Source organism: Panicum virgatum, chromosome 4N, assembly GCF_016808335.1.
Source record: "Panicum virgatum strain AP13 chromosome 4N, P.virgatum_v5, whole genome shotgun sequence".
In the NCBI taxonomy this organism is placed as follows: Eukaryota; Viridiplantae; Streptophyta; class Magnoliopsida; order Poales; family Poaceae; genus Panicum; species Panicum virgatum.
In genome coordinates, this window is record NC_053148.1 from 38,095,425 (window position 1) to 38,167,513 (window position 72,089).

The 72,089-nt window shown below is 45.8% G+C and overlaps 1 protein-coding gene and 2 long non-coding RNA genes across 3 annotated transcripts; 1 reads left to right on the forward strand and 2 right to left on the reverse strand.

Moving 5' to 3' along the window:
• Window positions 1-24,059: 24,059 nt before the first annotated feature.
• On the reverse strand, window positions 24,060-31,301 carry LOC120671002. The gene is made up of 3 exons (XR_005673465.1): window positions 30,128-31,301; window positions 25,156-26,007; window positions 24,060-24,406 (listed from the first exon to the last, which is right to left on the reverse strand). It is a non-coding gene; the product is annotated as an uncharacterized LOC120671002 (long non-coding RNA).
• Window positions 26,256-29,892, forward strand: LOC120671001 (receptor kinase-like protein Xa21). Its single transcript, XM_039951195.1, has 2 exons — window positions 26,256-29,292; window positions 29,402-29,892. Exons 1-2 carry the CDS (start codon window positions 26,268-26,270, stop codon window positions 29,764-29,766), a joined length of 3,390 nt encoding a protein of 1,129 aa, XP_039807129.1. The 5' UTR covers window positions 26,256-26,267; the 3' UTR covers window positions 29,767-29,892.
• A 2,114-nt stretch (window positions 31,302-33,415) lies between the features above and the next one.
• On the reverse strand, window positions 33,416-34,721 carry LOC120670629. The gene is made up of 2 exons (XR_005673282.1): window positions 34,432-34,721; window positions 33,416-33,927 (listed from the first exon to the last, which is right to left on the reverse strand). It is a non-coding gene; the product is annotated as an uncharacterized LOC120670629 (long non-coding RNA).
• Window positions 34,722-72,089: the final 37,368 nt, after the last annotated feature.

Here is a 72,089-nt window from a genome sequence, read left to right on the forward strand (position 1 = left end):
GATATTTCACTCCGAAACTGGGGGGCATTTGTTGACACCATTTTTTTGGCACTGTCAAAGGATTGGTGAAAGAAAAGAATATCAGGTTGAAAATGGCGATGTGTGCAGAAGGATCGGTCATGATTTGGTACGAGTCAGGCATTTCGGCGTTTATGAATAAATTTGGTACGAGACAATCTCAGTTTGGAAGGTGTCATTTTGTTTATTAGAATAGTTTTGGTTTCTTAAGATAGAATCGTGCTTTGCCGTAATTGGCTAGGATTGTGTTAGCGTGGGGTATAAATATGAGCCCCCCGGCTATTGTAAAGATTGATACACATCCAAACAAACAAACTTTACTACTTGCAATTAACATTCTCGTCGGCGACTTCGCCACCCCTTTTTCTTTTCCGCGAGTTCTTTCAAGCTGATCAAGGACGCCTCACATTCGAGCGACTTGGTTTGCTGGTAAGTGTTCGTTCTTTCGAGTAAATCTGAGCTTTAGCTTCCGGGCGCATCGCTGTGGATTCGTTCAGATCTATTCAAAATTTACCGAATTTATCTAAACTTTGATCTCGGGCGTATCATTGTTTTCTCGTTTAGATCTATTCACAATTTACCCAGCTTAGCGATCTGTTTAATCGGCTGTAAACTCCTTGTTTATCACGATAAACCCTGTAAAGCTGATTATATCGGTTGTAAGCTTAGCTTTGTCCAGATCCATACATTTGTGAGTTTGTACACTATTACTTGGCACGTGTCGGCACTAGATCTAGCCGTCTAGTTGCATATCGGTATTGGCAGCTCATTGCCGATTCCTTGTAGATCACTTTTATTATATGCTTTTTATACCCGATCTGCTGTCGTTTTCTGTATCGGCAGAGCCTTGCCGATACGCCGCGTAAGAGTGATTCAGAAATCCAGCCGATACACTCTTGAATTTGACGGTTCGCTATTTCCTTGTCAATTTATAGGTCAAATTGACTGGCACACCTTGGTTTGAATCAAGTGCAATCTGTGCTTGGCGTACAGGGCTCTCGGGCTTGGTGTGATTGTTTTGCGTCAACAGTGGGGCCGTCACCCGCCCCAATAACTCCGTTTCTAGGGGTGGGTGAAGCCAAGGCCCGCCCCTAGAAATAGATTTGTAGGGGCGGGTGAAGCACCCACCCGCCCATACAAATGGTTTTTCAATTTTTGTTGAAACATAATTTAATCCGTAAAAATAGCAAACCATGACTGAAAAACATGATTTTTCCACCATTAGAATATAATATCCTGTAGATCTGGACGAAAATTTTAAATATTCAATTCTTTGTTTTGCGAGTTCGAAAGTGTGCAAAACACAAAGTAGCTTTTAAGTAGTATGAGATATTAGGGTCACATAGTAGAGGTTAGGATATGAACACATTTTCTTATTATATACACCAGAATGTTATTTTGGTATTTTTGCAATGGTTCACACATAAAGATATGGGTATGGTCAAAATTTCAACTTTTTTGATGTTATTTACTATATTTGCTGATATAACACTATTTTCGGAAAAATGCTTGTAGGGGCGGGTCAAGCACCCACTCGCCCCTAGAAATGGATTTCCATTTTTTGTTGAAACATAATTTAATCCGTAACAAATAGCAAACCATGACTAAAAAACGTAAAATTTTCACCAGTACAATATAATAACCTGTAGAACTGGACAAAAATTGCAAATATATAATTTTTGTTTTGCGAGTTGGAAAGTGTGCAAAACACAAAGGAGCTCTTATGTAGTATGAGATAGTAAGTCACATAGTTGACGTTAGGGTTTGAACACATTTTCTTATTATATACAGAAAATGAATTTGATATTTTCGCCATGTTTCAAACTTTAAAATACACGTATGGTAATAATTTCAATTTTTTTATAGTGTCAACTATATTTTATGGATTAAAAGAATATTAGAACAAATTTGGAAATCGATTTCTAAGGGGCGGGTGGGGGCGTAGCCCGCCCCTACAAATGGATTTGTAGGAGCGGGCCGTGCCACCGCGCGCCCCTATAAATCCGTTTGTAGGGGCAGGCCTTTCCATCGCCCGCCCCTACAAATCACGCGCCTATAAATACCACATCACTTAGCGAAATTTTCAGATTCCCGGGGCGCTCAAGACTACGCCGTCAGGCTGCCGAAAATTTCAACCGCTGCCGCCACTCCTCCTTCCCCATCACCGGCGCCGTTCTTGCTCCTCCCCCGCCCCGCCTCCACCGACCGCGCGGCCTCCCCGCCTCCTCCACCGAGCGCCTCCTTCTCAGCCGCGTCGTCCCTGGCACCGGATCTGTCCCGCGCTGGACCTCCCCCGCGGTACCCCCCATCGCACGTGCCTCCTCCACCACGTCGTCCTCCTCCACCGCGGCCGCCTCGTCCCCGTCGCCCGATGTCGCCCACGGCCGCCATCTCCTCCGCCGCGTCCGCCCGTCCCCACCGCGACCCAGATCCGGCCAAGATCCGGCCGCCTTCGCCCGGCCGCCTCCTCCACGCGCGGTCGTCCCTCCCTGCCGCCGCCTGCGCCCGTACGCCTCCTCCCTGCCGCCACCGGCACCGCCTGCCTCCCGTGAGCCGCTCCTTCTCTGGTCCGACCACTAACATGTGGGGCCCGGCTACAAGCCCCTTGTTAGGGTTTAGGTTAGGGTTTAAGGTTTACAATTTAGGATTTATATTATTTAGGTGTTTTTTATTTAAATTATGAACTGTGACAAATGTGAAATATAGTCTAAATTTTATTTACATTATATCTAAATTATTTAGTTGCAACTAATTATTCATAATAATTTAGGATTTAGAATCATTAGAGTAATTTGTATTATTTTAGATTTTAGAATTCATATTATTTTAGGGTTAATGGTTTAGAATAAATTAGTATTATTTTAGAATTTGTATTAATTTTGTTGTTGTATTATTTTAGAAGTGTATGATTTCTCGATTATTATTTTAAGATTTATGTATAAATTTGTATAATGTCAGGGTTAATTCAAAGTGTATGATTTCACGATTATTAATTCAAAGTTCATGATATTCAAATTAGTTTCGATGGCTTCTTAATGTAGAAGTCATAATGGATCGTCCATCGTCATTTTCCCCACGAAGGGATGTACCCGCACGTCAAGACGATCAAATCGAGCTAATTGTATCCCAGATGGAGTGGCACAACGACCAATCTGGGAACGAGCACTCCGATGAATAATTTGGGGACGATCAGGGGCAAGGAAATGGATGGGAAGAACCGGCTGATCCACACCCTGTTCCGCAAAGAGAAAGACGTTCAGAGGAGATGATGGATCTAGATTACGAACCGGAACAAAGTCAGGAGGCTCGGACACGAAGGAGTAAGCGCCGATGCCGCTCCCCTAGCCCAACAGAGGAAGACAATGAAAGCTCTGGTTCGGACATTACAACGTCTGACAGCCAAAATAAAAGGAGACGAAGTCAGCGAGGACGGAGCCAGTACCCTGAAGGGCAGTTCACGGTTAATGCAATTAGCCCAGCAGGAGAGCCCATTGATCTCCCCCATATTGTAGTGAAGTTTTGTAATGCCATCGGGGCTATAATCAGAACAAAAGTGGTTGTCGATCCAACGATAGAGAAATGGACACTAGTTCCCGAGGGGAAAAACAGACAATGTGGCAATTGTTGAGCAGAACTTTTGTTTTCCCCCGAGGAACTAGAGATAAAGTGAAACATTATGCTAGGAAGATGCTCGGTGAAACTTTTCATAGATGGAAGAGCGAACTGAATGTTTGGTATGTCTAGAAGGGTCTCACACCCTTTGCGGATTACGAGCACATCACACCAGCACAATGGGAAGAGTTTGTTCGACAAAAGATCCCTAAACAAGCTCTAGCTCTAAGCCAGAAGCAAAGTGACCTAGCAAAGAGAAATATACATAAAGTGCACCTTGGGCCGGGTCGGTACATAGGAAAGCTCGACCAGTGGCGCCGTGAAAGAGAGGCGGCAATAGCTGCCGGGCAGCCCGACCCATATGACGGCTTAGACGAACATGGCTGGCAATGGATTCAAGCAAGGAAGCCAAAGCTAGTTGATGGGAAACCAAAGTTTGATCAACTCGAGACTGACACGGTGGCACAAAAGATGTTAGAACTTGCCGAGCTTCAGAAACAAGGAAAGTTCAAACCCTAAAGGGAACATGATGTGCTCAGTACGACCATTGGGTCCAAAGAGCATGGAGGCCGTGTTAGAGGCTTGTCCTCTAAGTTGAGCATCAAGGATGGGTTCGAGAAGGACAAGGCTAGGTACAGGAGCCATGACCGCTACAAAGAAGAAATCGTGGCAGCAGCAGAGCATGCAATGCAGGCCAAGTTCAAAGATATGTTGAGAGCAGCACTTGTAGACCAAGAGGTTGGACAGCAACAGTTGGTGGCAGTGGCCCCTCCAGTAATTGGCCGAGCGAGTTCGGCATGTGCTCAGAGTAGTGCCGCCTCGAACACAGCACTACCATACCCGGTGGATGGCATAACGAGTATTACTCCATGTTTGTTGCTCTATCCGGTCGGCAGAGTTGGGAAAACAAAGGAAGTTGCTAGGGCCCGAGTACATCCGGCTAGGAGTTTATTTGAGGGAAACCCCACCCCGGCCCTATATGCGTGCGTAGAAGTGGATAAACTCTTGAAATCAATCTACGATGATACCGAGATAGACATCCCCACTGTAGATGGGAAGAATTGTTTTGGAGAATGTGTCGGAAGCACGATTCTATGGCATAAAAGAGATATCTTACTGGTTAGTCAGATAAATAAGCCTGCTATGGAACATATCTCTCCACATACATGAGAGGAATCACCTGCGGCTCTGCCATCACCAGCGGCTCCCCCATCACCTCCGGCCCGAGTGGAACAAGAGCCGACACCTGCGGCTCCAGAGCAACGGGAGCCGTCAAATGCGGCTCTACCATCACCTCCGGCTCGAGAGGAAGGAGAGCCAACACCTGCGGCTCTAGAGCAACAAGAGCCATCACCTCAGGCTCCGCCATCACCAGCGGCTCTAGTTACACGAGATCCGTCAACTTAGGCACCGCCATCAACAGTGGCTCCAGTGAAACAAGAGCCATCAAGTGAGCCAATGATGTCGGCTTCTCATAGCAGATCAATGCTACCTCGAGTTCTGCGGTCTTACCAAAAGGAAAAGGAAGGGTCCGAAATTGTGAAAAGATGGCACACCGCAAACAAGAAGTCTGATGAAAAAGCTAAGAAGGCTAAGAAGGATAAGTCACAGGAAAAACCACCAACTTCTAGTGGCTGTAGAAAGTCGGGCTTTTGTATGCCCCGCACGGACACGGTGCACAATAGGGTGCTTGCGGTTGATGGCCTTCCAGACTTAGAAGATGCTCCTCTAGAGTTTGCATACAGAAAGGACTTGCTACCGAGCTGGATACTTTGTGATTGTCCAATTTACATGAAGATGATGCATAATTGGTACAAGAGGGCATGTAGACTTGGGCTGAGAAGCCTAGGTGCTCCACACCATAAGGATGTATTCGGACCTAAGGGGCCACAAATCAATGATATCACGTTCGATTTTGAAGACATCCAACAAATGTTCCGCCTCTCACAACTTGGTTCGACTATGGTGCATGTAAGTACCTCATCGACTTTGTATTACATTCTATAGTATTGTATAAGCATAAATATTTAACATCATACATTAATTTTACAGGATGCAAACAATGGATGCTATTATTTGTAATTTCAAGGTCCGGTACCTTGATCCCGTAGCGATTTGCGAGTCTTTGCACGCAGGGCCAAAATGGATGAAGGATGACGATGACTATCTAAAGCCATTTGAAACAAAGAAGGACAAAGATGCGGCACGCAACAAATTTCACGAAGAAACCATGAAGAGGGTTGCGGCCTATATAGCGCTTATGATGGAAACGTGGGTAGACATGGATTGCATATTTGCACCATACCAGGTCCAGTAAGTCTAATACCAATTATTTGATTAACCATTGCTCCGATATCGATGCCTGCAAATTGTACATTAACTTTTTTTTTGTTTTACAGAGGTCACTGGATTGCATTCCAAATAATGCCAAAGCGTGGAAGAGTTGTCGTACATGACTCCTTGGACTGGCAAACTGACGCTTACCAAGAATTCATAGACCTTATTCAATTGTGAGTGAATTTCTTATCTTCCATATGGACATCTGTCTCTTGTGTCTCTAGAGAAATATGTCTACATAAATTAACTTTCCATATTTTCAATTTAAAACAGGGCATACAAGTTCAACACAAAAAAGGACTTCCTTATCCGGCCGACAGAAAGCAAATGACTTTTCGCACAAATTTTTGTAGCCACAAGCAACCTGCAGGTTCCGTGTACTGTGGATACTACCTGTACGAGAATGTGAGGCTGAAAGGGAGATACACTACTGATCCCGAACGCATAAGGGCCTACTCTTTATTACGGATAGATGTTTGCACATTGTTTATTACTGTACCTACAAATTGCTAATTTTTTTATGTATTCAATAATTGCAGCTTGACCCGGTGAGATACGGAGGCCAGATCCATGAGAGACAACTTCTAAATGTAGTCGATGATTTGTGCCGTTTCATTCTGCACGAAGTGGTCAACGTGGAAGGCAAAAATTTTGACGAAACTTCATACTTAGCAACAAACGATAAATACCTTTCACTTCGTGAGTGGCACAAATTCGGGCACGGTTTAGTGCCCTAGGGGAATGATGGAAAAACATGTATAAGAGCTGAATTGTGATGATGTACTATATTGATATTTGTTTTTCATCTATTATGAATTTTATATGAGTAAGTATCTTATGCCTAACTTATTCGACGTCCCGATTGCGAATGAGCTCGAAGTTAGGACGTTAACATTAATAGACATATAATAGTGTGGACGTGACGTATAATAGGCATATATAACAAAATTGCAAATTCAAATCTCGTAAAAAAACCCAAATTCAAAAATTTTGGGCGGGCGGGAAAACTATTTCTAAGAGTGGGTCTGGGGCTCACCCGCCCCTAAAAATCTTTTTGTAGGGGCGGGTGAGACCCCAACCCGCCCTTGGAAAAGCATTTACAAGGGCGGGTCTGGGGATTACCCGCCTCTACAAAACGGTTTACAGGGGCGGGCGACCCCCCCTACCCGCCCCTACAAAACCATTTTCAGCGGCGGCTCACGTGCCCGCCCCTACAAATCGCCATTTTTAGCTGCGAAAAGTAGGGGCGGTTGGGCCGTCCGCCCCTAAAAATGCCATTTCGCCCGCCCTACAAACCCTTTCTGCAGTAGTGAATGTGCTTCAGCAACAGTTTAACCGACAGTGTTATCAGAGGCCTCGGTGCATTAGTCAGGATTACTCGGAGATCATGTTTGGGTTGCAGCAGCCTAGCTCAGCAAATCCTTCAGCACGGTTTAAACCAACACTCATTGGTGCAGTTACAATGACGCTAGCAAAAGTTGCCTGCTAGGGTTTAACAGCTACTATGCAAACTCAGTGTGACCGGTTAAACTGACTACAAGATCAACGGACGTGACCGATGTTTTATACTTTTTAGAGAAATGACAGGTAATGGCTATGGGTGATGATTTAGCCTATATAAGGCCTTCTCCCGGGTTACTTGAGATGCCTTGATACCACGAATACCTGAGGTCACCCTAGAGCTCTAGAGAGAGTGCTTGACCCATGAGAACAAGATCTTGAGCTTAAGAGTTTATCCAAACAAGAAGAAATCCTCCGTTTGACACCCTGAATACCTAAAGGCTTAAGAGCTTGTTACTCTTAATTGTTGATGGCATCTAGACAGTCTTAGTGACTCGGAGGATCTTGGTGAGCTCTTGGAGATTGTGGGAGCTCCAAGATGGTAATTGTACACGGTTTGAAGCTCACCACTCCGAAGAAGGAGAAGGAGTATTGTTTTGTGAAGACTTGCTTCTTTGTGAGGCAAGGTAGCTCAACCTTTAGTGGGAACTCCAACATGGATTAGGGAGGAGAGTCAACTCCTCGATACCACAGAAAAAAATTTGGTTATCTCATATCCCTCCTCCTTACATGCAAGCGTTGCATTTAAGTTCTCCTTACTCTTGCTTTGGTTGCTTGTTTGTTTAGGTCAAAGACATGTTAGTGCGCTCTCTTGACTTTGGCTCTATAGTTGATAGTGTGATCTTCACAAGGCAAAATGAGCATGTTTGTGTGTTTACCTATACCTAAGATCTTATTTTTAGTGTGCTCTAGATGATCGATTGAGAATTTTTCGATTGGACAACACTTGTGCTAGGTTAAGGACTTGGTAGAAATCGAAAATGACCCAATTCATTCCCTCACTTGGACCACGATCCTTTCAGTGTTTGAACCTCCACTACTACAATAACTATTAACCGAGGCGGGGAAAAACTATTAACCGAGGCATTTTTTACAACCGGCTCGGATTTAAGGCCATGGTAAATGACCTATTTTTCGAGACGGTTTGCTGCCCGCTTCGATTAATCAAATAAAAAAGAAAAACTAACGAGACCACCAAGCCCATCCTTAGGCCCGCGGAGCCCGCCATCGCCGACAACCTCGGTCATGCCTGCGCCACCACCGGATCCGCCGTCTACGGGGAAGATGGGGAAGGGATCCGCCGTCACCACCGGATCTGCCGGCCTTCCCTTGCCCGCGCGTACGCTACCTCCGGAATCTGCCATTCTTGCGGAAGAAAGGGAAGTGACGCGCCACCGCCGGATCTACCTGCCTGGGCTGCGCTCGTACCCGCGCCGCCGCCTTGGCCACCGGCCATGAGAGAGAGTGGAGGGAGGGAGAGAGTGAAGGGAGGGAGGTGCTGCGGGAAAGGGAGAGGAAGAGAGGAGTGGAGGGAGGCTGAGAAACCCTAACTGTTTTTAATATCACTTCGGCTATCGGGCTTCCTTTGGGTCGAGAAATAGTAAGCGGGCTAGGCCTCGTTTTAGAAGGTGGGCCTTATAATATTACCGCCTCGGTTAATTGTTTACCGAGGCGGGCATCGTTATTGTTTACCGAGGCGGGCATCGTTATAATGACCACCTTAGTTAATAGGCATTAACAGATGCGGTTATATTACATTGCTCGCCTCGGTTAATATATTTTAAGAGGCAGTTTATTGTAACTACCTCGGTTAATAAAAATGACCATCTCAGTTAATCCGAGGTATTAACCAAGGTGGTTTAAAATTGTGCTCGCCTCCGAGGGATTTTGAAAAGGTCACGTTTAAGTTTTTTTAGTAGTGCTCGGATACCAAAAATCTTAGCAAAAATATATGCAGGTTCATAGTAATGCAAGTGAACCAGAATCGGCTCCCGTTTGTTCCATAATAGTTAAAAAGTTTAATCCTTTAACTAAGGGGATATACTCATGCTATCTTTATAGTAAACCACAAATTTTTTTTTTCAGCTGCTGTTCTTTTGGAACCATGGATGTCCATTGGTTCTAGTGTTAGGCGTTTTTACCGGGTGGCCTTTGGAGGGGTGTTCCAACCTGTAAAAACTTTCACGTTTCTTCTTCTTAATACAAAAATTGCACGAAGATTTTTTATTTATTTTTTCCATAACAACATTTTTGTTTGAAGTAGGTAGGACCGTAGGACAATGTTGATAACGATCTAGTATATAGTAAGATTCCAGTTAAGGTGGGAATGGTCTGGTCCATCTTGGATTGTAGTCATAAAATGTAAGATAATGTTCAGATTAACCTGATTTGATACGAGCTGTAATTTTCTAGTAACATGGCAGCTGAGTTTCTAAGAAAAATTAGCAAAGCATGGAAATGTAGATAACCTCAATGTTATTTTGAAAATAAAAAATGACCATATGTTTAATTAAGTGGCCGCAGAGCGTATGTAGCAAAGACATTAGCTTTAGGGAGATCATCAAAAGTTGAGGTGATCAAGGCAGAACCGGGCTCTACGTACTAAGCTGGGGAGTCCCGCTACAGTACTACAACAGAGGAAACGCGTCCGATGAAGGTTGCAACTAGAGCACTTGCTTGGAAAGGGTATTTATGCGTTTAGATGAAAAAAGGCTAGTAAAGCTTGGTGGCGAGAATCGAAGAACCACGTGCTTTCATACCGAGCACTACTACAAAACAGGCCTTTGTTCCTGGCCATTTGTCCCGGCAGCCTTTGGGCCCGGGACAATAGGTGGCTTTTGTCCCGGGTCCAACGGCTAGCCGGGCCAGCGGGGGGGACGGGGGCCTTTTGTCCCGGTTGGAGACACCAACCGGGACAAAATGAGAGCCTTTTGTCCCGGTTGGTGGTTCCAACCGGGACAAAAGGCCCGCGTAGCCTTTTGTCCCGGTTGGAACCACCAACCGGGACAAAAGTCCCCCCTTTTGTCCTGGTTCGTGCCTCCAACCGGGACAAAAGGCCTTGCGCCCCTTATCCCCTTCCCTCTCCCCCCGCCCGAGCCATTCAGCTCACTTGTTTTCTCTGTTCTTGGCTCGGGATAGAGGAGTTTTGCTCATTTCTTCACCACATTTGTGAAGATCTTTGATTCCCCGTCCATCCATCTGCTCTAAAGGTTTGGGGCTTGTTTTTCTCTTCTTCCTTGGCTTGTATAGCTCATTTCATACTTTAGAAATAGAGAAAATGTGTAGCTAGCTCATTTCTTGGACATTATTTTGCTAGCTAGATTGCATATGTAGGCGTAATTTTCTTTTAGATTTAGATGAGTATATGGATAGTAGAAATTTTTAGAATGAGTGTAGATACTTCATGTGATGTACTTGTATATATGACCATATTGTGGATAGTTGATTTTTTTATTCGTGAATGAATTAATGAAATGAGTATATTATAGAATTTTTTGTATTATGAATGGATTATTTTGACACTCTAGTGATGTATTTAATCAGGCTCACATTGAAACCATCTAGAAGCTAAAAAAATCTTTATTTCGAAACAAGTATACGTCGTTAATCTCCATCCAACGGTGATGGCACTACCTTTCAGGGATACACGATGCGCTATAAGGACGTCGCAAATCGGTTGGTCGCATCACCAGCACTTCCGATTGATAAGAAGACAGCATTTGACGCAGTCAGCATGCCGTTGTTGTACTGAGAGCATATGAACGAGCATGCTGCCTGTGCCAAGTGCTGTGCCTATTAATCGTAAATGTTGGTGCTGCGACTAGCCGATTGGTGACATCCTTGTACCGCACCGTGTCCCCCCGAAAGGCAGTGTCATCACCGCAGGGTTGAGGTTACTGACATATACATTTTCAGAAATAAAGGTTTATTTTTCTTCTAGAGGGTTTCTGGATATTGAAAAGAGTGTACTCCTGGAACTGAAGGGTGTCAAAGTAATTAGAAGTTATAGAGATTTCTTTCAATTAATTAGAGATTTCTTGAGGATTAATGATACATTTCGTCTTTTTTTATATAATTTCATTGTTATTTGCAAGAGTTATTAATCTGATCATTGTAATTGTAATAGTAAATAATTTTTGCTTTGTAATGGTAAGAATTTATAATTTTGTGGAAAATAAAGGTATTTTTCAGTAAAATATGGCTTCAACAGCTGGAGGGAGTGGCGCCGGTGGGGGTGATCGTTGTCCTTCTGGAGAGAAGGGCACAACTCGAGTAGGTCGTCGGTCCAAAAAACCTAGTGCTTTTCATAGGGCAGCGCTCCGTTATTTGGAAAAAGAATATAGAGAATGCATGGCAAGGGGCGAGGAACCTCCGTTTGATCTTGAGGATTTATTGCGGCGTTACGGTTCATCACCACCAAACTCGGAGGTTTCAGCTCCGCCATCTTATTCTGCGCCAGCAAGAAATCCGTTAGAACATTCTGCGTTCCAACGCAAGGACGGTTGAAAACCTATGTGTTGTTGACCGAATTTTTAAATTTCATGTATAGTACTCCTTTGTTAAGTTCTGTAATGGATTAAGTACCCCTTTTAATTAATCAAGATGTATGATAGATATTGCATATCTTTTAATTATTCATGTTATGTTACATTTAGTTTAATTTAGGTTTGATATATTTTATTTATTCGATACGTGTAAAGAATTCAAATCGATTTATTTAAAATGCAGATGGACCGGCAATGGATGTACAATGCTGACCGACGTTCGAAAGAATTCATTGATGGCCTGCATTATTTTTTGTCTGTGGCTGAGGCAAACAAGCAGAATGGTTTTATGTGCTGCCCGTGTGTTCATTGCAACAATAACAAGGATTACTCATCTTCAAGAATCCTACACAGCCACATTTTCGCAAATGGTTTCATGAAAAAGTATGTTTGTTGGACGAAGCACGGAGAACAGGGGGTTACCATGGAAGACAATGAAGAAGAAGATTTTGACGACCACTTTCCCGGGAATGCTGGAATCGGTGCATTCGATGACGATATTCCCATGGAAGAGCCCGAAGTAGATGTAGCAGAAAATGATCCCAGCGACGATCTGGGGCAAGCATTGCACAATGTGCAGGCAGACTGTGAGAGTGAAACGGAGAGGTTGAAGTTCCAGAAGTTGTTAGAGGACCACCATAAGTTGTTGTACCCAGATTGTCAAAATGGATTTAAGAAACTTGGCACCACCTTGGAGTTGCTGCAATGGAAGGCGACAAATGGTGTATCCGACAAGGGATTTGGTGAATTACTCAAACTTGTTAAAAAAATGCTTCCTAAGGACAATGAATTGCCTGCCACAACGTATGAAGCCAAACAACTTGTTTGCCCTTTGGGACTGGAAGTGCAAAAGATACATGCATGCCCCAACGACTGCATCCTCTACTGAGGCGAGTACGAGAATTTGGATGCATGTCCCGTATGCAGTGCATTGCGTTACAAGATTAGAAAAGATGATCCTGGAGATGTCGAGGGAGAGCCTTCCCGGAAGAGAGTTCCTGCGAAGGTCATGTGGTATTTGCCTATAATACCACGTTTGAAGCGTCTGTTTAGAAATAAAGATAATGCTAAGTTGATGCGATGGCACAAAGAGGAACGCAAGAAAGACTCGATGTTGAGACACCCCGCTGATGGGTCGCAGTGGAGAAAAATAGATAGAACGTACCCTAAATTTGATTTGGATGCGAGAAACATAAGGTTCGGTTTGAGTACGGATGGCATGAATCCTTTTGGTGAGATGAGCAGTGGTCATAGCACTTGGCCTGTGACTCTTTGTCTGTACAATCTTCCACCATGGCTCTGCATGAAACGAAAGTTCATCATGATGCCAGTGCTTATCCCGGGTCCAAAGCAGCCCGGAAATGACATTGATGTGTACCTAAGACCATTGGTCGAAGAACTCTTATTGCTCTGGGGCGATGAAGGTGTACGGATGTGGGATGAATACAAACAGGAAAACTTCAACCTACGAGCATTGCTGTTCGTAACGATCAATGACTGGCCTGCTCTTAGTAACTTGTCAGGACATTCGAACAAGGGATACAAAGCATGCACACACTGTTTAGATGATACCGATAATATATGGTTGACTCACTGTAAGAAGGTTGTATACATGGGTTATCGTCGGTTTCTTCCCATCAGGCATGCGGTACGAAAGAAGGGCAAGCATTTCAAAGGCCAAGCGGACCACCGAACAAAACCGATGCACCGTAGTGGTAAAGACGTCTTCAACATGGTAAAAGATCTAGAAGTTGTTTTTGGAAAGGGATCTGGTAGCCAACCTGTTCCGAACGAAAATGGAATGGCGCCCATGTGGAAGAAGAAATCTATATTTTGGGAGCTACCATATTGGGAAGTCTTAGATGTTCGTCATGCAATTGATGTGATGCACCTCACGAAGAATTTTTGCGTCAACCTGATAGCATTCTTGGGAGTGTACGGAAAGACAAAAGATACAGTAGAAGCACGTCAAGAATTGCAACGTATGGAAGAACGAGATGCCTTACATCCACAACAGCGAGATAATGGACGACAATACTTAAGTCCTGCCAGCTATACTCTTAGCAAGGAAGAGAAAGAAACCATGTTTGACTGCTTGAGCAGTATAAAGGTTCCATCTGGATACTCATCCAATATAAAAGGAATCTTAAATTTGGCAGAGAAGAAATTTACAAATCTCAAGTCCCATGACTGCCATGTGCTTATGACTGAACTTCTTCCGGTTGTGCTGCGGGGGATTCTGCCTGATAACGTCCGGTTAACCATCGTGAAGATATGTGCCTTCCTCAACGCAGTTTCTCAGAAGATAATTGACCCGGAGAATTTGATAAAGCTGCAAAACGATGTGGTGCAATGTCTTGTTGGCTTTGAGCTGATATTTCCACCATCTTTCTTCAACATCATGACACATCTTCTAGTGCACCTTGTCAAAGAGATTGATATTCTCGGACCAGTATTTCTACACAACATGTTCCCATTCGAAAGGTTCATGGGGGTACTCAAGAAATGTGTTCGTAATAGAGCTCGTCCAGAAGGAAGCATCGCCAGTGCCTACGGAACTGAGGAGGTCATTGACTTTTGTGTTGACTTTATTGATGACCTTAAACTGATTGGAGTCCCTGAATCGCGATATGAGGGGAGACTAACTGGAAAGGGTACATTAGGAAAGAAATCTTATGTCTGCACAGATGATTTCTCATTCAAGAAAGCGCATTATACGGTTCTTCAACAATCATCCTTGGTTGACCCATATATCGAGGAACACAAGAAAATTCTTCTCTCCAATTTCCCGGAAAAGTCTGAGGCATGGATTACACGTGAGCACATGAACACTTTCTGTAGCTGGTTGCGGAAGCATCTAATGCATAACATGGATATAAGTGAACAACTGTTCTTATTGGCTAGGGGACCATCTTGGAATATCTTAACATACCAAGGGTACGAGATAAATGGAAACACATTTTATACGATAGCCCAAGATAAAAAGAGTACCAACCAAAACAGCGGTGTTCGTATGGATGCCACGGACAATAATAGAAAAAAAGACACATATTACGGCTACATTGAAGAGATATGGGAGCTGGATTACGGTCCCAATTTCAAGGTGCCTCTATTTCGTTGCCAATGGGTTAAGCTATCTGGAGGAGGGGTAACAAAAGATGAGTATGGGATGACAATAGTTGATCTCAACAATCTTGGGTATAGAGACGAGCCATTTGTCCTAGCCCAGGATGTCGCTCAGGTTTTCTACATTAAGGACATGTCCAGCAAGCCAAAGAAGGGGATCAACAAGCAAAAGGATGAGCCTAAGCGACACATAGTTCTATCAGGAAAGAGAAACATCGTTGGAGTGGAGGACAAGACAGACTTTTCAGAAGAATATAATAATTTTGTTGCCATTCCACCTTTCGAAGTAAATGCTGATCCATGCATCCTGCTAGCCAATGATGATGCTCCATACTTGCGCCGTGATCATAATCAAGGGACATTTGTGAAGAGAAAGTCTGTTACCGCTAATCCTTCATGTACTTAAATCATTTTATATTATTGTATAAAAACATAATCGCAATTCGAATACTTTTATTATATATGTACTGTACAATTATATTTTATGTGTTATTTATATTATTTTATATATTTTTCACTTAATTACTAGACTCAATTATAATTTTCATTCAATAATGGATTACTCAACTAATTTTATTTATTTCATGAAATTACATTCACATTAACACACTATACTCTTTCACTAACACACACAATCTCACTAACACACACTATCTCTCAAACTCACACACTACTCATTAATATCATGAAATTGCTTAATTTTATCTAAAATTCACTTTTTAAACGTTAATATCGTGATAGAATCCACTTTCTATCGAAAAGCAACAGTTTGAAAAAAAATTTCACCTAATATATTTTTGCATGGTCAAAATAACAAATATGATTTCAAAAAAGTTAGATATTTCATTGACCCAATCACTTGAATGAAAATTAATTATTTTTGTTGCGTGTATCAAGTTTATATAGAGATAAGAAATTTTGTTCCATAATTTTTGGAATCATAATTTTATTAACTGAAATAACAAATGAAAGCCAATTTTAAAAGAGAAGTTAAAAGAAACAAAAACAAACATAACATTAGGCGGGAACGAGGGAAAACGGGCCCCTTTTGTCCCGGGTGGTAGATCCACCCGGGACTAAAGGTGGGCCGCGGGCTGGGAATTTTCTCGGCCCGCCCAAAAACCCCTTTTGTCCCGGGTGAAGCCACCACCCGGGACAAAAGGTCCAAACAAACATAACATTAGGCGGGAACGAGGGAAAACGGGCCCCTTTTGTCCCGGGTGGTAGATCCACCCGGGACTAAAGGTGGGCCGCGGGCTGGGAATTTTCCCGGCCCGCCCAAAAACCCCTTTTGTCCCGGGTGAAGCCACCACCCGGGACAAAAGGTCCTTTTGTCCCGGGTGGTGGTTTCACCCGGGACAAAAGGGGGGGCCTTTTGTCCCGGGTGAAGCCACCACCCGGGACAAAAGGTCATTTTGTCCCGGGTGGTGGCTTCACCCGGGACAAAAGGCCCCCCCCATATATTTCCTAGCTTCCTCCCTCCTTCGCCCTTCCTCCCTCCCGCGCCGTCCGTTCCCCTGCTCCCCCCACCGCTCGAGCTCCCCGAGCACCGCCGCCGTCGACGTTGCCGCCCAGAGCCCCGCCGCGCGAGCCCACGTCACCGAGCGCCGTCGTCCCTGCGAGCGCCGCCCCCGGCCTCCACTCCGCGCGCACGCCCTCGTCGGCGGCCTCCACTGCACGCCGCCGCGCCGCCGCCCTGTTGTGTGGGTATTCTTCGATCTGTTCTTTTACAGATCGGGAGTTCGTGATGTCCTCATCTAGTGGATACTTCTGTCTTACTACACATGCCGATCTGTGATGTCCTCATCTAGAATTTGTCTCATACTCTTATGGTGTCACTTGACAGTGTTACCTACTCTAGCACTTCGCCTGCTCTATCAATGTCGGCTGTATTTTGTTATAGGAGAAAGTCTCGGTAGATTTTGACCCTTAATTCATCATTATATATTCTTAGTTGCTAGTTACAGAATCTTCATCATTAAATTCCTTTGATTTGAGTATGAATATAGTGATGTAACTTTTGTGCACTAAATATATATGTATATAATTTGACTAATTATTGGTCAAAAAATTGGTAAAGTTTGGTAATCGAAATACGTCTTACAACCGAGCCCTAACCTTTAATTGATGATAATTTCCTTTTTGACAACAGATATTATAATTTCTACTCAACAAATGATTCAAATTAAAATTGAGAATCTTTTGGCTTGGACTTAACAAAAAAGTGATAAAAAACCACATGTCAATAAGAACATAAGACCCCGATGACTCTCTTGCGCTGCACGTAGATTGAAAGATCTTAGAATTTTGTGGCAAACTAAATGGACCACCTAAAATATCATGTGGACAGGGCCAAACTTGATGGAAGCACCCCATCCATCACAATTACCTGCAGCCAAGTAGTCATTAGATAGTGACACTTATATCTAGATGTGATCTTCCAGAAAGAAAATCAAACAAAAAAATCATATAGGAAAAAAACTATACTTATTTTGACATGGAGAGAGTATAATTAGTATTGCTTTAATTAGATGAATCTCATTACAAGCTAAAACTACATTCTTTGTGGGACAAAATTTGGATGCAAAAAACTATACTTATTTTGACATGGAGAGAGTATCATATATGGACCCAATTCAATAAAGCCTAGCAAGGAAGCCCCCAATGCAAAAGAATCATTCTCTCCGTCTCTGCTCATAGCTCGCCCTGAGCCCACGTCCCCCCCGGCTCCGCGTTCGCCCCAGTGCGCCTCCGGCCCTCGGCTTTGAGCCCTTCGCCTTCGGCCCTCGGCCCTCCGCCTATCCCTAGCCGCAAATTTCTGGAGTGGATTATTTAGATAATTTTTAAGGGTTTTATTTGTATTCATATTTTAGTTACGATGGACCCGCGACACACAGACGCGGAAGACGAACAGTTCCTGTTGAATATGATTGGCGAAGGTCAAGGAGATGTCGCTGAACAAGCTGATGATGGCAGCAATACCGACATATATTTGAATATGTCCGGTGATGGAATTGAGGCACCATCTATTCAGGATGACGCTGCTGCTGAACAAAGTGCTAATGTACATATCAAAACTATACTTATTTGTAGTGACAATCATATTTTCATCTGAATCTATATGAATACTATGAATGTTTTTTTTATAGCCGTCTGGATCATCGTCGCAGCAGAAAAAGACGAAGCGAGGCCCAACAAAAAAACTGGAAGGGCGGTTCATTATAACGGAAGTTGGTCCAGATGGCGAACCGATCGCTCCAGAAGCTGCCGCCAAAAAATTCATAAGACAATCCGGATGTATTGTCAGGGACCACATCCCGATCAGCTTTAGGCTCTGGAAAGCTTCCAATCCAAGCGAGGAACGGGATGCGGTACCCGAAAGAGAAAAAGAATGGTGCTGGCGGGAGCTTAAGAAAAACTTCACGGTTCCAGCTGAATCCGAAGAGATATGCAAGCGCTGGACCCTGAGTAAGATGGCCGAACAACTGCGATCATTCAAGAAAATTTTGACGAAGAAATATATCAAGACCGGGACCACACCCGTATTTACCGGCGAGCTCGAAAAGCTCAGGGGTCACTGGGATGCATTTGTGGAATACAAGTCTTCAGAGCTTGGGCTTCAGAAGGTGCAGAAGGCCAAAGACAACGCCTCGAAGAAAGTGTACCATCACACTCTAGGCCAAGGAGGCTACAAGCTTGCAGTACCCAAATGGGAGAAGATGGAGCAGGATCTGCTTGACAGAGGCATCCGACCTGCGACCATGAACTGGCCTGAAAGGTCAAGGACCTGGTTTTATGGCCACGGGGGAAGCTTGGACCCATTGACTGGTGACTGCATCTATGGGCCAAACATCCAGCGAGCAGCCCAGAGACTACAGGAGGCCATACAAGCAGCGGCCGAGGGAACATTCCAGCCGGATAGAGAGAGGGACGAGCTGACTTACGCCCTTGGGAATCCAGAGCATCCGGGCCGCACAAGAGGCAAAGGCGTGGTTCCGTGGAAGTATGGGTTCAGGGAATACATTGATTCATATAGAAGCCGGCAAAGAAGAAAGAATGATGAGCGGGAGCACCTGCGAAGGCTAGAGGAACGGCTCATGTCACACGATCAAAGACTGGAGGAAGAGGTTCAACGCCAAGTGGCCGTAGCAATGAGCCAGCAACAGCAAGCGCAAACGTTGCCTCCAGAGCCTAGTGTCGCAGCCGATCACCTGTCTCAGCGGAAAAGCAGCTGCGCTTCCACAGACGTCGCCGCTGCCGAGCCCACGGGGATCCAGGCCGCAGTTGAAGCGTCGGCCCCGCAGCGATTTCCAGTGGATGAGATCACCCACCGGACACCTTGTGACCTGCAGACTGCCGTTAAGAACTTAATGTTCACTGTTGCGTACGGTACCGCCATGCCAACCGAACCAGGCGACGTGTACCACGGGCAGCAAATTCCGCCTAGATACACAAGAGTTGGCGTGGAGCAGGTGTGCCAGGGTTGGGAGACGCTCGAGCTTGATATTCCTGGAGGCGATGGGGAGAGGACACTAGCAGAAGCCATTCATGGCTACATCCTATGGGATAAGCGCTACATTGTCCTAAAGTCGGATGATCAAACACCAAGACCGGCATCTCAGCATGCCTCTCCAAGACCGGCATCTCCGCAAAACTCCCCAAGGGCAGCACTGTCTCGGCAAGGTTCACCGGCACATTCTCCATCACCATCATCTCATGCGCCGATGAACACTCAAGCGTCACCGTCGCCTCCATGGTCACCCCCTCCGCCGCCGGCAAAGAAGCAGAAACGGCCGCCGGCAAAGAAGGTAGCTGCACCGGCTAGGGAGCCTCCAAAGAAGAAGGAAAAGAAGAAGAAAACCAAGGAGGCTCCTATTAAACCCTGGGACATGAGCCTTGAAGAATGCGATCGGATAACTCAAGAAAGAGTTAAAGAGCACTTCAAGCCGAAGCCGAAGCCGGAGCCCGAGAAAGTGATAAATCCGATAGATTTGAAATTTTTTAAGGGAATGTGCGAAGCAAATAAGAGAAAATTCATTCCGAGAGACCCCCCTTCAGACTACGAACGCACAATTATCAAAACTACTGAGAAAAAGAAGAGACAATCAAAGTCGTCGTCGTCCGACGTTCCACAGCTCGGAGCCCAAAAGAAACAATCAATAGAGCCTCTCGTAGTGGGACAGACGACGCAAGAACAAGAGTTTGTTACATTTCTGAAAGAATCAAACCTGACGGCCGCTCAGATTGCAGGGGGAGAAGATATTCCAAAGGCCGATGTGGTCGTCAAATGGACGTTTGAGATCGGCAAAACTCTTGTACCCCCCGAAGTAGTGTCTGTGCTTCCAACGCAAATGTATAAGCTGCACCAGCACTACATGCGTGCGATGGCCGATTGCATCTTCATGCAGGGCGCAAAGATTAAAGATGACGATTTCTTACGGGGGGAGGCCATTATATGGATAAACTGGGAAGAAATTTACCAACTATTCCATCAGGAGGCCCTCGACATCTCTATGGTCGGCTTGTGGGTTCTGTAAGTATTTTATTGTCCTTACGTATTGTTTTGCATGATCTCAACATACTGATCTCTTGATTTATTCGGTATCATGTAGAATGGAGATACATACTTGCAGAAGAAAGGGATACTCTCACCTCGGCTTCATCGACCCAATTACTTGTAATTGGAGGCTTCTACGGGACAATCCCGATGACATATTCCAAAACTTGTTCAAGTACATAAGCGTTCATCACAACAAGCAAATGATATTGTTTCCTTACAACTTTGCGTGAGTGATTCCTTCCGTCTAACTCTTTCTATTCTATAATCGAATTGTTTAAACCTTAACTACCAAGAACTGCCTCCGTATAATCTTGCAGTGAACACTTTGTCCTAATTGTCATAATTCCCGAGAAGAGCCTACTCGTGGTTATGGACTCATTGAGGAGACCTCCAGAACAATACGAAAATCTTCTTAACATGATGAAAAAGTAATTCTACCACTACTCCGTCCATGACCGATAATTTGAATCACTTTGTTACTTGACTATAATTGTTCTAATCATGCACAGGGTTTGGAAAGAATTCGCTAAAAATCATCCAGGCAAATTTGACAAGGAATTGAAGATCAAGACAGATTTTCCGGTACGCGCTTGGATGATTCGTTGCACGATTCATTAGTTTTATTATATATTCATGTAAATACCTGATAATTTCTTCTCTCTTAAAGTGTATGAGGCAGAAACCAGGCACTGTATTGTGCGCATACTATGTATGCGAGAACATCCATGGTCTGGTAGGTCCTCCAAAGGGCTGGACAGATTGGGAGGAGGAAGTAAGTAAAAAAACTTGTTAATATTTGAACTCGTATTTTAATTAGTCGAAATTAATTATCCCCTTTTTCCATAGGTCGGGGAGATGCGCGATAAACTCATACCGGAGGAAAAGGTTATGGCGATTCAAGAACAATTCTCCGGATTTATTGTTGAGCAAGTCCTCGATCCAAAAGGCGAATTCTACTATGATGGAATATCTAATATTGACAATCACAGTAAATATGACAATATACGCGTATATATGTAATTAAGAACGAATATAACTATGTAAATATATATGTGTGTCTATGTATTAAATTTCTATTTATGAGTATGTATGTATGTATTAAATTTCCAAAAGGCAAATTCTACTATGTAATTAAGAACGAATATACCTATGCAAATATGATGGAGTATGTATGTATTATATATATAAGCACTCCAATAATATATATGTGTATATATATATATTTATATAATATTGGTCCTAGACATTTTCATATGTAAAGGAATTCACATGTATAGATATGTGTATACATATATATATAAGTGAATTAATTTATATATGAAAACTATCTAGGACAAATATTATATAAGTAACTATATATATGTATATATTAGTGGAGATCATACACACTGAATTCCAATACATAAGTTTAATTGAAATGCAAAAGTATAATTGAAATAGAAAAAGAATTGAGAAAAGAAAAACATGAAGAAAAAAAAGAGACCTTTTGTCCCGGTTGGTAACACCAACCGGGACAAAAGGGTGCGCCAGCCACGTGGGCGCTGGCTGCACCTTTTGTCCCGGTTGGTGTTACCAACCGGGACAAAAGGTCCTCTTTTGTCCCGGTTGCCACAACCGGGACAAAAGGGCACCCCCTTTTGTCCTGGACAGGCGTTCCCGGTTGGGAAACCGGGACAACAGCGGTTTCCCAACCGGGACAAATCAACGTTTTTGTAGTAGTGGAGGGATCGGAGCAAGTCAAGTTTTCAGTTAATGCAACTGTGAAAGGGACCGTGAGTCCGTAACACGATAGGTTCTCCTTTATTTTGTCTTTGCACATTGAAAGTAGATTTCACACAAAACCTTCCTAGTGGTAGTATAAGTGTAAATATTGGTCGATCATGTTGTAGGCTTGTAGGATGGTGACACCATTTGTAGCCATTGACTAAGAGAGACTTAATTTCATTAACAGGTTTCTTCAGAAAACTCTATCTATTCTGGTGTGGATGGCAAACAGTATTTAAAACAATGACACATTTTTAAACAATTACCGTACTGAATAACTTTTAAATATTCAAATATTTACCAGTTTGCCACTAAGAGTGTCTCCAAAAGACTAGCAATAACACTAGTTAAATTTAGAGATTTGTCCCAAACTGTCAAGCTTCCCAACAGATTCTCTAAAAAAGACTCTCCATATGTTATATATCTAGTGGGCCCCACGTGTCATCCTCCCTTCTTATCTTCTTTCTTCCCCCCTCCTCTCTCTCTTCCCTCCCCCAAATTGAGCTCCTCTCCTGCACCGCCACCTCCCGGAGGCGTGCTTCCTCGCGGCGCTCCTCTGCTGCGGCCGGTCGTGGGCGGCGAGCAAGCCCAGATCAGCTGGGGCGGTGCGGGATGGCGGGGACATCGAGGGCGGTAGCGTCGGCGAGAGACGTCAGGGGCGGCGTGGGACAGCGCATCGGACGAGGGTGTCCGCCTGGCCGGGTCGAAGCGCGCTGCCGCCCTCCTCTTGTTGTTGCCTATGCCAGCAGCCTAGGAGCGCCACCGCGAGGCATGCTCTGGACTATGTGTCCGTGGAAAATCAGAGGAGCGGGAGGGCGGTCTGATGTGGTAGGAGGAGGATGGTGAGTGCGACCCGCTCGGGAGAAATATCTAGCGTCGAGTCTGGGATAGCGAGGGGGATACCGAGGGGAGCGAGATAGAGAGACTGTTGGATCCAGTTTTTACCCCAGTTTTGCTATTTTTACCTATCCACCTAAGAGGCTGTTGGAGTTGCTAATAGGCATTCAATAACTAACTTGAAGGCAGGTTTGTTTTGCTTAAAAATATAGCTTCAAGTCTATGGTATAATTTCCACAAATTGTATTTCGCAGATGTTTTAAAATATTAAAATTTTCGCCTATTCAGTGTTCCTATTTTCTACCAGCCTGTGAGGAGATCGACAAGGATCATCAGTGTGGAATTGACTGATGACATATTGGTAACATAGGGACGGGGGGATAGCCGTCCTGGTTAGCTGCTCCATCCGTGGTGGACACGCTTTTTGCTAGAGTGGAAAGTGTGGCGTCTGGGAGGGAATAGTCCTGGTAACATATTCAGCATCTTTAAATCTATCCACGGAAGTCATTTCAGAACTTGGCATTGGTTAGTCATCAGGGTTGTTTTTATTTGACAATTTACGTAACCCAATTATAAGAATTGTCTATAGCAATGCTCGGGGTCCAACGCTAGATAGCTTTCAATATGAAAACAGGAAAAATAAGGACAATTGTGGCATTATCTCATGCATAAGTAAATTTTCTGATACCTTTCAATATAAAACAGAGAAGGTTAATAGCATGCACAAATTAATAATGGGTCCAATTGCTAAACATGTATGCCCAATAACTTTTTTCACAATAATATACCTCTGCAATATCGTATAGTAATAATGGTTACATAGTAACATATGCCAAATTGTATGGTCTCTTATGTGGCGATACTCAAATTCAAAATTTGATGCACTTTGGAACACAATTTTGCCAAATAGCACTGTCGGGGTTACTGGACCCTAAGACTGGTCATGATTCTAGCTCAGCTCACAACAATTTTTTTTTTTTGGAAAGGGGAAGCTTTATTGATTTCAAGAGGGATACATCAAGGTGATAGTGTGATACGTCTTGAGATTTTCCCGACCTCTGCTCTAGGAGCACACAGCCTGATACAAAAAGGTCTGACATAAACCGACACATTAATTATTGCCAATCCTAAGACTAGGCCGCCACTCATGCGCCTGGGCAAAAATCTTCTTGGACACTCGCGCAAGGTATGCGATGCCGCTGACAACATCATGGGTCACGAATAAATGCTTTAGGGTCATGACGGTTCTCACTATCTGGATCTGGAACTGCAACATTGACGATCAACTAATTAAATTTATAACAAATCAACAAAAAAGGAAAACTAAATATATGTGTGGCATCTTGAAGGAGTGGAGATATTCTGGAGTGCAATTTGAAGAATTGTACATATGGCTTAAGCCTAGGCTTAAGTTTTGACGATTATTATGAGATTTATATGTACTTGATGATTGCATTTCATGCCTAGTTATATACCTCCTCCATTCACAGATGATAGTCTTATTTGGGATGGGTACAATGACAAAAGTAAAAAGTTGCTTATCAATCTTATCTTGTTATTATTTATCTAGTGAAATGAAGCGATCTTTAATGCTTGAACCTAGTGAAAACAAACGTTCTTTAATGCCCTACCTACATGCACCCGGTTTTCATAATATTATGTTGTTTCCCGAGGCAGGAATTTACTTCTACGCAGCCCGAGAGGCAATGGGTGGGTAGACTCAAATAAGACTATTAATCTTGAAATGTTCAGATTTTAAAATAAGACTATTATATGTGAATGGAGAGAGTATAACATGATGTAAAGTGCAATTTTGAATACACACGTTTGGTGCCTGAAATGATTAAGCAGCTTTTGAGTAGTGACTCTCCATAAGAATCATAAGAATTTATATTTCATAATCTTTATATTCAAAAGTAAATAATTTGTAATGATTCTCGTAAACAACTAAATTTTATTTATCAAACTAGTCAGTAGTGATTCAGAGTAGTACAATCATGAGGGTCGAGCCTTTACCAGCCGGTGCGACGGGTTGAACGGCCGGAGGATCATCTCCTGCTCCAGGACCAGGAGTAGCCGGAGGATCGCTGCTGCCTGGAGTGGCTGGAGGTGTAATGGCCGGTGTGGCTGGAGAATTGCTGACTGATGAAGGGGCCAACTGAATGGGGGAGTTGTTATTAAGTGCCATCAGCTCTAGGGAGAATGCAAACTGAAGGGTGCTGACTGTCTTCAGGGAGGTTGCTTGTATGGGTATATTTGCAATTGGATGACAGAAAAGGAACCGAATAATTATGTGCTTTCATAGCTTCATATGGAAGGCGGGGTGTGCGTTTACATCATGGCTGTATCAGAGTCATGGAAAGTTCTGCAGATGAATATATTTTCCTCGGTCAAAGTTTTCGGTAGCTGGATGGGTCAATGGTAGCATGCAAAGGTTGGTGGCCTACCGAAATCTCAGTCTACTGTCTGAAGATTGAAATATCAAATTTCTTAGTGCAGGTTCAGGATAATGCAAGCAACACTTGGCACTGGTTCATCAGGGTTGCTGTCACTACTATTCTTTTTTCTGAAATCAATTTATGTGGAAGCTTTCGAGATGAAGATTTTAACTTTATCAGATACGGTGCCAATTTGTGAAAATTTAGTCTAGATAAAGTTGGTTTTGGTATCCAGATCAAAATATTATCCTGGTTATTCTTTTTGTGGACTCATAGTTTTAAGTTCTCTTTCTTGACTATGTACTGTACTGACTGAACAAGATCATAAGGCGTACACGAAAGTAACTGTTTTATTTACGCACGAGATGGCCCACATATTCCAGCTCCAATGATTTCGACCTTCCAAGCAACTCAATTGCCAGACACCCACCTGAAAACAAAACAACGTGCATTTTTATATGGCATAGTTAGAGTCAAAACTTGACAACTACACCTAAAGAATTCTGAAAGCAAACAGTTTGAATGAAACCGGCAAAGTTGAACGCCAAAGCATGCGTTCATGCATCTTCCTAGTTCCCACCATACGTTGGACTAGAAGATGGTGTGCCTTTTGTAGAGCAGCTTCACAGCAAGGAGCTACTGCCTCATATATAACTACACCTCAGTAAAGGACAATTTGGATAAACAGCAATGGCTTCTTTGGGCATCTTGTCGCCATGTCTTGTTTGGCTTCTTTGTCTCATCACCTTTGGTAGCCTACCAGAGGCCACCTGCAGTGAAAGAGAAAATGACCAACAAGCACTCCTCTGCTTCAAGTCCCAGCTATCTGCTCCAGCTGATGTTTTTGCCACATGGAGCAATGCATCCTTGGAGTTTTGCAGCTGGCACGGGATCACTTGCAGTCAACAGTCCCCTCGCCGAGTTATTGTGCTGGATCTCGCATCAGAAGGAATTACAGGTACCATATCACCTTGTATTGCCAATCTCACCTCTCTTGAAAGGCTGCAACTGTCAAACAATAGCTTCCACGGGAGCATACCATCAGAGCTCGGACTACTTAGCCAACTCAGCAGTCTGAACTTAAGCATCAACTCTCTTGAAGGTAACATCCCTTCTGAGCTTTCTTCATGTTCCCAACTTCAAATCCTTGGATTGTGGAACAATTCCCTTCACGGGGAGATACCATCTGCCCTTACTCAATGCATTCATCTTCAGGAGATTAACGTTAGCAACAACAATCTAGAAGGAAGCATTCCCTCTCTTTTTGGTACTCTTCCAGAGCTGCGGATACTAAATCTCGCTAGCAACAAGCTTAGTGGTGTCATACCGCCCTCTTTGGGCAGCAGCCTTTCTCTCAAATACGTTGATCTTGGGAGAAATGCTATCACTGGAGGGATTCCAGAGTCCTTGGCTAGCAGTTCATCTCTCCAAGTACTTAGGCTCATGAGAAACAGTCTTAGTGGAGAACTCCCAGAGGCTCTCTTCAACTCCTCATCACTTATTGCCATTTGTCTCCAAGAAAACAAATTTGTTGGTTCTATACCACCTGTTACTGCAACCTCTCCCTCAGTAAAACATCTTCATTTGGGAGGTAACTCTCTTTCAGGAACAATACCAGCCTCATTGGGCAACTTTTCTTCCCTACTTGATCTTCGTCTTACACGAAATAAGTTAGTTGGGAGCATTCCTGGGAGCATAGGCTATTTGCCTACATTAAGTTTACTGAACTTGAATTTAAACAACTTGTCTGGGCCAGTACCACCCTCTCTCTTCAATATGACCTCCTTAACAGCTCTTGCTATGGCAAACAATTCACTCAATGGAAGATTGCCATCCCACATCGGCTATACACTACCAAAAATTCAGATACTACTTCTCTCATCAAACAATTTTGATGGTCCAATTCCAGCTTCTCTTTTCAATGCCTTCCATATGCAGTGGCTTTACCTAGGAGGAAACAGGCTAACTGGGCCCGTTCCATTCTTCGGATCATTGCCGAATTTGGAAGAACTAGAACTGGCATATAACATGCTAGAAGCAGGAGACTGGGGTTTTGTCTCTTCACTATCAAATTGCTCCAGATTAACAAGACTGGATCTGTCTGGGAACAATTTCCAAGGGAAATTGCCAAGTTCTATTGGCAATCTTTCTGTTAGTCTCAAAGTATTGTGGCTAAGGGACAACAACATTTCTGGGCCCATACCACCCGAGATGGGCAATCTCAAGAACCTTAATCAATTGTATATGGATTACAATCGACTCACTGGTAGTATACCACCAACAATTGGGAATCTAAAAAGTTTGGTAGTTCTAGCTGGGGCACAAAACAGATTCTCAGGCATGATCCCTGATGCTATTGGCAACCTTGTTCAGCTGACGGATCTGAAATTGGATGCAAACAACTTGAGTGGCAGGATACCTGCAAGTATAGGACGTTGTACCCAACTCCAAATACTCAATCTTGCTCACAATGCACTAAATGGTAGTATACCAAGATCAATCCTCAAAATTTCTTCTCTTTCTCAAGAATTTGACTTGTCACACAACTACTTATCTGGAGCAATACCGGAGGAAATCGGCAATCTCATCAATTTGAATAAACTTAGCATCTCAAACAACATGCTGTCTGGCAAGATCCCGTCCACTCTTGGCCAGTGTGTGCTTCTCGAATATCTTAAGATGCAAAACAACTTATTTACAGGAAGCATTCCACAATCGTTTGCAGAACTGGTAGGAATCAAAGAGTTGGATATTTCTCGGAACAATTTGTCTGGAAAAATACTAGAGTTCTTCACGTCCTTGAATTATCTCCATTACCTCAATTTATCCTTCAACAATTTTGATGGAGCAGTTCCAAGAGGTGGTATTTTTGCCAATGCTAGTGCAGTGTCAATCGAAGGAAATGATCAGCTGTGCTCTAGTGTTCTAACAGGAGGTATCCCTCTTTGTTCAGCAAGGGGTGATGACAGGAAAAGCAAGCACACTCATTTGGTTCTAGTTGCAAAGATAGTAATACCAGTTGTTGTAATCATACTGTTTTGTCTTGCCGCATTTTTCTGGAGGAAGAGAATGCAGGCAAAAGCACATGTGCAACAACTCAATAAGAACATGAAGAACATTACATATGACGACATAGTAAAGGCAACATATATGTTCTCTTCTACTAACTTAATTGGCTCAGGTTCATTTGGAAACGTTTACAAGGCTAGCATGAGTCTTCACAAAGATCAAGTGGCCATCAAGATTTTTAACCTCGACATATATGGAGCACATAGGAGCTTTCTTGCAGAATGTGAAGCCCTCAGAAATGCCCGGCATCGAAATATTGTAAAAATCATTACTTTATGCTCTTCAGTGGATCCTACTGGGGCAGAGTTCAAGGCCATAGTTTTCCCATATATGCTGAATGAGAACCTAGACATGTGGCTAAATCAGAGTTTACATCAACATAGTCAAAGAAAGATTCTGACTTTAAGTCAAAGAATCAATGTAGCAGTGGATTTAGCAAATGCAATGGATTATCTTCACAACCAATGTGCATCTCCAATAATACACTGCGACTTGAAGCCAAGCAATATTCTTTTGGACCATGAGATGGTGGCATATGTCAGTGACTTTGGACTAGCAAGGTTCCAATGTACTAAATCAAGTATAAATAAAGATAGTTCAGCAACTTTGGCTAGCCTAAAAGGGTCCATCGGATATATCCCACCAGGTGAGTTTATCTTCATTTTAAGTTTTCCTTTTCTGTTTGTTCTTTACAGAATTGAACAAAAGGTCATTTCATTTCATGAATTTCATGAAACCTGTAAATATATATGCAGAGTATGGCATGAGCCAAGACATATCAACCATGGGTGATGTTTATAGTTTCGGAGTGCTCCTGCTGGAAATGTTGACAGGTTGTCGTCCCACTGATGAAAAATTCAGTAATGGTACAAGTCTGCATGAGTTTGTTGATAAAACATTTCCAAAGAACATCAATGAGATTGTTGATCCTACCATGCTACAAGATGACATCAGCGCAACTGAAGTTCTACAGAGTTGCATAATTCCCTTGCTCAAAATTGGACTGTCCTGTTCCATGACATCACCCAAAGAGCGGCCTGGAATGGACAAAGTTTCTACTGAAATCGTTGCAATCAAGAATATGTTCTCAAGAATCCATGAACATGATCAATCGAAATAGGGAACAGATAGTGCCTAGATCTAGTGATTTACCTGTACACCACTAATGTATTATGTGATGCTTTCTCATCCCATTTTGGATTCTGTATATTTACCAAATTTGCATTCATCTTCAGAAATTACCCATCGTTTGGAAGTAGCTGTTCATGTCATTTTTTCTTTCTTTTGATTTATTGTGTTGTGAATTCGCAGAATCTAATCTCAATCAGACACTTCATATCAAGATCCATTGGTCATTTAGTGGCCCTAACGGGGCCCTATGCGATGCTTCTAGAAACCAATATTAGGTCAGAATGGGAACTAACCTGGAACTATGTTCCACACCAAATTGCGACCTACTCTGCACAGAATAAATTATATACCTGGCACTAGTCGCAGAACCGTAGCTCCCGCATGGAGCGCGTGCTGCTTGGAGCAAATGGAAGCTCTCTGCCACGCACCGCCGACCGTCGCAGCTATCCCAGGGTGCAAGCGCCGCCGCCGCCGCCAGTTGCCGTGACGGCGGGTATTTGGAACTTGGAAGCCGCGGAAAAAGGGGATCGTGACTTTTTAAATGAACCGACGGAGCTGCATAGGCATTCAAGGGTTCTTGATCCAACCTACCCCTGCCAGAGCTTATCACACCTCTATCCTCATCACGAATGATAAATCCCCATCCACCTGCACCTATTTCATATCGCCGTCAGAGTTTGGGAAAATTGGCTGTAGGACATCCTTTAATGTTGACTTTTGCTTCAAACCACTAAAAAACTATGCCTTTGCTGAGAGACACTCTTCAACCATTCCAATTTGCTGCAGGACACTAGAGTCTATTCTTTATTCAGATTAACTGAAAAAGAATGGGAAATGACCAAATTACCCCCATAACTACGGCTTCCGATTCGCGCTTTGCTCCCTCTTGCTCCGGCGAGCAGCGGCCCTCCTGCCTGCCCCTGCTCCGGCGTGCAGAGGCCTTCTTGCTGCCCACCCGTTTCGTAGCGCCGGCCACAACTTCAGTCCGCGGGCCACGACGCAGCAGCCGCCGCACCACCACGACGACGCCCTTCCTGGGGCGCGGTGATGAGCCCATGGCTGGACAAAATAATTCAAATATAGCAGCGGGTAATTCTCTAATGTCATCTGGTCTTCAATTTGGAGCTATTTATTTTGATGAGAAATGTGGCAAGAATATGGAGAAATTTACTAGCACTGGTCTATCATCACAAGAAAACGAAAGAAAAGAAGTAGTCAGGAAAATATATCTATATAAGCTCCGCTAGCAGCGTCATGGCCAGCTCCGTCGCCCTCCTGCCACCCGCCACCGGCGGCGGCGGTGCATCGAGCTCCAGGTCGATGGCCCCCTGCTTCGTTCCGCGGGGTGCGGAGGTTCTAGACGCGGCCCTCCTGCCGACGGCTTGGTCCGCCGCGCGGCGGCCCTCTCGTGCTGCCACCCGTGACTCGCCCATGTTGCTGCGTCACTGCTGCTTCAGCACCGCTGCCCACTCCGTCTTCTCCAACCTCGTGCCGGGAAGGGATCGTCGGCCAAGTTGCAAGCTGGTCCGTCCGTCCGTCCATCCCTCCCACGCGTGCCGGGCTTGGCCGTCTATTCTGTAGCGAGGAGGAGAGGGGGCACCGCCGGGGTAGCACGCCCGGCCGGGCTGCGGGCAAGAGAGCTGCGCGCGGGCGAGGAAAGCGGCGCATCGCCGCTGGTATGCGAGAAAGCAGAGGGCTTTGAGAAAGATTGTTGTGCGGGAGAGGATAAGTCAATAGGGGCAAATTCGTCATTTCATGTGATTATCCAATGAACTTGAATAAAATAGTGGGCGTGATGTCTCCCAGCAAAGACACCTGATTTTTTAGTGTCTATGAGCAAAGACAATCTTTTTTAGTGGCTTCTAGCAAAAAGCATCATTGAACGGTGTCCAGGGGAAAATTTACCCTCAGAGTTTGGCTTCATAGTCCCTGCTACGGGCTTTTCCCATTTTAGGCGAAATAGCTAAAATCGTCCCTCAACTATCGCTCACGACTCAGTTTTGTATCTAAACTATCAAAATGTTCCTGAACTATGCAAAGTGGATCAATTTCGTCCGTCTAGTGATGTGGCGTGCCACTATAGACTGCCAAATCAGCATAGTCAGCATATGATGGGAAATACTCTTTGCGCCCTCTTGGAACCAGCTAAACTTAAATTCACTCGTATCCCTAGGCCCGGATCCGAGCTACCTCACCACCCCACGCCGACCCCGAGCTCCCTTGTCGCCCCAGCTAGCCACCACGCCGACCCCGAGTCCCCTCGCCACCCCAGCTGGCAATTGAAGGCTAGCAATTTGATTTGGGCACTTTAGTTTTTTTGATGGAATAAGACACCAGAGAGCTGCCTGTGAGGGAGCAGCGGCGAGCTACCTCACCACCACCGCGCCGACCCCGAGATCCCATGAGGAGAACTTGAACTCACCTTCAATTGCCAGCCAACCTCCACGTTGAGAGCGGCGACCTCCGCGGCGCCCTGCGATGTCTAAAGAGCAGCCGGGGTGCGAAGGGCTGCGACCTGCCCTAGCTGGGAGGCTTGTGTAGCTGTGACGGGGCTGCAATCTGAATGGGAGCGCTTGGATTTGGAGTATGGCACGATGGTGTGTGTGTTCAGCACATAGATCAGGGGCAATTTGAATATTTCAACGTGAGTTGCAACTCTATTTCGACGGGCGCTGACTTGGTGGTGCACAGTGGCACACGACATCACCAGATGGACGAATTGACTCGCCTTGCATAGTTTAGGAACCAAAGTTGATGTTTTGATAGTTTAGGACGAAATTGAGCCGCGAGTGATAGTTGAGGGACAATTTTAGCTATTTTTGCCCCCATTTTATATGTGTTATTGCATTTTCCTAGCTCTCCTTCGTAAAAACATTATCAATCTCGTGTCCAACACTTCAACTACCTGGTCTAAGCATGCAGGTTCCTTTCTTTTTTCTCTCTCTCCTTATTTGATACTATTCCTTTCATTCCACCTCATCCACAGGCATGTGATTACCTTGCTCTGGATTTTTATGTCCAAATTTAGAATATGCTCGACCACCTCACTTGGTGTTTGGATCTGAGCAAACTGAATTCGAGCACTTCCGTATATTCAATTGATTCCGAATCTTTTTGGCAAAATTTGAACTTGAAGAACAGGTGCCCTCCATCCTCATTTACTCAGTTGTAAACCGGACATTCGCAATGCAAGGGTATCATGCGCAAGACGCCACAAGAAAGTGCTTCATTTTATTCGCGCAGCGCAATTGCCAAATTGTACGCCACAGTATCATCATCTTCCTGCTGGCTAGCTGTGGTTGATGACTTGATGCTCCACTTTTCTTTTTGTTTCTTTTCCAATCTTCTCATCAGCAGATCTTTGCATTCTCCTTGGGACAATCCTTTATTGTGTACCAGTACCTTCCCTCATCTTTCTTACCATTTGTCTGGAATAATTGCTAATATTTAGATGACTGATAACTTCGTTGGAATAATCAATCTCTCGTTCAACTGCTTCCCTTGAGGAATACAATAACGCTAGCAGATTTGTTCTACGGGCTTATGAAACAACACATTATGACGAGATGTGCAGTATGTTACTGATCGTGAGAATTTGAAGTTTTTTTAACTCAAGGAATTGAATTTTGATCCAGACAATGATTAAAGACAATTAAGGACTATGATCTCAACACATCCACGGTCCTTGTCTCCAATCGTCCATATGGGCAATGGTTGAAAAGTCACCATTGTCTACTACACACACACACACACACTTGGTGAACATCTATTTCAAGGGTCGGTAGTGGGTACATGAAGTCCACTTCTAAACAATATCAATATGCAACCCTGCATAAATTACAACAGCCCGCAGCGGCCCGGCACCCTAAAAGCCGCTATGATTATTTTTGCTGAGACTACAGTCGTCATCAGCTTTGACTCATCACCATGCCAAGAAGGACAATCAAAAGTAAACACATATAGATGGAGTGATAGACACAACTACGAATGTAGGGGGAGTGCGATATTTGTTTTATTATTGTGAATTTTCTTCTCCTCATCTTTTCATCACGTCATGCTGTCAAACCGGCTCATCAATGACCACAACAACAAGGTCGAGGATTAGGAGCTCCATGACCATAGTCGTCCATGAACACTTGGGCCCCGTAGCCTGCCTTGGTCAAAATTACTAAGGATGAGTTCAAACAGAAGATGGTAGAAATAGGCTAAAAAAATACATTTTGAATAGTTTCAAATAATGCTCCCTTAGTTTCAAGATATAATCATGCATGGTTTCCAAAAAGACCAAAAAGACTTTGTCTTTTGATTTCTCTCTCGTCAAGAAGGCACAACAATAAAACAATGCTATCTCCTAACCGAAAACATGGTGATTTATAGCTTTCAAATAAAAACATGGCGATTCAGACCAGCAAAGCAGTATATTTTCTACTTCTGCTTCATGTCTGAACGTCAAGTTTTCTTGACCGGAGGTAGTACTTTCAAATACAAATTCAAATTTCACATATTGCAAGATTAATCATTTACTGAATATTATGAGGTACGAATCTTAAAATCTGTGAGTGTCTTATATATAGTTTACTCCCTCCGCACTCCCTCTCTCACGCAGAAAATTAAAGCCTAGAACATGGTTCTCAGCAGATGCACATGCACTCACCGGTGTTCCGTCGGGTTTCAGGAGAAGCTTGGGGATGGCCGCTATGGGAAGAAACCGGAGGGTTCTTGTGGCCAGCGTGGCTGCCCAGGACAGCCGGCTTGAGGCCGGTCTTGCGAGCGCTGCTGACCATCGCCAAGTAGAGCAACACAAGCATGAGCATGGCAAAGGCGAGGGAGCGAGAACGGGCAGCCCTCATGGTGAAATAAAGTAGCCTTGCCCAAAACTGACTGAAGGGATAGCAGTCTTCAAGACGACGAAATGCCACACTGAGAGGAGCGTGGGATAGTAACTCCCTGGGCTGGAGAATTAGCTGTAAAAGGGTACTATCGATATATTGGCCTTGTTTGGTTTCATGCATTCTAAGAAATAGTAACATTTTGACCGCTAATTACGGTGTCAAACAAAGCCAGTTTGCAAAACCAACTCCAGAACTCCTGCGCTAGGAACCCTGAAGAATCTAATGCAACATTTGACCGTGTGACTAAAGAATGGTTACTGTAGCTAATCATCGACTAATTATCATCATTAGATTCGTCGTGAAAAATTACATCCATCTCTGAAATTTTTTTGCAAATAGACTTCGTTTAGTACTCCATGCATGCGAGTTTCCTTTTTCGAGAAACGTGCGCGCTAGGAATCCAAGCCTAACCAAACGAGGCCATTAGCTGTTACTAGTGGCTATATTTGCTTCTACTGCTCACACATTTTGTTGTTTCTGCGGCATCCACATCGCTAGGAAATTGCTAGGAGATTGTTCTCTTTTGTACTCTACCATCCTAAAATATCAGCCATGATTTTACCAAGCCTGATTTGGACCCGTGCGGCCGCATAGGGTCCTCATATTTCAAAAACCCTAAAATATAATGAATATACTAGGTATAGTTATATTGTCATGTGGGGCGTGCAGTACAGCCGCCGCAAGGGCCAGCCCACAGCTGCCGCCGAAGGCGACACGGCCTGATTCTACGGATTTTCCTAGTTTGTTAGGGGAAGACTCTATTTATCTAGATGTAATCGTATGGAATAATCAAGCAACAACAAACCCTTCCAAATCTACCTCTATTCTCTTTAGTCTCCAACCATTGATCGACCGGAGCAAACGCCGGGCGATTGTATCGGCCATAGCTACGAGCTTCGTAGTCGAGGGCCTGATACCCTAGGAGCCAACACCCTTGACAACCTGGTATCACGTTCCAGTCGATCCTCGCATGCTGCACCGTCGCTTCCCTCACCCACCACCACCGCGCCATCGTCCCCGACGCCGTCCGCCTCATCACCAATGGCGGAACCCACGACGGCTGACCTCGCGGCCCTCATCACCAAGCTGACCGCGACTGTGGAGAACCTGCAAGTCAAGTTCGACACGCTGGAGCAACGCACCGCCGACACCTCGTCCTCGAACCATTGGCCGCCCGACGGCGATCACCGCACCGATCGGCCGCCGCGATTCCAGAAGATAGATTTTCCGCACTACGACGGGAAGTCCGACCCCCTCATCTTCATCAACCATTGTGAGTCGTACTTCCGGCAGCAGCGGTTCACCGAGGAGAGAAGGTCTGGATGGCATCTTACAACCTGGAGGAGGGCGCTCAGCTGTGGTACATCTAGGTTCAACAGGACGAGGGCACACCGCCATGGCGCCGCTTCACGGACCTCCTCCATCTGCGCTTCAAGCAGCCAACATGCTCAAATCCCTTGGGCGAGCTCATGGCATGCAAGCGTACCGGCTCCGTCGTCGAGTACCAGGACCGCTTCTAGGCCCTGCTCCCCGCGCCGGCGTCCTAACAGAGGTGCAACGCGTCCAGATCTTCACTGCCGGGTTGCAGCCGCCGCTCTCCCTCGATGTCGAGATCCACAATCCACAGATTCTCACCCTCGCCATGAGTCTGGCTCGCAATCTGGAGATGCGCGACCAGTGCATGGCTGCATCGACGCCAACACCGGCGCTGTCCAAGACGTCTTCTCGCGGCATCCTGTTGTCCCCGCCTGCGCGTTTGACCATGCCCTCGCTACCAGCGCCCGCGCCACTGACGCCACAAACACCAGCGGTGACCGCGCCCATCGCCGTCGACGGACGACCCATCAAGCGCCTATCTTAGGGCGAGGTGGAAGAGCGCTGCCGGCTGGGTCTCTTCTTCAAATGCAACGAGAAGTTTGGCAGGGGGCACAACCGAGTCTGCCAATGCATCTTCTTGGTGGACCTCGCCGAGGCAGATGACGACGACGAGGAGGGCGCTGGCGCCAAGATGATGGACCCGTTGATCTCGCTGCACGCCATCGCTGGCGTTCGCATGAGCGAGACGATGCAGGTGCCTCTCCAGCTGGACACCACATCACTGCTGGTGCTCCTTGACTCCGGATCGACGCACAACTTCATCTCGGAGGAGACGGTCCGTGGGTGCAACCTACGGCTGGAACACCGGGGCGGCTTGAAGGTGAAGGTCGCCAATGGCGAGCGCGTTCCATGCCTCAGGGTTTTCCGCAGCACACCCTTCGCCATCGACGGCGAGCCCTTTGCAGCGGATCTCTTTGTCTTACCACTGGCGGGGTACGATGTCGTGCTGGTTACGCAATGGTTGGCCGCACTAGGGCCGATCCTGTGAGACTTCGGTGCCTTAACAATGTCCTTTTGGCGCCATGATCACCAAGTCATCTGGCGAGGAGTCGCCGGTGCGCCCACGCCGTCCCTGTAGGCCTGTAGTGCCGAGAACAACATGGACACCCTCCTCGCCGATTTCGCACCAGTCTTCGCCGAGCCGCAGGGCCTCCCACCGGTCCGTGCCTATGACCACTAGATCACGCTGATCCCAGGCGCACAGCCCATTGCGGTCAGGCTGTACCAGTACCCCGTCTCGCACAAAGATGAATTGGAGCAATAGTGTGCCGCCATGCTCGCCTAGGGGCTGATCCACCGCAGCTCGTCGGCCTTTTCCTCACCAGTGCTGCTCGTCAGGAAGCCCAACGGATCGTGGCATTTCTGTGTCAACTATAGGGTACTCAACGCCATCACAGTGAAGGATGCATTCCCCATTCCAGTGGTGACTGAGCTGATAGATGAACTCCGCGGAGCAAAATTCTTCACCAAACTAGACCTCTGGTTCGACTACCATCAAGTACGGATGGCTCCTGCAGATGTGCACAAAACAGCGTTTCGCACACACGAGGGCTTGTACGAGTTCTTGGTAATGCCATTCGGCCTCTGCAACGCACCGGCGATGTTCCAGGCCCACATGAACGAGGTGTTGCGGCCCTTCCTGCGTCGCTTCGTCCTCGTCTTCTTCGACGACATCCTGATCTTCAGCGACTCCTGGGCTGATCACCTGCGACACCTACGCGTCATCCTCAGCACCCTCCAGCGACACCAACTCTTCGTCAAGTAGTCCAAGTGTGCCTTTGGGGTCACCTCCATCCAGTAACTGAGCCACATCATCTCAGCGGACAACGTTTCCATGGACCCCGCCAAGGGCAGGTGGTCGCGAGTGGCTATAGCCCCGCTCCGCCCGTGTGGTACGCAGCTTCTTGGGGCTCGCCGGGTACTACCGCCGGTTCGTACGTGACTACGGGGCGATCGCGGCGCCACTGATCGCCCTGCTTCGCAAGGAGGGCTTCCACTGGTCTGCGGAGGCCATGGCGGGGTTCAAGGCCCTCAAGATGGTGATCACGTCCACTCCTGTGCTACGTCTTCCAGACTTTGACCAGCAGTTCGTCATTGAGTGTGACGCGTCTACACACGGGTTCGGCACCATGCTTTTGCAGGACAAGCACCCAGTGGCGTTCTTCAGCCGGTCGGTGGCGCCTCGCCATCTTTCCCTGCTCTGGTGGCGTTGAGTGACGAGATCATGACCGGCCACTGCTCCGCACTGTGGTCCATCACCGACGGCATCATCACCTACGCTGGCCGCCTCTACATCACCCCTGCTGGCCGCCTCTACATCACCCCATCGTCGCCTCTGCTGACCGAGATCGTCGCCACAGTACATGAGGACGGCCATGAGGGCGTCCAGCGCACGCTGCACTGGCTGCGCCGTGACTTCCACGCCCCCAATCTCAGGCGCATCGTCCAGGACATCGTCCGCGAGTGCACTACCTGCTAGCGCTACAAGTCAAAACATCTACACCCGGGCGGCTTACTGCTACCGCTGCCGGTTCCGATGTCGGTTTGGACCGAACTTGATCTGGACTTCGTGGAAGCCCTGCCTCGAGTTGGGGGGCAAGTCTGTGATCCTCACGGTGGTTGATCGCTTCAGTAAGTACCGCCACTTCATCCCGCTCGCTCACCCGTATACGGCGGAGTCCGTGGCGCAGGCATTCTTCAACGAATTCATCCAGTTGCACGGGGTACCATAGTCCCTCGTCTCTGACTGTGACCCCATCTTCGCGTTGGCGTTTTGGAGGGAGCTCATGTGCCTCACGGGAACAAAGCTCCACATGACCACGGCATTCTACCCGCAGTCGGACGGCCAAACCAAGGCTGCCAACAAGGTCATCATGATGTACCTACGCTGCTTCACCGGTGATCATCCCTGCCAATGGCTTTGGTGGCTTTCCTGGGCAGAGTATACATACAACACTGCCTACCAAACGTCGCTCAAGGACACACCCTTCTAGATTTTCTATGGCCGCGACCCTCCGACGATCCGCTCCTACGAGCCTAGCAAGACTCGGGTCACCGCGGTGGCTAAAAACATGGCGGACCATGACGAGTTCCTAGCTAATGTCCGCTTCAGGCTCGAGCAAGCGCAGGTGGTCCAGAAGTGCCACTATGACAAGGGTCATCGGGCAGTCTCCTACGCGGTGGCCGACTGGGCATGGCTATGCCTTTGGCACCGGGCTCTGGCATCCCTGCCTACTGTCACGCGCGGCAAGCTGAAGCCGCGGTTCTACGGGCCCTATCGCATCATTGAGTGCATCAATGACGTCTCCGTTCGTCTACAACTGCCTCCTCACACTTGACTGCATGATGTGTTCCACATCGGCCTACTGAAGAAGTTCATGGGCGCGCCGCCAGAAGTACCACTGTCGTTGCCCACGATTCATCACGGCGCAACTATTCCTGAGCAGGAACGTGCATTTCGCACTAGACTGGTGCAAGGCGTTCGGCAGGTTCTCATTCAGTGGAAGGGCGAGCCGGCATCCTCGACGACTGTTGGCACTCCTTAGCCTAAATGAATTACTCCGCAAGCACACAGAGACCGATTGTAGCTTTCACCAGGGAGTATGCCTGGGATATCGAATCCAAGTAACGATAAGCTTTGACTAGTGGTCTGGAGTGATTCAGCCGGACCCACTAAGGAGAAGATGTATGAGGGTAGAGGGCTTATCTTCAGATAAAATCCTAATTACTAAGCTAACATGATAGACTACTAACTTGATATGCTTCGGTGGCCTAAGAGAAGGACTCAGAAAGGGATGAGAAGGGAGTCCAACGTCCTTCGGCAACTACTGCTATGAAAGCATCCGAACGTGGTGGACTACAAAGGACGGACAAGGTTGTCACCACTTGCGGCCTACCACTGTGATACTGTGGAGTGGAACACAACCCGAGATAGCTAACCAAGCTTGGGCACCACACCCACAGCTATCGAGCTACTTACTCCTACCGTGTACTAAGGCAGAAAGTAAACTCAAATAAGTAGAACTTGCTACTTACACAGACTCAGGATCCCACAGATCAAAGAAAGTAACTAAGTAAGTAACTTAAGTAATGAGTAAAACTAGCGAGAAACTGAAGATAAACGAGGAACTTACTTGATTATAAATTCCCCCGAGGTGGGTACAAAGTTGGGGTAAGGTCGAGAGAACTCGACTCCGCCCCTTTAGCCCAGCTTCCGCCAAAGCTCTCACCTCATACTCTCCCTATTCTACTAAGATGAAGACTAAACTTTGAGGCACTCAAGCTCCAAGTGGTGTGTGTTACAAGTGAGGTGAGGGGGTCCTATTTATAGCACTGCAAGGTCGGTTCCTGGTAGGTAATTCAGGTAGCGCCGGTGGTACGCGACTGTGGCAGTTGCGCTTGACTTCCACGCGAAGGCTGATGGCCAGACGCTGAAGTGTGGGGCCAGGCAGCCTGGCCTTGCTGCCACCTGGCACCGCCTTCTCATGGAACGGTCCTGATCTTCTCTGGAGGTCGGTACTTCTGGCGGTTTGATCAACCAACATTCTTTGGGCCGAGCGGCCTAATTGGGGCCGGGCGGCTTGGCTCTGGAGGCTTCTCTGCCCTCCGTTGCACTGACACGATCCTCCATGGCCGTAGATCATTCCTTGATGGGTAGACATCTTGTGCTATGATCATGGCCCAGGATTCCTTCACTTTGGATATGGGTTCAATCCTTCTGGTTCCATCTTATGTATTTTTGGATACTACCCATTGGAATGGCTTGATTTCTCCCTCTGGATGACTTTGGTAAATTCTCATGCCAAAATTGCACAGAAAGTATGCCGTTCGGCCGGATTCGGGCCTTCCGGTCCAAACAGTGTCTGTTTTGGGTCAACTTTGAATATGTTGTTCCTGAGATTCCTGAGATCAAATAAACACCAAAACTTATGGAAATCATTAGATATAATGGTTATGGCATGGTTATGACCTAGCTTTCATGAAATCAGGCGGAGCGTTGGTGGCGAAAATCATCGATATCGACCGCCAACAACGACATGGGAAGACATTGACGCCTTCATCGAGCAGCACCCGACGTTCCAGCTCGGGGACGAGCTGCTTCTCCAGGGTAGAGAGATGTCATGTGGGGCGTGCAGTACAGCCGCGGCAAGGGCCGGCCCACAGCAGCCGCCGAAGGAGACACGACCTGATTCTACGGATTTGGTTTCCTAGTTTGTTAGGGAAAGACACTATTTATCTAGATGTAATCGTATGGAACAATCAAGCAATAACAAACCCTTCCAAATCTACCTCTATTCTCTCTAGTCTCCCCCCCTGCTCACCATTGATCGACCGGAGCAAACTCTTGGCGATTGTATCGGCCATAGCTACGAGCTTCGTCATCGGGGGCCTGCTACCCTAGGAGCCAATGCCCTTGACATGTATAGTAGGCTTTGTTTTAGTTATCTTTCGACCCAAAATATGTCGTGGAAGAGGAAATATGTCTCTCGATCATTGTCTTTCGATCGAATTTGCAGACCGCAGTGCGATCGTTTCCGCTTCTGGCGTCACCGCTCGCTAGGCACGACGCGAGTCGCGACGTCTGCACTTTCGCCTTCGGGACTTTGCTGGGCACTTGCAGCCCACAGGACAGTACTAGGGCCCTATTCATAGTTTCACACAGGACCTCCGGATTTGCAGGTATGGCTCTCGATCTAAATCGACATGACCACGGAGTCATACTTTAATTGCTATTTTACAAAATAAAAATAACTTAAGCACATCTCTAATACTAAACACGCTCGTCTGTCGCACGTCAATCTGCCATTATGCGCCTCCCTCGCACTATGGTTCTGCCGGCATCCCTTTTTCACCACCCGATCCCCCGGCTCAGTTGCAGAGCTACATTCAAGTGTCGTTGTCAGCTGACAATGATAGCTTAGCAAAAAAAACTCTTGTACCCATATATTATCTACTATGACCCGGTAAAAAAAGTGTTGATATCGGCAGTCCAAGAGCCAGCCAGACATCCTGTCCATCTAATCTCTACCATTCATGTAAAAACTCAATAAGCAATGGGCAATGGACCAACGGCTCCTCACAGGGCATAACCACACAGATCTTGCTCGTGAGCTTCCTATTTACATTGAAAATGTGAGAGCTGATGAAAGATTTGCCAAGTTGAATAGTATTTCTGAGCATGGTAGGATGATGGTGTAGACAAATAAACATATTTCTTGCTCGTACTTATTCTTCCTATGGCTGCTGCATCAGTGGAGAGGTGCTTTTCAGCAATGAAAATTGTGAAGGTCGTACTGCGCAATCGTATCAGTGATGAATTTATGAATGATTGCATTGTATGCCTCATGGAACAAGGATTTGTAGCTACCATTCCATTGATGATGTTATTATGCCCTTTCACAAGATGGATGGCCATAATCGTTGAGAGAAATTGAAACTTTAAAGGGAATACTATTGTAAAACAATATGATATATGTCACCGTTTATTTTTCATTGTATTATGTGTGGAATTGCAGTACCACACTATCACAAGTATGAGTTAAGTACTCTACACTGACACTGGCAGTATTTTATGGCTTTGCCCCTGGGCCCGGCTTACCGCCCAACTCAGTCAGACCGTCTGATCTCTCACTCGTCAACGCCTCCCCCCCATCTGCACCTCGCATGCATGCATGCATTCTCCCCAGCTTTCTCAGTTTCTCCTCCACGTACACAGCCCCACCGTGGTTCCGCCGCCTCCACGTGAGGAGTTCTGCTGTGCACAATACAACCATATACTACTATCTGGAAAGTACTTGTATGTAAATATCAGACTCACCACATCCGGATCGCGCGGACGCCACCTCGGGTCGACGCCGCCGCTCTCGCGGTACCGAGATCGACGCCACTGTCCCGGGCCCATGCACCAACACCACACTGCTGCACCGGTCGACAATGCCATCCCCATTGTGGCCTTCCTCGGATCGATGTCAAGCGCCGCCCCGCACACCCAGATCCGGCAAACTTAGTCATGCGGATCGACAGGCCGGTCTCTCTTCGTGCACGGATCTTCGTCATCTCTCCACCACGCCGTACACCCAGATCTGACGACCTCCAGTTGCGCAGGTCGACGGGCCGCCGTGCAAGCGCTCGCCATGGATCTCCGACCTCTCTCTACTAGCCACGATACATAGGACACCTGCTTCTATCAGTTCATTGGGGCATCAATTTGGACAGAAAATACAGTGTTTTCTCGTATTGTTCTGGGAGCGACGCCCGACTGATCTGTGGAATTGGAGAGATTATATTATTGAAGTCAGTTGGGAGCAAATGCTTCACTAATCTATTGAATAGGAGAGTGCTAGAACGACCATCCAAGAAAAAGTCTTCATAGTGCAAGGGACACAGCTAGGTTTGTGAATGTGGGGATGAACAATACTAAAAAAGTTTGATGCTAAGCTTCTTAGAAGTGCATGTGATTGCATAAGTAGTAAGGATGTTGAGAAGACCCCTCTCCATAAGCTATATCTCTGACTAAGACCTCTCTTCTTGTTGTCCTCCATGCCTGCAAATCTATTAGAAGAAAAATGATTGTTTTCACATGACTTCTTGTTCTGGTTATAAAAAGCATATTACTCCTGAGTGAATCTGTTTTTCTAGCTGATAAAATATCCTTTGTGGTTACTAATGGATTTCCATTCTTTTATATAAGGGGAAACCGACCTTTGCTATCACATCGTGATAGCTTGCAGCCATAATGGATTTCCATTCTGTGTAGGATGTGACGTGACGATCGACGATATTGTGGTGAAGGGCGAACTCCAGCTTAGGTGCGATGTACCATGCGGTGGTGACAGGCAAGCAAGATGTTTGGTGCCAATGCATCATGTGGTGGTGAACGACAAGCGCGTAAATACGCGTGCGCGGTCTTGAGGATTTGAATCTATTGACATTCCATAGCATCATTACTAGAAACAGGGTTATTAGGTCCGATCCATCTCCGGCAATGGCGCCAGTAATGCTTGTTGACGTCAACTAGTACCACCGCTAGGTTAGGTGCTCCTAGGCGGCAATACCTGCATATTCAAAACAAGGTGCAGGTATTTCATGAACCATGGATAAATCCGCAAATGCACGGAATACCACTGTAGCATTTTACGCGAGAGTATTCCGGAGTGTCATTTATATTTCCGCAGAGAATGCCGCGGCTAGTGAGTGTAGGCACGTTGATGAACTAATCTTAATTGGATATACAATTGCATAAACAGGGGTAAGATAAATAATGGATAGAGGTAGTGCGACACACAAGTTCATACTCGGTTCAAAATAATATAAAGGTAGGGGGAAAGGAAGAAGTTAGCAACTCAGGTTTCATCTACTTAAGTTAGTTATACACTTTATATTGCACTTTACACCATATACATGATTATTCTAACTTTAGTCAACCTAGTACTATTGGGAGACCCAACCGTTACAGTACTTTATGGACCTCCTACCCCCCTAACCAAATGCAGAGGATTACGATACATAAAACAGGGCTGTCTACCTGCAGGCTACCTCTATAAACTATGGGAAATGGCGACATCCAATAACACTTGATTAACCCAGACACCATGTCTACATTAATAAGCGATACTTGTCAGACCTGGGGCAACTTGACTGCTCATAGGCATAGAATGCTCTAGAATAAGGAATAGTTCATGGATGTACCTTACTTTTATTGTAACTACCTGAATAGGCATAGAACTAGTTGTAGTACAAGGAAAACTACCTGACCTTATCGGAGTAGGACTCCAACAGTACCCGGCTAGGATCTTTCCATGTAACCCTGCCCCCAGAGTATATAAGGGCGGGCAGGGACCCCCTCCAAACAAGAGACAATCTCAACAACACCTAAGGCAACACAAGAAACTACACAGGACATAGTGTATTACGCACCACACGGCCCGAACCTATCTAAATCCTTGTTTTTCTTGCACCATTGAATTCCAGAGCTAGTCGATCCCTTGCCTACAATCCTACTACTAAGGGTATCACTGAGCAGGCTTGGCGGCTAAACACTGACAGCTGGCGCGCCAGGTAGGGGATTCGGCGAGTTCACCAACGAATTTGATGGCCGAATCAAGTGATGCCAACACCATGCCTGAAGGCACAACTCTTGTTTTTTGTTCATGGGCCTACACGGCTAATGGATCGAGTGGCTTCACCGGCCACCTGATCACGCCCAAAGAACCAAAGGAAAATCTCGATAATCAACCCACAGAAAGAGCTGATGCTCTCGAACTCGGCAAGAAATTGTTAAATCGAACTTCACCTATTCTCGATTCGGAAAGCCTTGGGAACATGTCGACTCCATCTCCTTTAGGAGAGTCAGCCGAGTCCGACAGCTACCCCGATTCTGAAAATTTTCAATTTTCTCAAACTCTGGGAAAATATGTGTGTTGGTGTTTCTTTTGCCCAAAAGAATAGATATTCTGCAAGCGCACAGAATCACCGCTGTAGCAATTCACCTTGGAGTATTCCAGGGTATCGTATTTTTCCTCGGGGAAGCACTATGGTAAAGAGTATCGTAAATTGAGTGATAACCGTACTAGCTTAATCAACCGACTAACTAGATGGGGGTAAGCCAGATAGGTAGGTACGATAAATGGCCAGTCGATGGCCGAGTGACACACGGAGGTTCAACTCCTTAGAGAGGTAGAAATTGGGAGGACAATGAGCGAGATAAGACACCTAATACACTTCTGAACTATCGAGCTAGCCTCTCTAGATCAGACTAAGCACCTAACTAGTCTTCAGGAAAGCGAGCTTACTTCGGCGGCTGAAAGAGGAAGGACTTCAGAAAGGGATGAGAGGGGAGTCCAACGGCAACCTGCACTACTGCTATGAAAACACCCGAACGTGGTGGACTACAAGGGACAGACAGGATTGTCACCACCTGCTGCCTGCCACAACGGTTTCCATGGGGTGGAACACACTTTCTAGCTAACACTAAGGTCAGACACCACGTCTGCACTCGGTGTTAGGATTTCTCTCGAGGCCTTCGAGAGAAATCCCCCTCAACCTTGAGCACTAACTTGAGATACTCTAGTCCGGGCGAGAAAACCCGCAAGATAAAATCCCGATTACTAGAGAGATAACTTAGCCTAAGCTAAAGGTAAACTTCCGCACTCAAGCTGAACACTCAGACTCGAGAAGATAAAAGACAGTGGAAAGTAAAGCTGACTCAGAAAAGTAAAGGAGATAACTTATATCGATAAAGTCAAAAGAAAGATACAAGATCTATACCAGACTTCCGACGACTCCGGAATCTCGAGCAAGCTCGACTCAACTCTAACTCCCAAGCTACTAACCTACTCTAGAAAGTAAAGTGAAGAGAGAAGAGCTCCAAAGGTGTGTTACAAGTGATGGATGGGGTCTCTATTTATAGGCTTCCAAGGTCAGTTTCTAGCCGGTAAAGCAGTTGGCGTCAGTGGTAAGCAGTTATGGCGGTTGAGTTTAACTCCCACGCCAAGACCCAGCTTCAGAGGCCTCCAGGTGGGGCCGGCCGGCCTCCCCTAGGCGGCTGGCCTAGGGGTGTGGCCATCTGGCCACCGCCTTCTCCTGGACGCTCCTGATCTCCTCCTGAGGTCGGTGTTCCTTGCGTAGCTTCGACGCTTGAAGTGTTAGGCCGGCCGGCCTGAGGGAGGCCGCTCGGCCTCTCTCTGGCCCATCTCGGCCCTCTGTTACGTCGATGTTTCACTCCACGCATTGTGACTTGTCCAGGGAGGTGGTTCACTAATGTACACTTGAAATTGGGCTGACTTGTGGGTCCTTGGATCCATGCCAATGCCTTTCGGTCCATCTGATTGAACCGAGACCCAATCCTCGACTCAGGGTATTGTATTCATGCAACCTTGACCCTGGATCAAAGACGTGATGGCGTGTATGGCGGTGTCAGGCCGGCCAGCCTAGGAGAGGCTGCCCGGCCTGGGATGTTGCCCAATTATGTCTATTTTTGGTAGACTTGTTTCTGAAATCAAAACTCATCCAAAATTTGTGGAACTCGTTAGAAATAAACAAAATATGAATGGAACATGGTGTAAAGCTCATTTTATTCCCGAGAAGTTGATGGCTAGAATGTGAAATTATGGCCGTCAACACCCCCCCAAGCTTAAACTTTTGCTCATCCTCGAGCAAAGCTTAAAGTGAGACTCGATGGATCAGGAGTTGCGTCAATGTTCACCCCCTGTAGGTACCCTGTGCACAGCATATTACTCTACCCACATATAGTGTGAATAAGTTGGCTCATACATAAGGTTCTATAAGATTGGGCGTATTTGTTTTTCATCCCTCAATCTTGAGCGATTGTTGGACTGAACAACCTTCACCAGAATGTTCCATGCTGCATGTTCAGGTTCCTATCTCGGAGTTTTTGCAAGATTTTTCAAAAGAAGTTCAGGTTCCCCAGTGGTACTCTTGAGTCGCTCAAGGTGTATGATCCTCACTCATGGTCGGAGTTTCTGGCCATCTTCTTCCTGCTTCTAAGGCTGATATATGGAGTTTATGGGTAGGAAGAAGTTTGCATACCTTGGTTACCTGTATTGCCGAGCCGAAGAGTGATCCACAACGGGGTCGGTACTTAGCCAAATTCCGGTCTTATGGAGGATGGAATATTTGGAGGGAATGAAATAGGTGGCTTCCCTCTCGGATGGAATTTGGTCTTATTTGAACTCCATATTTCACAACTCTTTTAGGGATGGAGAGTGAACTTCTTTTCTTTTTTCAAAAAAGAAGATAACTCCACTCTCCCATGCTGATATAGGTTGAATTCTTTGGAGTATTGATAGGGAAGACCTTTGTGGGATGAATGGGTAAATGTTTGGGATGTTGGATTTGTGATTGCGGGGGTGCATGTCTGGCAAGAGTGGATGTCAATACCCAGAGTAGGTGACTGATAGAGCAGACATCTTTGGGCTAGCAAATGATGGGTACGTGAGGGAGAAAGACCTGTGGATGGAAAGTGCCATTCCCGAAGCGGACACACCATTCGACAAAGCTCAAGGTAACTTCAGATAGCTCATAGCAGTTTATGAAAATATAAGGCTCTGGATATGTCATTTCAACCATGGGGAAACCTTCACCATAATTTTAATTTTTAAAAGAATTCTGAAAGGTTCCCTACTAGAGCAAGCAGTATAAATTCCGGTTTGGGCTATCTCGAATCCCGCAACAACTTAGACTTTGGAAATTAAACTCATGCCTCCACACAACCAGATTTTCAGTGAAACTATTATGTGCCAACTAGTTCAGGTACTAGGAGAGTAAAAAGTTGTATACGAGGCACATATAAGGCTTGAACAGAGCAACTATTCATCATATCTAAAGTAAGAGCTTACACGGATTTCCACTCATATAGATTTTATTCAAAGTATGGAAATATTTTTGGGATTTTTGTTACGAGATTATTATTATTATTATTACTATTATTATTATTATTATTTTAAAGCATGGCTTCTGAATGAAAGGATGGATGTGATGACTTACTTGGCAATGCGACCCCCCCAAGCTTCGATGAAGCTCAGTACTCCTCACCGGAGTCCTGCTCTTCCTCGTCGGTGTCCTCATCTTCACCATCATTGTCCTCCTCCTCATCGTCGTTGTTCTCCTGTTTGGGCTGCTGGTACGGCTAGTGCTACTGATATGGCTGGGACTGCTGATAATCCAGCCTCAAGTGAATGAAGACGTTGGACACGTCGTACTGCAACGCAGATGTCAAGCCCTAGCTCTCCTGAGTGAGCTGGGTGTTGTGTGCCATTGTATCCTGCATTTTCTGCTGGTGTGTGCCAAGGGTGGTGATGCGGTTCAATAGATCTGCGATGCTCCGAAGAATCGGGTCCTCGTAGTTGAAGCGTGCTGAAGATGAGGGACCCACCCATGGACCATAAGATGGATGCATACCTGCAGGGTAGTACGGTTCTTGCCCACCGGCGTACCCGCTGCCGCTGGCCTGATACGGGTCATAGGTGTAATGCTCGTATGCCTCCTCGAAGCTCATGTTATGCGTGGATAGCCTAGGTTGTGCTGAGGTATGAACCGGGGGTATCCGTCATGATGGTCCTGCTCCGGCGTGGATAGCCTCGATTTTCGACAAGCCTTGGACTAAACAAACAGAAGGATTAACTCCAATTCAATCTTGGCAGCACTGGATGAACGAGAATGCTCTCCGAGTAGAGATGTGCATCCCGCTCCTCGCTCACCCAAAACACACTTATTCAAAAATAGGTGGATTAACCAATTCTGAGTCTGAGTACTCCTACGATTTGGAAGACGAACTGGACGATCTAATCCGGTACAGCAAACAGGCCAAAACCAAGTTGACTAAGAACTCCAAAACTGATCAGGACTCTCTACCAAATCTGATCATATATGCAACCCCGGAAGGACGGACTGTAAATCTAGAAAAGTCGGGGCTCAACAATCGATCCGCTGGGATCTCTGATCCTCAGGTTGACGAGCTCCCATTCCAAAAAGGTGCCCCGTTAGACCCGCTGGAAGTCAAAGAAGATCAAAACGTTGAAGACCTCTGCCGTGAAATTCTCATGGTCCGCATTTCCGAGCTCCATGAATCAGATGATGATTTGATGGAGCGTCTCAACTTTGATGAGTACAATTCTGATGACTAACCATTTATTTCAAGGCATAGTATGCCCCTTCGGGTATTCTTGGCCCTAACTATTTCAGGTTAAGATTAAGAAGAACGAAGGACCTGCGACGCCTACGAACCTAGGAACTATTCCAACTGGCACCGGGTATTCACTGGTTGTAGAACACACTCTGTAGGAAACACTAACACCACACACTCGACTCTTGGTGTCCCGACACACAAAAGTCCAAGTGTGGGCGAAGTTGGTGAGCAAATCACTGCAAGTTTTATTCAAGGAATATCCATGTTTACAGAAGGATCGGCTCTTATAAAAAAAAGGAAAAAAGAGAGAGTGAAAAGAAAAGATAAGAGAAGGAGGCAAAGAAAAAAATGATGAAAAGAAAAAAAGATAGATAAAAAAAGATGAGAAGTGAGCGAGGAAGGGAGTAAGAGCGAGAGAAGGCGAGCAATCTCTACACGGATCAGAGGCTGCCAAGTGTACATGCCCCCTACACGTGGCAGTATACTTAAGCAAACCTAGTTTCGCTGCCTTGCTCCACCCAACCTTGCACTCTCGCGCGCTTGCAAAACCTAACCATAATCCTCATCCGCTTTTAGCTTTGCATAGCGCCGCTCTAGTAGCCCGAGCTCACAGAATGCCCCTCTTCTAGTCCGAGGCTTTGACCCCTCCACTCCATTTTAACACCCACTCGCTCACGCGAAAGGAGATGCATTTTGCGCCTCCAATCATCGTACCAATGGAGCATGCCACCAAGGCTCAGGGTTCCTGCACACAAGTCATGTGTGCGACCCAGCCTTGCTGTCACCTAAGTCAGCATGGTTTATGTGCCCTCCTCTACTTCAGCTCGCATCGAAAATGGAGGAGTCATCGATAACCAAATATGACCATGCCACCATTGCGGCAATATCAAGATATTCATCCTACATGCAGGTGGTAAGTGCACTTAGGTATGTAACTCCGAGTTCACCAATCTCCATTCGAACATAACTTGATCTTGGAAATTCATGCTTCCGTTGTTTATGCTTGTATGCTCTGGTTTGGATGTCTTTTAGCTAGATACATCCATAGATTTTTTAAATTTAGCCTGGTGCTTAGGTTAAAATAGCCTTCTTTAATCAAATTAGACATGGTGTCGAGTTCGGTTAATGGACCATTGAGTTAATACTATCACAGACTTTGGATACATATCTTTTTCTGGATTAACCCCTGCATGAAATTTTCAAAATTGATGGGTAAGTCCTCAAGTTCATGATGGAAATAAACAAAGGCGCGGGAGGCACGTCAGCAAAAATTGCAAAATATGCAAGGGAAGCACAGATCACCTTTCCAAGGGAATGAAAAAACAACAACTAAGGAGCAGAGTGAACTCTCTAACACTCATACAACCCTCCTTGGTCCAAGGAGATATACGCACAAGGAGCCAAGCAGAACAAAATGTAAGGTTTGGCATTATGAATATAAAGCTTAGCTCTTGCATCTTTGTTCACTGATTGGTAAGTTCCATCAAATAAATATTCCACATACCTTGTGCCTAGTTTATCATAATAATATATATATATAATAAAATATAGTAGGTCTATTGAGTACCCTGTTTATGTAATAAGCTAGTACCCGAGCCAAGTACCGAGCCAACCACTCTCCCGGGCCGGCGCACGTCCGATGCCCCGCGGGGCCCGGTTTTTTCTCTCCCGATTTCTTCTGCCTCGCGCCCCACCACCTGCGGTTTTCTTTTGCGTCGACCCCCAGCTCGCGAACCGATCAGTTTCTGTTCCCCACGGCGCTCCCTCGACCTTCCTCCCGACGGCGCCCCCTCCTTCGACGGTGCTCCCTCCTCTCGACGCCGCCTCCACCGCATCCAGCAGTGCCTTTAGCTCGGACGCCGCACCTCCTCTCTACGGTGCACATCCTCCCGACAACGCCTCCCTCCTTCAACGGCGCTCCCTCCTCCCGACGCGGCCTCCAGCGCCACCAGCAGTGCCTTGGGCTCGGACGCCGCCACGGACACCGACCTGTGGACGGCATGACTCCTGCGGCCTCCTCTGCCCCATCTTCAGGTGCGCTGCTCTCCCCAGCGGTTCATCAACTCGGCGAGATCCTCATCCCGTTCCCGATGCGGACAGATCGGGTTTCCGTTCCCAAAGTCGCACCATCCTCCCGACGCCCAACGACGCCGCATCCACAGCCACCAGCAGCGCCTCAGGCTGGGATGATGCCGCGGACGCCGACCTCTGGACGGCACGACTCCCACGCGCGGCCTCCACCTCCCGTCTTCAGGTGTGCTGCTCTCCCGGCGGTTCGTTAACTCGACGAGATGAGCACGTCTTCTGATTAGTACCCACGATCGCTGCTGTAACACCCAGGTCCGAACCGGTCCGACCGGCATTATCGGCCGGTCAGACCGGTAGCTCGGCTCGGCCACGCGTCGAGCGTCGCCGCCGACGACGAGTGAGCTCCGTGGCCACGTGCCGGCCATCCTCGTTGTCGAACACTCTCGCCCCTAACCCGAATCGGCCGCCTAATATTTTTCCCCTTCCTCTCTCACGCTCAACTTCTCTTTCTTCATCTTCTTCTTCCTTGAGCAGGGCTCGAACGAGCTCGCGCAGCCCGCATTCGCCGGCCAGATCTTCGGCCTCCACTCCACAATCTTCAAATCCCTCGCACCCGAAGCTCCCTCACCTCCCTAGCTCCCTCTTCAGCTCCTCCGACACGAGCTCCAGCCGCCGCACGGTCGGGAAATGAGGATTTCCTGGCCGCCGGCCATCCATGGCCATCGAGCTTCACCCCCAACGTTGAACTCCATCATTCGGCCACAGTTTCTTTCATCCAAGGGCTCAAATCAAACCTAGGTGAGGTGCTGGTGCTCGTGCTCTCCTCGTTCTTACGCGTTCCGCAAGTTTCCGCACTTCTTCATGGCGTTGCCGCCGCCGCCGTGCTGCTGTTCGTTGCGGGCCGCCTCCGCCTGCCCCTTTGCTGCGCCGCCGCGTGCGCTGGCTCCGCCCGGCCACTCTGCACGCCGGGCCGCCGGCCATGGCCCTGTGCCATGGCTCAGCTAGGGCCGGTCGGACCGGTTGTAATAACCAGTCTGACAGGTGGTTGCCCTTTTATTCGTTTGACGAAACTTGTAGGTTGCATAATAATTCAAGGAAAAATCCTAAAATTACAAAATTAGTTTTGTTTGAATGCACAGATTTAAATCTCTAGGGGAAAATGTTAATTCCTGTGAAATGACTTTTTTGCCTCCATTAAAGTTTAGGTTGTGTTTTAGGCTTGTTTAATTACTTTCGGCAAATATGTTAGTCTAAAAATTATGAAACTAGGGCAGTGGCTTATTTTAGGAATGTGTAGTCCATTGCAAAATTTACAGGTCTAGGAAACATCGTTAGTGTGTTACTCAATTATTCACGTGCTAGTATAGTACTTTTCTTTAAATTCACTTATAGTCTGAGTATAATTAGGAGTTTTGAAGCTTTTCGATTTGCCAACCTAGGCTGTGGCTCGGCCAGCCGACCGTGACCGGTCTAACCGGTTGAGTCGGCCGGTCCGACCAGTCGTGTACTGATATAATGGTCAGTAACCCAATGTCCGGATTATCCGGACATATATCCGGATTATCCGGATATGCGCAGCACCAAAATGTACTTATAATCTACTTTAGCGAGTTATTTTACTTATGGCAAATCTAGCTAACTCGTGTTAAAAGTTAAGACCCTATTGCTAGGTTGAGGCTAATATAATTCTCTGGTGAATAAAACTCCATAAAGGTTCTATAAAATAGGTTGGTGCTGTCTAGGTATATTAGACTCTGTTCTTCGCCACTTTGTTTCCTAAGTTTGTATTTCTATAATTTGTAGTTACATTTGTTAATCAATTAACGGTTCCCTAGGTGTAATTAGAGTTATGCATTGCGTCAATTAACATTTTGTTAACATTTTATGCCTATACCCGTAGAATCTTTAGCTAAAGTTGTCTTTCATAAATTGATTGTGAAAATCTGGCCATGGCTCCTGTGCTGATCATAGTCCGACTAGCCGGTCTGACCAGTGTAGGGACCGGTCTAACCGGTATGGTATACTGGTCTGACAGGTAGTAGTAGGGCTGACAGTCGTAATTATATGAGAATCGTAGCGCTTATTCTCGGTCAATAGTTGCTTCGTGTTTGTAAAATTATATCCGCGTTATTTATATGCATGTGCATTAATTAGCATTTCATATGCATTCATATAGAACACGTGGTGAGAACGTCGACTACATATGGATCGTGAAGCTCAGGATCGGTGAAGCATGATTGAGAGGGAATTCGTGAAGACCCGGCCCAATGGTCGGAAAGGTTCAAGGCCGGAAATTATGACCGGTGTTATCCTCAGTCAAGCCCCGGTGCACATCCTATTATTTCAAATTATGACACCTATATATGTCTCTATTATTTGTGCATTAGGTTTAGGAATTGTTTGGAACCCTAGTTGCATGATCTCTAGGTTTCCTTGAATTATACTAGTATGTATAGGACGATAGAAGTGCTATGCTTAATGGTTTCCGGTAGAAGACGAGTGCTCTCTTGTCACTCGCGAGATATAGGATGATTAGAAGTGGAGTAATTTCCAGTTACTCGCGAGATATATGATATATTCATATTCCAGTACATGAGTTGTGTATTCGATATGGAATGAATGGAGAATTGAGACCGGATGGGAATGATAAGGATATGTAGCTATGGCAGCAGGACAGGGTTCCTGAGTGTTTTAGTCCCGTCTGTGTCGATTAAGGACTGTACCGTTGTTGGCCATGCTGATCATGTTTGAATTGTACTAACCGCATGCCGGGAGTAGGAGGTAGTCGAAACCGGTAAGCCGAGTACTGCCTCACTTCGAAAGTACAGAACTTCATCACCACCCCTTAGGGCGAGTCGAGTAGTCGCGGAGAACTGGGATGCATGTATTTACTTTTGGTGGTCTCACGTTGAGCTCGACTGACTATATGTAGGTGGAGTGGTCCTGTAGTTCGAGGCGGGGAGGGGAAAGGTTGGTGCGTGGGGTCCGACGGGGCTTTTGCGTGCCGTGTTGGTTAGGTCCACCTTGCAAGGTTAAATCGGATCGATTTGGCGTCAGTCGCTCTCGGATATGAGCACCTTGGTCACTGAGTCACATCGTAGTGTATATTGGGATGATAAGTTATAAATATGAGGATTATTACATTGATTTAATACTTGTTGCTCCACTATGTTTGTTATAGTTAGTTTATGCAAATGATAGATCATGGTTAATTTATATAGAATCTGGGGCTAAAATGATGAAAGTAAGGAATTACTCTAGTCGCTTTTTCTGCAAAATAACCACTAGCCAGATGCCTTGCATGTCTAGATATGTGGGCTAAGTTATACCCACTGGTCGGGTAAGTCTTGCTGAGTATTAGTTGCTTAGTGTTTGTTGTTTACCCTATTTCAGGTATAGGAGCTAACCAGGCTTCATATCGGTGGGCTCGATGTGGCGCTTTGTCTTCACGTCTCGCTAGTTCTCGACTTATTTAGTTCATTTTGTTCATTCTCTAGTAAACATGCTCTGTTCTCTTCCGCTGCTATATTTTCGTTTGTAAGTTTTAAATTTAAAACTATTTTGTAAAAGTCTTAATGTTATTTACTATTTTGTAATATTTTATCATGCTGGTACCTTCTGCGCTCGCCTTCGTGCAAGACTTCTGGTGTGTTTCGATCGGCCTGTGGGTTGGAAACAGCCTGCCAAGTTATAGTTAATTAAGCTAATGCTCCTGATGCGTTCAAATGATGGCGGTTACACTTAATTAAGCATTTTAATTCGGCGGGTCTGTCACAGCTACATGCTATGCTAGGTTCCTAGAGATCTAACCCCAAGCGTGGGCTAACCTGGAGGAGACCGCCGTGTCATCCAAGGCCAAGCGTCACATCGGTACGGTACGCATTCCCGCTGGATTGGATTTGGGAGTGCGACTCATCTGGATTTAGCTGTTGAACGCAGCTTAATTGAATTATCGTAGCTATAACAACCTTTTATTTTCCGTCAGATTGCGTTACCATGCCTTGGTGTGATCTGTATTGAATTGGATCACTTCCAGTCAATCAAGGCTTCTTTCGCTTGCTTCCAATCTGTATTAGTTTTTTCTCTCAGAAATTCAACATTATTGCCCTGCCAGATCATGGAGCACCTTAAAAGTTGGTGGCCTAGCTGCCTGTTCAATATAATAGACTGGTGTTTCAATGGAATAATGCACCAATGTTTCGTTTGTACATGTGGTATATAATGACATTAAGTTAGTAGTAAGTAGTAACTGTTTCCTTGAACATTGTTGTGGTCGTGAGCTTCTGGTTTAGTGGTTTGCACCTTTTCTGTTTAATATCTTAGGATTTACTTGTTGGGAGCTGATGAATGTATCCACTTTGTTTCTCTTAAAAAAATAAACCAAATGTGTGATGTAATCCTTCCCTTCTAGCTTTTTCATTCTTCCCTTTAAGCTTTTTCTTTGCACATGCAAACAGAGGCAACCTTTTCTTAAAGACTCTTTCTGATCTGAGTAAAATTGGGTGCATCAATGAGCTATGCATTATAGTTGGATTTGTTAGACCCGTAGTACTACATTATTCAAAGGAGTGTTCATTTAATCATTACGGCATTCAAAAGAACAATCATATAAGAACAATTCAATGTCTTGACATTTTTTTTCCGAGAGTTGTGACTTGTTATACCTTGCTTTTACGAACTAGAAGCCTCTACCCGGTTATACTCTTAACTTTGTATTGGAGCTTTAAGTTTGGTCATGTTTCTTTGTAATAAAATGCCTATACAGAGTAGTATGACTTCTGAAGTTCATATATGTTCTTTAGTCCTGTTCAATTGTTCGACACTGTAGTTTCTTATGCTGAAATCAGCAGGGTAATTTGTGTAGTATTAAATAGTAGTATTGGAGGGAGGATTCAATTGCATGGTCAAATTGATAAGGAGGTGAGGATTCTTTAAGAAACTTAATTTGGAGTGCTGTCTAGTTGATACTAGACTCTGTATCCATCCTTTTTTTCTTGGAAATGCTGGTGCCATGCTTTAGTTATATTATTTCAGAATCTTGTATTTACATTTTAAAATACTTGCAGCTTCGGTACACTCCACAACTCCCATCGCCGTCACCCCCAAGAGATCCTCCTCGGAACTGCCAACCAGATCCAAGATCATGATAGTCATGGTTCCTCATTGAAATGTGCTGATGGTTTATGTTGTCAGAGCCTTTGAATGCAACAAAAATTACAGGTAGTACCTACTTTTATTACATTCATCCTTGATTTCCATTGTTTTTGGTGAATTCCCCTGGTAGGTGCTTATGATTTGTCCAGTGTGTAGTTTTTAATTAGTTTTTAGGTTGTTGCAAGCGGTAGCTGCATGATCCTTTTTCCAGTTCCCCTTCCCAGATCTTGTGTGTGTCACATCAGATATTGAAACAATGTTGATTTTCAGGAGTGGTTCTCAACCAAGCAGGGTGGTGGTCGAGAGCACGCAGGAGAGCTAGAGAGGTATGAGCTTCCCCTCTAATCAGTGCATGTAGGGAGGGTTCTGAGCTTAGACCTGAGTGATTGTGTAGCAGATAATGAATTTTTTATTGGGCGAACGATACCATTGGGTATCATAGTTCTGATTCTTGTGTGGACAAGCAGCCATATACTCTTTTAGCATATGGTTGTGTTACTAGCAAACTGATGTTTTAGCTGCTACCGAATTTTTCTTTAGGGAAACTGTTCAACTGAAACTAATTAGGATTTACCAATGTTGCTATTCTATCCCATCATGTAGAGACCAATGTTAGATTATAGATTTACCAATCCTCGATAGCATCCAATTGTGAAACTGTATCCTGAGCGAATCATGCCATGAGAGAAGAGGCTGTGAGCAAAATAAACATACCAGATTGTAGAAATACAGTCATTGAAAAATAAATTTGGGCTCTATGTTTATGAACGTAACCATGCACTAATTCTTAGCAAATTTACTCAATTCTGTGATTGATTTTTAGATGAACCAACCATCCGTATCACTACCCTCTCCTGCCTCAACAGATGCTCTTCGGCTGGCAGCGTGCCAGCTCAGTTTGGAACTCTGCCTGTCCCGTCCAGTTTGGATACTCTGGTAAAGGGCCCCTGGTAAAGACGGGTAACCCTGCGCAACACTAGAGTAGTAGTCGATGGCTTAAGCATGGTGTTCAGGCCCTAGATTGCCTTTGTTTGCCTCATGCTCACAGTATTGCAGGGTAGACAACGGGTGGTGACAGTCTCGTCGGTCCGCTACGAAGCTGCTTTGTGGTTAGTGCACTTCCCCCCTGTCCGAGTACGGCGTAGAGCTACAAGACGGAGGTTCCTAACAGTATCTGGGTTAGACCGGTGCTCGAAGTAAACAAGTGACGAGCCTAAGTTTACCTTGCCTTGATTCTTATCTTTAGATAAACCACATTACTTGAAGCTCTCCTACTTCTTGTTCTCCTGGATTTCTCTAGCTAGAAGATTGTTACACCTCCGTTCCCTGTGAAATTATAATACCTTGAATACTCTCCAGGTGAAGTGCTATAACGTTATTTTTTGTGCGCTTGCGGATCTTATTTGTGATCATTAAGAAATACCAACAGTGCACTCCCCGACGTTCGGGTTTGGTAGTAGAGCTAGTAGCCGGAGGGCCTTGGCAGACCAGACCGGTGTCCGAAGTAGACGAGTGAAAGCACGAGTTTATCTTTCCTTGAGCCTATCCTTTATATTAGAACCACACTACCCTAAGGCCTTTCCACCTCTTATCTTCCGAGGGTAATCTAGTTAGAAGATAGTTACACCCCCGTTCCCCGTGGACAATACGATACGCTGAATACTCCCGAGTGAAGTGCTACAACGGTATTTCTGTGCACTTCCGGACTTCTCTGTGAGAGTTAAGAAATACCAACAGTTGGCGTTGTAGGATCGCAGCTGGCCAATCTCCAGCTGGCCAGATCCCGCACCAGGTCATGAACGTCCTGGCGGGGACCCTCTTCGGAGTCCGCTGAGGACGGCGAGGTCGACGACCTAGCCCTCGTGCGGACGGCAGATCCCGCTCCCATCCCCGGGATGGCTGTTGGCGGCTCTTAAGTTGAAAATCTAACCGCCAACTTCTGCAGGATTTCATAACATTTGAGCACCAAACTTAGTTATAGGGCTTATTGCTAATTGGTACCACAAGTTTTGGTGAATTGTGATCTGCAGCCACCCATAGGTTAAATACAAAAGAAAACACAAGTGAATGCACAAGAAAAGCACAGAAGATCGCTGCCTACGTTTCACCTACAAAAAGGGCCCACAAACCAGAGGAAACAGGCGTGCCAAGCAAGATGCACCCATAGGAAGATGGGCCTGGGAGGCGGCCATCTGGGGCCGGCCGAACCCTTGAGTCGGCCAAACCCAGACGGGCTCCCGTCCAGGTGCGCCGTGCGCCTTGGCGGGAGATTCGATCTTATCCTCTAGAAGGCGGTGCCCACATGTTTCCTTTTTAATTTTGGCAGGAACCGACCTCCTTGGGCTATAAAAAGGGCCTCCCTCACCCCCTCAAACACACACCACATTAGAGAGAAAGAGGAGAAGGGGAGAGTCCACCCTTGGAGTTGCTTTGTAGAGTAGGCTAGGGAGTGTGTGAGGAGAAGCTCGGAGGAGTGCCAGAGTTGTCGGCTACTCTCTACTTGTACCTCGGCGGGTATGAACCTCTTTCGAGTAAGTATCCGGGTCTTTGTCTACTTGGTGAGTTCTTACCTGAGTTAATCTTTTGTTATTATTTGGTTGCGGGATCATTGTTCGTCCTCGTGATGAGTGTTCTAGTCTAAAGGCTCGAGTTGTGGATAGAGTCGGGGCTAGAACTGTAATCGATAGCATAGACGTGGTGTCTAGGTTAGAGGTTAGCTTTATTTGCATACCTTCTCCACAGTCTGTTAGCGTAGGCGGCAGGTGGTGACAGCCCTGTCCGTCCCTTGTAGTCCTCCATGTGAGGGGTGGGTGTAGAGCTAATAGCCGGATACTCTTGGCAGACCAGGAGTAAGCCGGTGCCCGAAGCAAGCGGGTGAGAGCTGAGTTTATCTCTCTTAAGTATCTCTTCTCTTAGACGACCACACTACCCAAAGGCCACCCTTCTCTCTTCCTCCGGGTAACTCAGTTAGAAGACCGGCACACCTCCGTTCCTCGTGGAAAATACGATACCCTGAATACTCCCGGGTGAAGTGCTACAACGGTATTTTCGTGCGCTTGCGGATTTCTCTGTGAGAGTTAAGAAATACCAACAAGCATTTCTGGCGTCGTTGCCGGGGAACGGTTGTAGTTGTCTTCGAGCCTAGTTGCCCATGTATCCTTTCTTTTTACCTTTCTCTTTCTTTATTCCTTTTTCCATTGATCACCTTTCTATCCACCAATTCTCTGCTCCCAAGGGCGAGTTCTTAGAGCCACCAAAATCCTCCAAGCCAATCACAGCCTCAGGCTTTGAACTCCGCCCTGGCTTCATAGCCATGGTTCAGGAACAATCCTTCTCTGGTTGCAACCATGAAAATCCCTACGACCACCTACGAGAGTTCGAGCAGCTATGCTCATGCTTGTCAATCGCAGGCATGGCACAAGAAACACTTCGGTGGAAGTTGTTTCCTTTTTGTCATGCTGAGAAAGCGAAACAATGGTACGCCCATAACGTAGGGAAGGTAAATGGAGAGTGGGTTGAGCTAAGAGACAGATTCTGTCTTGCGTTCTTCCCTATGTCTCGCATTGCTTCCCTACAAAAAGAGATCCTCGACTTTCGTCAGGATGAGGAGTCCATAGGTGCAGCCTGGGCCAGGTTTTCCAAGCTAACCCGTGCTGGCCTAGACTTGTCTATCCCTGACCACGTGTTGCTTCAACACTTCTGGTTAGGGCTTAGCAAGGAGTCTGCCCTACAGCTTGATGTCACTGCTGGAGGGTCGTTCATGCACAAAACCACTTCTAGACCGTATTCTAGAAAACACCTCCTTCACTGAAGCCCTCCCATTAGAAGAACCTTCAAGCCATGAGGAAGCCCCGCTGATTGAGTCAGCAATCTTAACTCTAAACCACCTGGACTCAACCACCGAGCCTTCACCCGAATCAAAAACAACCTCCAGAGTTCCCTTTTGAATTCGAGGATGATTTATTCGAAGATTTTGGAAACACCTCGAATTACCTCTACCAAAAAAGACCCCCAGTTCCAATTGGTCCTGCTGAACCTCTCGATAAGGCTTTCCTTAAAGAGATGGTTAGAGACCTAACCGCTGTCATGAACAGCGAATGGGTACAGGAGGGTGAGTTATCGTCTGAACCACTTCAGATTATCGCTCCCTCTTTGACAATTCACTGTTTTATCCAAGGAACCTTGGGGGAGGTCTTATACAATCCCACAGTTGGAGCAAACGTCATGTCAGCCTCCTATGCGTTTATGCATTTGGAGAACTCTTTGGTTCCAACCAAGAAAACCCTCAGGATTTCACCAGGATCTGTCCTAGAGGGAGTTGGGATAGTCCATGACATACTTGTACGTCATAATGATTTTGAGGTTGCCCTTGATTTTCATATCTTCAATGTCTATGACTTCGATGTTTTAATCGGGCACCCCTTTGAGAAGTTGTTCCTAGAAGCCCCTCTTTTAGGAACCCTTGATGTTAAGCTAGGGAGAGAAACATTCTCAATCCCGATTTCTCGGGCAAAGAATTCCCCCGCTGAACTTCTCCCCGAACCAGAGCCGGTTGAAGAAGTGATGGCCATTTCTCCCTTTGAGCCTTCTGAGTCTGTAGAAAAAGATGCTGAACTGTTCATTCAAGAAGAAGATGACTTAGGAGAGACTCTTGACCTTCTCACTGATGAACATCCATCACGACCACCAATCGAGCTAAAACCTCTTCCTTCTAGCCTTCGCTATGCTTTCTCAAACGGCGACACCAAATCTCCCGTCATCATAAGCAATAAACTTTCTGACGTGGAAACAACCAAACTCCTAGCCATACTAGAAAAGCATAGGCCTGTTTTCGGTTACTCACTCCAGGACCTTAAGGGAATCAGCCCTACGCTCTGCACTCATCGCATTCCTGTAGACCCATCTTTCACACCTTCTAGGGAGCCTCAGTGTAGGCTAAATAATGTGATGAGAGAGGTTGTCAAGACAGAGGTCCTAAAGCTTCTGCACGCCGGGATAATTTATCCCGTGCCTCATAGTGAGTGGGTGAGTCCCGTCCAGGTTGTGCCAAAGAAAGGAGGAATGACGGTCGTTCGGAACAGCAAGAATGAGCTAATCCCACAACAACCCATCACGGGGTGGAGGATGTGCATTGACTACCAAAAACTCAACTTGGCAACAAAGAAAGATCACTTCCCACTGCCTTTCATTGATGAAATGTTAGAGCGGCTGGCAAAGAATTCTTTCTTCTGTTTCCTTGATGGGTACTCGGGTTATCACCAAATCCCTATCCACCCTGACGATCAGAGCAAGACAACATTCACATGTCCTTATGGAACGTATGCATACCGAAGGATGTCATTCGGGCTTTGCAATGCCCCTACATCGTTCCAAAGGTGCATGATGTCTATTTTCTCAGACATGATTGAAGAAATCTTGGAAGTTTTCATGGACAACTTTTCAGTCTATGGAAAAACCTTTGATCATTGTCTTAGAATTTAGATAGGGTCTTGCAGTGGTGCCAAGAGAAGGACCTGGTGCAAAATTGGGAAAAGTGCCATTTCATGGCCCGTGAAGGCATCGTTCTCGGACATCTTGTGTCCGAGAGGGGGATCGAGGTGGACAGAGCTAAAATTGAGGTCATAGAAAAGCTCCCACCTCCGGTGAACGTAAAAGGGATCCGTAGCTTCCTAGGTCACGCGGGGTTCTACAGGCGGTTCATTAAGGACTTTTCTCAGATTGCTAGGCCCCTCACGAAGCTCTTAGCTAAAGATGTGCCTTTTGAGTTCACTGATGAGTGCCTTAGAGATTTCAAAATCCTTAAGAAAGCACTCATCTCGGCCCCAATCATTCAACCCCCAGATTGGAGCCTTCTGTTTGAAATAATGTGTGATGCTAGTGACTATGCTGTTGGAGCGGTCCTTGGCCAAACCAAAGATAAAAAGCATCATGCAATCGCCTATGCAAGCAAAACCCTGTCTGGAGCTCAATTAAATTATGCCACAACTGAAAAAGAGCTCCTGGCTATTGTCTTTGCAATTGACAAGTTTAGATCTTACTTGGTTGGAGCAAAAGTAATTGTTTTCACCGATCATGCTGCATTGAAATACTTGTTAACCAAGAAAGATGCTAAACCATGCTTGCTAAGATGGATCTTGCTACTCCAAGAATTTGATCTAGAGGTAAAAGATAAAAAGGGAGTAGAAAATTCTGTTGCCGATCACTTGTCGCGTATGCCTATCACTAACATGCAGGATCTTCCCATCAACGATTTTCTACGTGACGACATGCTGCTAAAGGTGACAGATTCCTACCCGTGCTATGCAAATATTGTGAATTTCTTGGTTACAGGATACGTGCCACCGGGGGAAAATAAGAAGAAACTGTTGTATGAGAGTAGACGCCACCTATGGGATGATCCATACCTATACAGGGTGTGCTCAGATGGCCTGCTCAGAAGATGTGTACCAACAGCTGAAGGGATCCAAATCATTGATAAGTGCCACTCTGCACCCTATGGAGGCCACTATGGCATATTTCGCACCCAAGCAAAAATATGGCAAAGTGGTTTCTACTGGCCATCAATGTATGAGGACACCCGAGACTTCATCAAGAGGTACAGAAAGTGCCAAATGCAAGGTGGCATCACTTCTCGTGATGCGATGCCCCTCAACTTCGATCTTCAAGTCGAACTGTTTGATGTTTGGGGCATTGACTTCATGGGACCATTCCCAAAATCAAAGGATTCTGAGTACATCTTGGTCGCTGTCGACTACGTATCAAAGTGGGTTGAAGCATTACCATGCAGATCTGCCGATGCCAAGCATGCCAGCAAGATGTTTCATGAGATCATCTTCCCACGTTTCGGGACTCCAAGAATGGTGATAAGTGACGGAGGGTCCCATTTCATTGATCGGACCTTCCGGAAATTCTTGGAGGAGCTTGGGGCGCAGCATAACATTGCAACTCCATACCACCCACAGACCAATGGGCAAGCAGAAACCTCCAACAAGCAGATCAAGAACATTTTGCAAAAGACGGTCAACGAAATGGGGAAAGGATGGAAGAATAAGCTACCTGATGAACTCTGGGCATACAAGACGACTTACAAAACCCCCATAGGAATGTCGCCATACCAGCTGGTATATGGAAAAACCTGTCATCTACCAGTTGAGCTAGAACACAGGGCTCACTGGGCTATCCGAACATGGAACATGGATAGTAAGATGTCAGGAAGAAACAGGAAGATCCAACTATCCCAGCTGGAAGAATGGAGGGAAAAAGCCTACCACAGCGCTAAGATCTATAAAGACAGAACCAAGAGATGGCACGACAAGAGAATCAGGCCCAAGGAATTCAAAACTGGAGACAAGGTACTACTTTTTAATTCCAGGGTCAAGCTCTTTGGGCAAGGAAAACTTCGAAGCAAATGGAAGGGGCCATACACCGTCATCCATGTATCTCCACATGGGGCAATCACAGTTCAAGATGACGAAGGTAAGACCTTCATGGTAAATGGCCAACGTTTAAAAGTTTTTCTTGAGCCCTTTAATTCAAAGGAAGAGGTAGATGTAATTAATTTAATCGATTTCCGTTTTCTACCTTAAAACTTCCTACCCACATAACACCTTGATAAAAAAATAAAAAAATAATAAATTTTTTTTAATAAATAAATAAATCAAATAAAAATTTAGACTCCCTGGTATTTCAAAACCGGCAGAGTCCTTTCTTGTTTCCACCTTGGTTTTTCTTTGAATAAAAGCAGGTACAAGAATAAGTGTGGGGGAGGTCTCTCAAGGATTACGAGAAGCAAACCCATTCAAGATCTCCCCAACGCATGACAGACCAGCACCGTACGACACGTCCAAGGCAGGATCTCCCATGCAGCTCCTACATCATCCATTACGCTGGTTTGCACTTCCGAACTCACACACTTTCCTGTTCAAATTCCCAATCTAAATAAAATTTTTATGCACTCCATGCACTTCATGATAAACTTGCATACTCTTTATTCCTAGACTTTAGCCTTGCTCTTGTGAACTAAAACTTGATAGGGAACCCATGCTATCTAATAATTGACTTTTGAGATATGGTTGAACGAATGGAACCTAGCTCTTCCTTGCAAAGTACTTGGAATTTCTTTTGTAAATTATCAAAAAAAAAAATTGCAGCAAGGCTCCTCACTTGTCAATAAAATTCCTATCCAAGGCCATATGTTGTTCAAAATTGAAAACCTCCCACATATGCAACTTGTTTTCTCATTGAGCTTCGTCAAATTGTTGTGACCCTTTGAGAAATTCATTTCATATTCCTATGATTTAGATCACGTGCACGTCCACCCACATGTTATACTTCTATACTAGAAGATAGCAAGCATTTCCATCCACCACAAAATAGAACTCCAAGTCATACCATGACTCTCTCTTTCTCCAAAGTTACCATCAAGGATGTGGGCTATGCAAAAAAGAAGAAGAAATAAAAGATGCATACCCAAAGAAGGTATGCCACATGCTCAAAAGGCATGTTTAAAAAAAAGAGAATTGGACACATGAAGGTCCAAGTATTCAAAAAAAAAGAGAGTTGGACACATGAAGGTCCAAGTATTCAAAAAAGAAAGAAGAAAAGAGATAGCCCATGTTCAAAGAAAAATGGAGAGAGATGGTTCATGAAAAGGAGTTCATACATCATCCACCAAAAACATTCACACACTTGCACATCTTGATCAAGCATTATGACTTGTTTCTCCTTTGGATCCGGTCTTTGACTTAGCAACATATGAGGAACAGGTATGCCTCCAATTGTTCCCCTACCCTCAGCTCCACATAAGCCTTTTTAGAGGTTGGAGAAGAAGAAGGTATCACTTTGCCTAGGTGAGGAAATACACAGAGTGATCCGAGAGGACAAGCTGAGGAGCTAAGCTATCATTTTTCTTATTAAAAAAAATCAAGATGCTAAGCAAGGAAGGCTAAGGAACCTGAAGTTTAAACCGTTCCAAGTTTCAATTATCAAGATAAGTGTGGTAGACACTCTGTTGTCAGCCGAAACCCACCGGCGAGCGGCGACCGGCAACACGGAGAGCCGGGAGGTTGCTGGGGCGCTGGCAGGCACTGCTCCCTCGTCGACGGCCCGCAATTCCGTCACGCGCCCGGAGGTTTTGTGGAAAACCGGGCGTGCCACCTGACCTATACCCGATCAGGAGGGTGTAGACGTGCTCCGAACAGTTTCCTGCATACAAAGACACGTGTAAACGTAAGTCCGAGCCGTGGTCGGCTCCCCGGGACGACTCTTGCATCGGCTTTAAAGAGCCGATCAAGTCCCGGTGTCAGATTGGATCTGTAACTATCCAGATGTCGACGAATAAAGCGAATAACTGTAAAGCTGCTTCAATTAAATCTAGCTAATCTAATCCACAATGGTAAAAGCTTCACTGCTAGATCGGAACATCCTACACGTAACTAGGCCTAATGAACGTAACAGACAACTAGACCACAACCCAAAACAGAGGCCTAAGAACTAGCAAGAGCCGATTCCCGGAATAATCCCTATTAGAGCTAAGATAAAGCATCTACTACGCCACCGGATCATCCAATCCGTTTGCAAGGCCTAACCTAGCAGATATTACGCCAACTCCTAAGATAAGAGCAAACCATAACAGATCAGATCTACTAAACATAAAAGAAGCAGAGTGTTGCTTCTGTGCAACTAATTCTATGCGATAAGAACTAGCATGAGATTGAAACGTGACAGCACAGAAATAACGTGATATTCATAGATGATAAGCGATAAAGCACAACAGATCTACTAAAAGCCATGCTACGAACATTAGGATAACTAGTATTACTCGCCATCAAAAATGCTTCAGTACGAGTAATACCAAGATAAAAGCAAGAACTACGCTGCCCTGATCGCAAGAAGCGATCAGGGCAGCATGGCACTTACTTGGATGAAACCCTAGAATTAGGGGTGGCGATGCGCCGAGAGTTGTTGTTTGCGAGTCGTGATGACGCTCACTCCTTCATGAATAACAAAAGGTACATATTTATAGTCCGGAGACTTGGGAAACAATCTAAACTAATCTTGTCCCGATTGGACTCTATCTCTAAGCTTAAACTAAATCTAAGGATACACGGCCAATGTGGCCCATATGCTCACACAGGAGCCAATTCGCAAGCCTTCATCAATCTTCTGCTTCGAGCCCATCTTGCTTTCGGCTCATAAATTAACCCTGTTAATTTATGGCGATAACACATGCCCCCCTGGTTTTGGCAATGATAATTGCAAAACCAATCCGTCGCTTCATCTTCCCGTTAATGCTCATTAAACACACCGTAACCACCAAGGAAGACGCAACGTCTCTGCAACTGGCTCCTCGTAGAATGTGAAACTGCCGATCCATCTTGTATCCTTTTACTATTTAACCTCCCTCTGCATCGGCTCTTCTTCACAGCAAAACGCCTTCTTCTTCCCAAAGCCAGTAGCACAGAAACCACCCCAATCCTCCAACAGCCATGGCCATCTCTTCCTCCTCCGGCTCCAACTCGTTTGGAGACTCTTCTTCTTCTTCCTCTTCCCCTTCTTCTTCTTCTTCCTCCCTCTCGGCCTCCTCCATCGACTCCATCCCGGAGAGCCGAGAGTCGACCCCCGAGTGGGACCCAACAGCGGCCTACGAGGCGCTGGCTCCTCTGCACTGGGACGCAGAGGAGTTCGACTTCGGGGTCGCCTCTGAGGAGGACGAGCCCACAACTGATGGAGAGGAAGACCTCCAGTTCCTATTCCAGGAGGAACTGGAGAGTGGCAAAGACGATGCCTTCTCCTGGGAAGGAGCCGACTCCTCTGAAGAGATCGGTTCTTCCTCCAGTGACGACACGGTGGCGGAAGGAAACCCCCACCAATTCCTCAAGGCCCCCTCGGAGGGGAGCGAAGAAGGAAGCAGCAGCAGCAGCGGCGAACGAAGCAGCAGCAGCGCTGATGACAGCGGTGATGGTAGCAGTGACGACGGCGATGATGACGACGATGGCGGAGACACACCATCACGAAGCCCGAAGCGCCGTAGGTGTTCAGACACCTACGACTGGTAGATGTAGGTAGCATCGTAAGAATAGGACCTCAAAGCCGAAGGATTGATTCCTTTGTAAAATCGGCTTTCCTTGTAATGAACTCTTTTAATGAAATCGAGTTCCTTCAATTTTCGTGTCTTTGTTTACCTTCCAAAAAAGCCGATGGCAACGCATCAGGCTTCCATAAATATCCAAGAGCCGACGAAATTCAAACTAGAAGCAACCCGCAGAAGACTAATACTTCCAGTCTGAACCGAACTCGACGAACCCTCAAATCCGAGTGCAATTCGAAAACCAAGCTCTACAAATCCGAGCAAGAACCCTCCAAGCAGCTGGAATTCGAATCAGAGCCCACAGCAAGCAAACCCTAAACCAACAGATCTGTACCATGGCAGATTCTGCAACTCGGACGACAAACTCTGCAACCGATGATACGGCAATCTGTGGCTTGAAGGTAATATTCGGCCCAAACCTTTAATTTACTTCAGCATACCAAGCTTCTGAAACTAAAATTCTGAAACATGACACCATACGTATGCTTCTGAATCTCTGAACTTCAGGTGTCAGACATCCTTTTGCCGCATCCCTCTAATCCAAAATCTTTCTGTCTTGGCCCACAAACTCATGAAAATCCCATAGATTTGATTTCTTGTGAAGCAAATAGAATCCCTTTTGTGAATCAAAACATTGATTTGAACCTCTGGGCCGACTGCTTAAGAGCCTGGCCTAATCCACCTGAGAGCTGAATTACATGGTACAACAGAGTAGCAAAAGCTCACATGCCCTTATGGTAGGATTTGAACATAGCCGATGCACTTAGTTTATCACTGTCACCCCTTGACAATGATGAAAATCTTCTGAAAACCATCGGCTATTTCTGGTCTGATGCTCTGAATTATTTTCTCTTTGGTCATGGACCCATGACCCTTACTCTGCTAGATGTTACCATGATCACTGGACTAGACATTAGCTCTCCTAATCCTGCTGCTCACAAAATGACAGAAGTCCCCTTCAAACTATCTTCCAAAGTCAACTGCACAAACTGGGGTACTTACATGAGTCAGCACATGAAAACAAAAGGTCCAGTGACTGAGAAGGAACACACAGCCTTCTTAAATCTTTGGCTAGAACACTTCATCTTCTGTGGTCCTTCTTTAGCTCCAACTAAGAACTATCTCCCCTTGGCCTATCACCTGGCCCATGGTAATCACACCGGCCTAGGCAAACTTTTTCTTGGAGAGACGTACAGATATCTCCATCTGATGACATCTAACTTGCTCAACCACAAGAAACTGAGAACTGGAGGCCCTTGGTGGTTCATTCAGTTGTGGGCACAACTGTACTTCCAACACCATATTCCCAACTTCCAAAGCCTAACCAAGAACTCCTTTCCTGATGAGAATGGCAAACCAATTAGATGTACTAGTTATGGCCAAGCTTTGTTCAGTCTCCCTGGCAGTAAACTGAATTCAGCAGATGCAGCAAACTGGTTCAGAGTCTTCTACAAAGGACTAGATAATCCCCTCTATTTCCCATTCACTGAATATGAATCCTTCAAAAACCCAATTGCCTTCAGATTAGATAACTTTGCCGATGACGACAACACTCGGCATCTATACTCTTTGATGATTCGACCTAGCTTCCTTCTTGTTGGCATCAGCACTTCTAATAGAATTATCAAGCCAGGCTATGAATCTTACCAACCAGTCATAGCAGCTCGGCAATTCGGCCTAGGACAGGTCCCTCCCCACTTCCATATTCACCACTTGGTGGAGAGCAGAGCCGATCTGCCTGATGGCCTCACCAGTTCAAGATGCTACAGCATGTTTGATGACCTCCACATCCCAATACCAGCCGATCTGTCCTTTATCTCCTCATCAATCGGCTCTTATACTTGGTGGAACATGTGGAAAACTCACGTCTTCAGAAAAGCTCTAGGTCCTCGACTGCAGCAAATCGATCCTGAATATGTAATCCTCGAGGAAGAGGTACTGAATTTATGCATATTATTCCTCCTGAGTCCTCCATCCCTTTCTCTTGGCTGAACCAACTCATCCTGTCAGTAGCAACAAGATGGTCCAGAACCCATGACCAGCACTGGGGAGCCATTTCACTTCCTTCCAACTGCTCCTGATGTACTCTTCTGCAAAGGATCACCATCAATGAAGAAAGTGATAATGACTGTTTAGCCAGACTTACTTCAGTTGGCTTTCAAACGAAGACAAGCCTCTGCAGTAGTTGCCCCCCGAGTCTTGACCAAGAAAAGGAAGATGATCACAAGGCGAGTGATCAAGAAACCAGCACCAGCATCTTCGAGTCCATCAGAGTCCTACACCAACCAGGTAACTCATCTTTCAAAAACCTTCTTCTTTATTTCAGACATATATGCCCCGGTTGACTGTAATTCTATTTCCAAGATGCAGCTGAAGAAACCTCCAATGTAGAAGGCCTGAATCAACATGAGACGGCTGCAACTCCCGATGCATTGATGGATACAAGCGAAGAACAAACTGATACAGTCGAGGCTCTTGACGCTAACACCAGCTCTGATAGGACGATTGCTCCCGAACCGACCAACACTTCTTCTTCAGAACAGGTAACATCATAAAACCAATTCTGAACCAGCCGATAACTTCATAAATGCATATCGTTCTAACTCCAGAGATGTCCATAGAGCTTTGACATTTCAGGTTTACTTTCCTTCAACCCAGCATCAATGGGTTTGACTGTCCCTGGAGCAGAAACATTATCTCTGCAGCAATCGGCTAACTTGTCACATCAGCTTCGACTCATCAGGGATCTCCTATCTGCTCCAATCACCGCTCTGGTTGATGATTCCAGCAAAATAAAGAACATCTTCGAGCAAATAGAATCCCGACTCCCGGAGCCATTGCAAATCAAGCTCTGGTCAGCCAGCAACCTCCCATTCTTTCGGATAGAAGTCAGTAAAGCACAACAAAGGATGGAAGCACGTCGCTCTCAAGCTTCTCTGAAAGCTGACATTACCCAAAAATGCAAGGCCCTCAACCAGATGAAAGCAACTCTAGATATCAAAGCTGACGTGTCTGCCAACATGAACCGACTCGACCTCCTGAAGAAAGAACTGGCGGAACTCGAAGAAAAGGTCCGCACCACCAAAGAACTCATCCAGGCCGAGGAAATCTCCATTGCAAACTCCAAACAAGAAACCCAGGAAATAGCCAAGCAGATACAAGCAGAGTTTGCAGAAATCAGCACCTTGAGTCGGCAGATAGTCACAGGCGACGACAAGGATGACGAAGCAATTATAGCACGAGCAGATGCCGTCCGTACTGAAGCCATCCACGCCATAGAAGAATTCCTGAACCAGTAGATAGGCTCAAGAGAGAATTAGCACCGCCTGTTAACTTGAGATTTGTAACTGTCCTTTAAAAACATCTTAAGTCGATGGTCACACATCGGCTGTTCGCTTTTCATATTTTTCACTAGCCAACTCAAAGTGTTGGCCTGTCATGATTTTCTTTTTTTTTACTGGCCAACTCAACGTGTTGGCCTTTCATGACTCTTTTTTTTTTGCGGCCAACTCAACGTGTTGGCCTATTATACTGCAGCCAGATGGATCTCATCGGCTTTCCGTTACTCGCCTTCCCACATGCTCGGGAAATACTTCTTGAGGTGTTGACCATTGACAGCAACAGGAAACTTGACGCCGTCCAATTCCTCGAGCATGTATGCATTCCCAGGCAAAACCTGATCAACCTTATACGGCCCATGCCAAGTCGGAGACCATTTACCAAACTTTTTGTCTTTAGTTCCCAATGGCAATACCGCCTCCCAAACCAAATCTCCAACTCGGAAATCTTTAGGCTTGACCTTCTTGTTGTATGCACGGGCAACTTTAGCTTTGTTCTCTTTGATTTTTTCCAGCGACCAAAGCCTTAGCTCTGTCAGGTCCTCCACATTATCGTTCATCAAGGCTGCATACTGTTCAGCAGATAGATCATTCTGAAACTCAACACGCCTTGATCCAGTCGTGATTTCCCATGGTAGCACAGCATCCTGGCCGTAGACTAGATGGTACGGCGACGTCTTGGTGGACCCATGACACGAAATACGATATGCCCACAAAGCTTCTGATAACACCTCATGCCAGCGCCTAGGGTATTCATCGATCTTTCTCTTTATGAGCTTGATAAGGCTC

Excerpts from the sequence above, each read along its gene's own strand:
- LOC120671001 (XM_039951195.1), top strand. The coding sequence starts at position 26,268 with ATGGCTTCTTTGGGCATCTTGTCGCCATGTCTTGTTTGGCTTCTTTGT. Across the intron at positions 29,293-29,401 it reads CATCGGATATATCCCACCAG|AGTATGGCATGAGCCAAGAC; the intron begins GTGAGTTTATCT and ends ATATATATGCAG.